We start from the raw sequence: 56,156 nt of genomic DNA, 5'->3' as shown, positions 1-56,156 counted from the left end.
GGGGTCAAGGTCAAATTCTCCCTGTGTGACCTTGGCTGGGAGAAGCAACTTCCTACTATCCCTGGGCCTCCTTTCCTGGACCCCCCAGTTACCCAAAAGTGGGGCTAAGAATCACATACACCCCATCCGGCTCTGGGAAGTTCAAAGCCTCCTCCAGCACCGTGGACCATCCCATAATGTCCCCGTGGGAGGGGCGGGGCAAAGTCCCAGGCAGAACAGGATGTCGGCCGCTCCACTCCTGTGGCCAGGGAGAGACCCTTGGCCCAGAAACCACCGGGAAGGAGGCTCTGGGCTGCCCGTGTCCCGGGGCCAGGGTGAGCCACTGTCCCCCAGAACCCCCAGCAGATGCTGGAGCTCTGTCCGCTAGCAGATCCAGACTGGAAATTCAGCTGGGCATGGCCTCGTCCCCACCCCACCTCCATCCCCACCCCACCCTTAGGTCCTTCCTGCTGGTGGGGGCCTGGGGCTTGAGCTACTCACTCGAGAGCGGGGACTGGGACCCACTGGCCTTCCTGTCCCCAGCACCCCCACAGGGCCCGGTCAAGGTGCAGCAGGTGCTTGGTGCTGGTCAGGTAGGATAAGGGAGTGACTATTTGCATGTCAGTATCAATAACCTATCTCAGTAGAGATAGGCAGTTAGTCTGTGTCAAAACGTGAGAGGGTGGAAGTTTTTTTTTTTGTTTTTTTTTTTAACAGCTTTATTGAGATATAATTCACATACTGTGCAATTCACCCATTTAGAGTATATAGTTCAGTGGTTTTTTCTCTTTTTTCTCTTTTGGAGACAGTCTCACTCTGGAGTACAGCAGTACAGTCTCAACTCACTGCAGCCTCCACCTCCCAGGTTCAACTGATTCTCGTGCCTCAGCCTCCTGAGTAGCTGGGACTACAGGCGCCCACCACCATGCCCGGCTAATTTTTGTTTTAGTAGAAACAGGGTTTCACCATGTTGCCCAGGCTGGTCTTGAACTCCTGAGCTCTAGCAACTCACCCTTCGGCCTCACAAAGTGCTGGGATTACAGGCATGAGTTACCTCACCCAGCCTCAGTGGTTTTTAGTATAGTCACTTGGCTAGGCTGGATGGCTCATACCTGTAATGCCAGCACCTTAGGAGGCAAAGAGGGGCGGATCACTTGAGGTCAGGAGTTCAAGACCAGCCTGGCCAACGTAGTGAAATTCCGTCTCTACTAGAAATATAAACGTTAGCCAGGCATGGTGGCTTGCACCTGTAATCCAAGCTACTCCAGAGGTTGAGGCGGAAGAATTGCTTGAACCCGGGAGGCAGAGGCTGCAGTGAGCCAAGATCGCGCCACTGCACTCCAGCCTGGGCAACAGAGCAAGACTCCATCTCAAAATATAAAAATTAAAAATTAAGAAAATAAAAACTGGCCGGGCGCGGTGGCTCAAGCCTGTAATCCCAGCACTTTGGGAGGCCGAGGCGGGCGGATCACGAGGTCAGGAGATCGAGACCATCCTGGCGAACACTGTGAAACCCCGTCTCTACTAAAAAATACAAAAAACTAGCCAGGCGAGGTGGCGGGCGTCTGTAGTCCCAGCTACTCGGGAGGCTGAGGCAGGAGAATGGCGTGAACCCGGGAGGCGGAGCTTGCAGTGAGCTGAGATCCGGCCACTGCACTCCAGCCCCGGCGACAGAGCAAGACTCCGTCTCAAAAAAAAAAAAAAAAAGAAAATAAAAACTAAGGCCGGGCGCGGTGGCTCAAGCCTGTAATCCCAGCACTTTGGGAGGCCGAGACGGGCGGATCATGATGTCAGGAGATCGAAAACATCCTGGCTAACACTGTGAAACCCCATCTCTACTAAAAAAAATACAAAAAACTAGCCGGGCGTGGCGGCGGGCGCCTATAGTCCCAGCTACTCGGGAGGTTGAGGCGGGAGAATGGCGTAAACCCGGAAGGCAGAGCATGCAGTGAGCTGAGATCCGGCCACTGCACTCTGGCCTGGGCGACAGAGCGAGACTCCGTCTCAAAAAAAAAAAAAAAAAAAAGGAAATAAAAACTAGCCTGTTCATCATAAAACGGGAATAATAAAAAGAGAGAAAATAAATAAGTAAATATTAACCAGCCGTGGTGGCGGGCGCCTGTAATTCCAGCTACTCGGGAGGCTGAGGCAGGAGAATCACTTGAATCTGGGAAGTGGAGGTTGCAGTGAGCTGAGACTGCACCACTGCACTCCAGCCTGGGCAACAGAGTGAGACCCTGTCTAAAATAATAATAATAATATAATAATAATAATAAAATGGATAGAGAGAAAGACAGCACTGGCTGACTGAGGTGCTGAGGGGGATCCACCTGGGCTGGCAGCTCTGTGATCCTGGAAAAGCCCCTTCTCTTCTACCCCACACAGGATGGGAACCCAGGACTTCCAAACAGGAGGCTTAGGGAGGCTGCTGCTGGAACCTTAGAAACCCACATTAGCAGCCCAGCACGGTGACTCACGCCTGTCATCCCAGCACTTTGGGAGGCAGAGGCAGACTGATCACTTGAGGTCAGGAGTTCGAGACCAGCCTGGCCAACATGGTGCAACTCCAGCTCTACTAAAAATACAAAGGTTAGTTCCAGCTACTCAGGAGGCTGAGGCAGGAGGATCACCTGAGTCCAGGAGGCTGCAGTGAGAGCGGATCATGCTGCCACTGCACTGCAGCCTGGGTGACAGAGTGAGATCCTGTCTCAAACAAACAACAAACAAATGCTGAGCAGGGAAGGGGAAGGGAAGAGGGGAGGGGGAGGAGAAGGGAGGGAGGAGGTGGAGGGAGAGAGGGAGGGGTGAGGAGGGGAAGGGGGAGGGGATGGGGAGGGCCAGGGAGAGGAAGGAGAGGTGGAGGGGAAGAGGAGGGAGGGAAAGAGCAGGGAGGGGAAGACAGGGAGGGGAGATGAAGGGAGGGGGAGGGAGAGAGGAGGGGTGGGGATGGGAAGGGGGAAGGAGGAAGGGGAAAGAGGGTAGGAGGGGCCGGGCGCAGTGGCTTATACCTGTAATCCCAGCACTTTGGGAGGCCGAGGGAGGCGGATCACAAGGTCAAGAGATCGAGACCATCGTGGCTAACACGGTGAAATCCTGTCTCCACTAAAAATACAAAAAAGTAGTGGGGCGCGGTGGCGGCGCCTGTAGCTGCTCGGGAGGCTGAGGCAGGAGAATGGCGTGAACCCGGGAGTCGGAGCTTGCAGTGAGTCGAGATCACGCCACTGCACTCCAGCCTGGGCGACAGAGCGAGACTCTGTCTCAAAAAAAAAAAAAAAAAAAAGAAGAAAAGAGAGGAGGAGGGGATGGGGAGGGCAGGAAGAGGACGGGAGAGGGGGAGGGGAAGTAGGGGAGGGGAGGGGAGGGACGGGGCACCTCTGCCCTGCTCTGGGCTTCCTCCTGGGTGCAGATGGGCAGTTGCTTGTAACTTGTGCCTCCCACCTCAGGCAGGGGAGCACCTTGGGCAGGGGGAGGAGGAGGGAGGCGCTAAGGATCCTATTTCTGTCGCCTGGGAACGGAGTACTGCTCTTTCCTGTGAAGGATTCCGTGGGTTCCGTGGGGGTGCCCTCTCCCTGCACTCCAGCCTCCCCTGTGCTCCTGCCACACCCCTAATCCTGGGTCAAGGTCATTTCTCACCTCCCCGCATGCAGGTGTATTGAGCATCCTGGACAGAGACCCCAGCCCTCTGCAGACTAGGCCAGACCCCCATGAATTCAGGCCCTCAATAGTCCCCAGTTCTGCCTAAGCTCCCGAGGGGCACGTCCCACACCCCTCCTGGACTCAAGCGATCCTCCCACCTCAGCCTCTGGAGTAGCTGGGACTACAGGCACACACCCCCATGCCTGGCTAATTGTTTTTTTTGGAGAGACAGGGTCTTGTCCTGTTTCCCAGGCTGGTCTTGAACTCCTGGGCTCCACTGATCCACCCACCTCGGCCTCCCAAAGTGCTGGGATTATAGGTGAGAGCCACCGCGCCCGGCCTGCTGCCCTCTCCCTTTTTTCGTTGAGCTGTTTGTTGTTTCGTTGATGAATTGACAGAGCGATTTATATATTCTGGATCCTAGACCTCTATCCCATACATGATTTGCAAATATTAATATTTTCTCTTTTGAATCTTTTTTCTCTTTTGAGAAATGTGAATATTAGTTTCTCAATATTAATATATATCAATATAATAGCAAATTAATATTTTCTCTTTTGAGCATTTGACATGGGAAGGAAAAGTCTGCCCAACAAGGGGATATTGACCTGGAGCCTGAATTTTGAGCAGGAGGTGGAAGTGGAAATGAGGGATGGAAGAAAGAACCTTCCAGAACAAGGAACCGCAGGTGCGAAGACTAGAAATGAGTGAAGGATTTGCACCTGGGAGGTCAGACGCACTCTTTTTTGTTATTGTTGTGAAACGGAGTCTCCCTCTGTTGCCCAGACTGGAGTGCAGTGACACAATCTCGGCTCACAGCAACCTCCACTGCCTGGGTTCAAGCGATTCACCCGCCTCAGCCTCCTGTGTAGCTGGGATTACAGGCACCCACCACCACGTCCGGCTAATTTTTTTTTTTTTTTTTTTTTTTTTTTGAGACGGAGTCTTGCTCTGCTACCCAGGCTGGAGTGCAGTGGCCGGATCTCAGCTCACTGCAAGCTCCGCCTCCCGGGTTTACGCCATTCTCCTGCCTCAGCCTCCCAAGTAGCTGGGACTACAGGCGCCCGCCTCGTCGCCCGGCTAGTTTTTTGTATTTTTAAGTAGAGACGGGGTTTCACCGTATTAGCCAGGATGGTATCGATCTCCTGACCTCGTGATCCGCCCGTCTCGGCCTCCCAAAGTGCTGGGATTACAGGCTTGAGCCACCGCGCCCGGCCCCGGCTAATTTTTGTGTTTTTAGTAGAGACGGGGTTTCCTCGTGTTGGCCAGGCTGGTCTTGAACTCCTGACCTCAAACGATCTGCCCGCCTCGGCCTCCCACAGTGCTGGGATTCCAGGCGTGAGGCACCGAGCCTGGCCTGGATGCACTCTTTACTCCGAGGGAGAAGCGTGCTGATGTCCTTCTCCTCTTTAAAGCATCCCCCACCCGCCAGAGAGGCAGGCCCAGCCCCGTGCATATAGCCCTGAGCACCAGGTGGCCTGGACGCAGGCTCAGTGGGGCTTCGGAGCTGTGTGACCTGAGGCAAGTTACTCCCCCTCCCGACCTCAGCGTCTTTACCTGTAAAATGGGACTCACATTTCTGGTCCCCAGAAGGGTAGTTGGGAGGATGAAGTGGGTGGATTAGATATGGGAAGTGTAGGCCAGGCGGGGGGCTCATTGTAATCCCAGCACTTTGGGAGGCTGAGGCAGGTGGATCACCTGAGGTCAGGAGTTCAAGACAAGCCTGGACAACATGGCAAAACCCTGCCTCTACTAAAAATACAGAAGTTAGCTGGGCGTGGTGAGGCGCGCCTGTAGGCCCAGCTACTCGGAGGTTGTAGTGAGCCGAGATCGCGTCACTGCCCTCCAGCCTGGGCAACAAAGCGAGACTCTGTCTCCACAAAAAAAAAAAAAAAAAAAAGATCTGGGGAGTGTAGAGTGACACCCACAGGTGCCAGCTAGGGCTGCAGCCTAATCTCCTTCTAGGGTTCCACATTCAGGATCTCTTCTTCCCTCAGCCCACCTGGCTCTGGCACTAGGATCCTAGGAAGTCCCAGAGAGCTCCCTCCTATGTCTGTGACCACTGCTCCTCCTCCCTTCTCCCTCCTCCTCGATGCTCCTCCTCCTTCCTCCCTCCTTCTGCTCCTTCTTGCTCCTCCCTCCTCCTCCTGCCCCTCCTCCCTGCTTTTCCCTGCTCCTCCTTCCTCCCTGCTACTTCCCCCTCCTCTGTGCCCCTCCTCCCTCCTCCTGCTCCTCTTCCTTGCTCCTCCTCCTCCTTCCTCCCTCCTCCTTCTTCCTCCCTACTCACCCCTGCTTCTCCTCCCTCCTCTTCCCTACTCCTCCCTGTTCCTCCTCCTTCCTCCCTCCTCCTCCTTCTTCCTCCCTACTGACCCTTGCTCCTCCTCCCTCCCCTACTCCTCCCTGTTCCTCCTCCTTCCTCCTCTCTGCCCCTCCTCCCTCCTCCTCCATGCCCCTCCTCCCTCCTACCTGCTCCTCTTCCTTGCTCCTCCTCCCTCCTTCCTCCTCCAAGAGCCCAGGGAGCCCAGGGTGGGTGTAACAGAGCTGCAAAGCCCTGACAGGAAGGGTCTCCCACGGCCTGAGAAACAGTGTGAGCTGGGATTCTGGGAGGAAGAGGGACCCAGGACAGCCACTCAGCACCCAGCCTTTGTCTCTGCACAGAGTTCAAGTCCGAATTGAGGGAGGAGGGGAAGGAGACCTGGACGGCGGTGTTCTTGGGAATTCTAGATAGTTCTAGATACTGACGGAAGTTGCAGCAACATCTGCGTTTGAACCTGCCACTGCTCCAGGCCTGGTGACCTCCAGCCTTTAACCTTGGTGTGCAGTGAGCCTCACTCCAAGAGGCAACCAGCCACCAGCCACCAGCCACACTCAGGGGGCCCAGTAGGGACCCCGCAGCATGGAGGGCCTTCAGTGCTATCTCGGCAGCGATCCCACAGCTCAGGAGGTTGTGCTGGGAGCTTTCAAACCTGCCCCCTTTTCTTGCCTGGAGGGAGGAAGGGATCTCAGCTGCATGGCCATATTTTGAATCTCGTTGCTCCCAGCCCGCGCCCCCAACCAGGCTGGTCCTCCCCAGGGACCCCTGTCACCCAGTCCTGCCACTGAGCCTTTGCTGACACAGTTGCCCATGTTGGCCCTGCCACTGTCAGGAATGTCCTCTCCAGCCCTCACCTGTGGATTCCCTTCCTTCCCAGGACTTCTCCTCTAGATTCTGGCTACATTTGCCTTTAGCCCTTAGGGCGGCTGTAAATTCTAATTTCTGGGCCCCAGCACAGAGCACCGTGGTGAGGCTGCAGGCTGCCCAAGGATGGACAGGGGCTCTTTCTTTTAGGGCCCCACAGGTCACTGCAGGAGAGCCCCAAACGTTTGTGGGTCATGAAAGCAATGTCCTGTGAGGGGAGAGAGCAGGGTGGCGGGACCACAGGATTGTCCATGTCTTCCCTGGCAGAGGTTCGAGTCACCTTCAGCAGGTCACCTAACTTGCAGGGACTCAGCTGTCGCAGAGGTTGTGTGGGGAGAGGCAAACCTGGTCAGCCTATTTGTGGGGTGCAAACAGAAGGGATGTGGGCCTCACTGGAAGTCTGCAGAGAGGATTTGCCCCTCTGTGGACGCTTGTCTCTTGGTCTATGATGAGGTCCTTTTTTTTTTTTTTTAGACGGAGTTTCACTCTTGTTGCCCCGGGCTGGAGTGCAGTGGTGCGATCTTGGCTCACCGCAACCTCCGCCTCCTGGGTTCAAGCGATTCTCCTGCCTCAGCCTCCTGAGTAGCTGGGATTACAGGCATGCAACACCACAGACGGATAATTTTTGAACTTTTAGTAGAGATGCGGTTTCCCGTGTTGGTCAGGCTGGTCTCGAGCTCCTGACCTCAGGTGATCCACCCGCCTCGGCCTCCCAAAGTGCTGGGATTACAGGCGTGAGCCACCGCGCCTGGCCTGTGATGAGTTCCTTTGCGGACGGGGAAACTGAGGCTGTCAGAGGGGATTCTGTCTTACCCAAGGTCACAAGCCCAAGGACAGCAGAAAAATCGTCAGGCCTGTGGCCTGATGTTCAAACAGGAGGCCCTGGCCGGCCGCAGTGGCTCACGCCTGTAATCCCAGCACGTTGGGAGCGGAAGGATTGCTTGGGGCCAGGAGTTCCAGGCCAGCCTGGGCAATGTGGTGAGACCCCGTCTCTACGAGAAAGTTTCAAAAAATTAGCGCGAGCATGGTGGCTCGCACCTGCAGTCCCAGTTACTCAGGAGGCTGAGGCAGGAGGATCACTTGAACCCAGGAGGCGTAGGCTGAAGTGAGCTATGATGGTGCCACTGCACTCCAGCCTGGGCAACAGAGTGAGACCCTGCCTCACACGAAAACATAAAACAGGAAGCCCTGCTGTCCTGAGGGGCTGGTGGTGAGTCACTGGTGGACGGGGAGAGAGCTGGTGTCTGGGTCCCAGCTGGGGTTTAGTCCTCACCTGTGCTGTCCCCCAGGGGGGGCCTCTCTGCAGACCTCTGTCCCTCCCCTGGGAAGCCCAGCAGAAACCTGAGACTGGGCCTCCAGCTCCAGGTCGCCACTGGGCCCAGGGCTCTCCTGCCCACCCGCCAGGGACTGGGGAACAGGTAACTCCTGCACCACCCGTAACCCACCTGGCCTGTTGCTCCAGGTGTGGCCTGGAGGCCCCGGGGCCCGCACACCTGGTCAGCTCACAGGCCAGGAAGGGAGCGGAGGGAGGGGTGGGGCTGCCGGCGGCTGCTGGTTTCGTTTTGAGCCGGGCCCCTTCTCCTTCCTCCCTCCCTCCCTCCCACTCCTCGCCAGACCCCTGCTTTCTGGGAAAGGCTGTGACAACTTCCTCTGAACTCTCCTTAACCTGCCCTGGAGCCCAAGGCCCCCAGGAGGCTGAGTTCCGCCTGCAGGACCTGAGGCTTCCTGCGGGTCACACACCTCCACCCATGGCCACGTGGCCCCAGACCGCCCACCTTCTAGAAGGTTCTTTCTGTGCTGCCCCATCATGTCCCCACCCCAGGCGGTGCTGTCCCCTGCCTGCACCCCCTCCACCCTGTGTCCCAGGCTCTGTACACAGGAAACCGCTGTGGCCTCAGGGAGGGCTGCCTGAGACCCCTGCCTCCACCCCACACTGTGGACATCTGGGCTGGATGGTTCTCTGGGTGTGGGGCCGCCCTGGGCACTGCAGGGTGCTGGGTGACATCTCTGGCGTCCACCCACTCCATGGCAGGGGCACCCTCCGTCTCGATAACCACAGATATCTTGGAGTTTCCAAGCCTCCCCTGGGTGGGGGGACAAAATTGTTCCTGCTAAGATCCAGGAGGCTGAATGACATCTGTGGGGGACAGAAATGACTGAGTTTTGTGCCGGCCGGTCAGGCAGTCCCTGGCAGACAAAATTCCCAAGAATCTGCATCCAAAAAAACAAAACAAAACAAAACAAAACAAAACACTAGGCGAGGTTGCACTTGCCTGTCATCCCAGCACTTTGGGAGGCCGAGGTGGTCGGATCACTTGAAGTCAGGAGTTCGAGACCAGCCTGGCCAACATGGTGAAACCCTGTCTCTACTAAAAATACAAAAATTAGCCGGGGGTGGTGGCACATGCCTGTAATCCCAGCTATTCGGGAGGCTGAGGCAGGAGAATCACTTGAACCCGGGAGGTGGAGGTTATGGTGAGCCGAGATCACGCCACTGCACTCCAGCCTGGGCAGCAGAGCGAGACTCCATCTCAAAAACAAAAAAAGAAAAAAACCTAAATTTTTCATATTGATTCCAAGGTGAAATGGGAATATTCTGGCTCTGTTGGGTTAAATATACTATCAAATCATCTGTTCTTCTATTTTGTTTATTAATATATTTTATTTATTGATTGATTGATTGAGATGGAGTCTCCCTCCGTCGCCAGGCTGGAGTGCGGTGGTGCAGTCTCAGCTCTCTGCAACCTCCACCTCCCGGGTTCAAGCGATTCTCCTGCCTCAGCCCCGCGAGTAGTTGGGATTACAGGCGCCCACAACCATGCCCAGCTAATTTTTGTATTTTTTGTAGAGATGGACTTTCACCATGTTGGCCAGGCTGGTCTTGAACTCTTGACCTCAGGTGATCACCCACCTCGGCCTCCCAAAGTGCTGGGATTACAGGCATGAGTAACCACAACCGAACAGTATTTATTTTTTTTTGAGACAGAGTCTCGCTCTGTCACCCAGGCTGGAGGGCAGCGGCACAATATTGGCTCACTGTAGCCTCCGCCTCCTGGGTTTAAGGGAACAGGCCAGCTAATTTCTGTTTGTTTGTTTGTTTTGAGACAGAGTCTCGCTCTGTCGCCCAGGCTGGAGGGCAGTGGCACAATCTTGGCTCACCGCAGCCTCCATCTCCTGGGTTTGAGTGAACACGCTGGCTAATTTATGTTTGTTTGTTTTCAGATGGAGTCTCGCTCTGTCGCCCAGGCTGGACTGCAATGGCACGATCTCGGCTCACTGCAAACTCCGCCTCCCGAGTTCAAGTGCTTCTCCTGTCTCAGCCTCCTGAGTAGCTGGGATTACAGGTGCATAACACCATGCCTGGCTAATTTTTGTATTTTTAGTAGAGACGGGGTTTCATCATGTTGGTCAGGCTAGTCTTGAACTTCTGACCTCATGATCTGCCTGCTTTGGCCTTCTAAAGTGCTGGGATTACAGGCGTGAGCCACTGCACCCAGCCTGTGGATTTTTTTTTTTTTTGAGACGGAGTCTCGCTCTGTCCCCCTGGCTGGAGTGCAGTGGCACAATCTCGGTTCGGTGCAACCTCCATCTCCCAGGTTCTAGTGATTCTCCTGCCTCAGCCTCCCTAGTAGCTGGGAATACAGGTGTGTGCCACCATGCCTGGCTAATTTTTATATTTTTAGTAGAGATGGGATTTCACCATATTGCCCAGGCTGGTCTCGAACTCCTGACCTCAAGTGATCCTCCCACCTTGGCCTCCCAATGTGCTGGGATTACAGGTGTGAGTCACCAGGCCCTGCCTTTTCTTTTCTTTTCTTTTTCTGACGGAGAGTCTCGCTCTGTCGCCCAGGCTGGAATGCTGCGGCAAGCCCCTCCTCCTGGGTTCATGCCATTCTGCTTCAGCCTCCCTAGCAGCTGGGACTACAGGCACCCACTACCACACTCGGCTAATTTTTTGTACTTTTTAGTAGAGACGGGGTTTCACCATGTTGGCCAGAATGATCTTGATCTCCTGACCTCGTGATCCGCCCGCCTTGGCCTCCCAAAGTGCTGGGATTACAAGCGTGAGCCACCGCGCTCGGCTGCCTTTTCTATTTAAAATGTTTTAACAAGGAAATTCTGCTAAAACTGGGACATGTACATAATGTACATTTCTTCTGGGGTGCAACATGTACATTGGGTTGGGGTGGAAGGAATGGGGACAGGATGGGGACGCCATGGCGTGGGGACCCTTCTGGAATCTCACCCTCTGGGCGGCCGGTTGCTTCTCCAGCCTCATTTCATTTGATGACCTTTCCACTTGCCCCACCCCGGGGCGGCTGTTGCAGGAGGAGAAGGAAGTGTGTGCCTGTCCCAGGGCCAGCCTGGGTCCCATCTGGGGAGAATTCCACAGGATGAAGTGAGCAGGCGGTCGCCTGTGACCCTCGCTTCATAAATCGAATATTTCAGCGAATCCTGCCCGGCACACAGCCTGGGGCACTTGCATGGAGCCCGTGACTTTTTGGTGTGTCTGGAGACAGACTGCGCTATGGAGATGGATGTCAGGGCTGCCCATGCTCTCCAGAGACAGAAGCCAGCACACATGACCAAGTCAAGCGCTGTTTATTTACGATGAAAATACCCAGCTGGGGGCCGGGCATGGTGGCTCATGCCTGTAATCCCAGCACTTTGGGAGGCCGAGACGGGTGGATGGCTTGAGGTCAGGAGTTTGAGACCAGCCTGGGCAACATGGTGAAACCCTGTCTCTACTAAAAATACAAAAATTATCTGGGTGTGGTGGCACATGCCTGTAATCCCAGCTACGCGGGAGGCTGAGGCAGGAGAATTGCTTGAGCCTGGGAGGCAGAGGTTGCAGTGAGTTGAGATCGTGCCACTGCAGTCCAGGCTGGGCGACAGGGCAATACCCTGTCTGAAAACAAAACAAAACAAAACGTACCGAGCCGGGAAAACAGCCGATAAAAAGCTGTAGGTTGTCTCCTTGGGGCCACAGGTGGTATATCCTAGGTCCACGTGGGCCTCAGACATGGGGGCAGGGCTACCATGTTGTCCGGAGGGTTTTGTTTGTTTGAGATGGAGTCTCACTCGGTTCTCCAGGCTGGAGTGCAGTGGCGTGATCTCGGCTCACCGCAACCTCCGCCTCCCAGGTTCAAGCGATTCTCCTGCCTCAGCCTCCTGAGTAGCTGGGATGACAGGTGCACTACCATGCCTGGCTAATTTTTGTATTTTTAGTGGAGACGGGGTTTCACCATGTTGGCCAGGCTGGTCTCAAACTTCTGACCTCGTGATCCGCCCCCGTTGGCCTCCCAAAGTGCTGGGATTACAGGCATGAGCCACCGCTCCCAGCTGTCTGGAGGTTTTTGTTTTGTTTTGTTTTTGAGACGGAGTCTCGCTCTGTTGCCCAGGCTGGAATGCAGTGGCCGGATCTCAGCTCACTGCAAGCTCCACCTCCCAGGTTCACGCCATTCTCCTGCCTCAGCCTCCCGAGTAGCTGGGACTACAGGCGCCCGCCACCTCGCCCGGCTAATTTTTTGTATTTTTTAGTAGAGACAGGGTTTCACTGTGTTAGCCAGGATGGTCTCGATCTCCTGACCTCGTGATCCACCTGTCTCGGCCTCCCAAAGTGCTGGGATTACAGGCTTGAGCCACCGCGCCTGGCCTTTTGTTTTGTTTTGAGATGGAGTCTTGCTCTGTCTCCAGGCTGGAGTGCAGTGGCGCGATCTCAGTTCACTGCAACCTCCACCTCCCAGGTTCAAGCAATTCTCCTGCCTCAGCCTCCCGAGTAGCTGGGATTACAGGCGCATGCTGCGACGCCCGGCTAATTTTTTTTGTTTTTTTTTTTTTTGTATTTTTAGTGGACACGGGGTTTCACCATGTTGGCCAGGATTGTCTTGATCTCTTGACCTTGTGATCCACCCGCCTCAGCCTCCCAAAGTGCTGGGATTACAGGCGTGAGCCACTGCACCCAGCCAAGGTTTTTAAGAATAACCACAGGGCCGGGCGCGGTGGCTCAAGCCTGTAATCCCAGCACTTTGGGAGGCCGAGACGGGCGGATCACGAGGTCAGAAGATAGAGACCATCCTGGCTAACACGGCGAAACCCTGTCTCTACTAAAAATACAAAAAATTAGCCGGGCGAGGTGGCGGGCGCCTGTGGTCCCAGCTACTCAGGAGGCTGAGGCGGGAGAATGGCGTGAACCCGGGAGGCGGAGGTTGCAGTGAGCTGAGATCCGGCCACTGCACTCCAGCCTGGGCGACAGAGCAAGACTCCGTCTCAAAAAAAAAAAAAAAAGAATAACTACAGAAAACCTCAACACGTTTGTGTAAAACCTTCCAATGTCTAGGAATGAGCTGCCCCCGGGTGCCCCAAGGCCTGGCCTTCAGTGACACCCCCTTCACCCTAAAGTCCTGTAAATGTTATTTATTTTTTGAGATGGAGTCTCGCTCTGTCACCCAGGCTGGAGTGCAGTGACGCGATCTCGGCTCACTGCAAGCTCCGCCTCCCAGGTTCACGCCATTCTCCTGCCTCAGCCTCCGCAAAGTAGCTGGGACTACAGGCGCCCGCCACCACGCTCGGCTAATTTTTTTTGTATTTTTAGTAGAGATGGGGTTTCACCGTGTTAGCCAGGATGGTCTCGATCTCTTGACCTCGTGATCCGCCCATCTCGGCCTCCCAAAGTGCTGGGATTACAGGCGTGAGCCACCGCACCCAGCCAATTTTTTGAATTTTTAGTAGAGACAGGGTTTCGCCATGTTGGCCAGGCTGGTCTTGAATTTGTAACCCCAGGTGATCCACCTGCCTCGGCCTCCCAAAGTACTAGGATTGTAGGCGTGAGCCACTGCACCCGGCCAAGTCCCGCAACCCTTTTTTTTTTTTTTTGAGACAGAGTCTGGGTCTCTCATCCAGGCTGGAGTGTGGTAGAGTGAATCTCGACTCACTGCAACATCCGCCTCCCGGGTTCAAGTGATTCTCCTGTCTCAGCCTCCCGAGTAGCTGGGATTATAGGTGCCCGCCACCACGCCCGGCTAATTTTTGTATTTTTTGGTAGAGATGGGGTTTCACTATGTTGGCTAGGCTGGTCTTGAACTCCTGACCTCAGGTGATCTGCCCACCTCGGCCTCCCAAAGTGCTGGGATTACAGGCGTGAGCCACCGCACCCAGCCCATGCCCTGCACACTTTAAAATGCCGCATGTTTTACAGAAAAGGGTCTGGCCCCGGGATGCAGGGGAATCCTACCCCCTGGACTGCAGCGCGTCTGTGCCAGGGCAAAACGGGGCATCGCCCGGTGTGTAGCCACCTTTGGGAGCACCCGGGACCCCTTCCCAGGCCTCCGCAGTGGAGAGCATGAGGTGACAAGTCCAAGGTCAGCAGGCGGGAGGGGGTCTCGGATGAGGCGGCGGCTGCGTCTAGGGGGTTTCTTGCGGGGAGCAGGACCTGACAGACCTAGAAACTGACGTGATGGACGCCCTCTCGCCACATCTACAAAGTAGTTTCTAGAAGCCTGATCCTGAAGTGAGGCGGGGAGACAGGCAAGACCACAGCTTCTCTCCCATCCTTCCCTCTGGGGTGCTGTGGGGTTCCAGTGAAACTGCAGGATGGCCTCGCACACCGCAGGGACCCTGGCACGGAGTCCATCCCCACCCAGCCCAGACTGCCCCTGCTCCCCTGGAAACCCCTGTCCTTTCACTCCCTGCCAGTGGCAGGGGGTGGCCGGGACCCTGGGGTTTCCAGGACCGCCCAGAGGTCCCGCCTGCTTGGAGCACAGGCAGCCAACAAATTCCCCTTGGCCCTCCCAGCAATCCTGAGGGTCCTGGTTACCCATAGGGCGACGCCTTCAACACTTTTTCTCCTATTTTTTATTTTTTGGAGCCACACTGTCGCCCAGTGGTGGTGCCATCTCGGCTGACTGCAACCTTCACCTCCACCTCCCCAGGCTCGGGTGATTCTCCTGCCTCAGCCTCCTGAGTAGCTGGGACTACACTGTGCACCACAACGCCTGGCCAATGTTTTTTTTTTTTTTTTTTTTTGTAGAGATAGGGTTTCACTCTGTTGCTCAGGCTGGTCTTGAACTGGGCTCAAGTGATCCTCCTGCCTCTGACTCTCAGTGTTTGGATTACAGGCATGAGCCACCAAGCCTGGCTTTTTTTTTTAAAGTCATGTGAGACTTTAGGGGAAAAATATGAAGGAGCAGAGAAGCCCAGGGAGCTGTTTGCAGGGGGTGTCAACTCACCTCTTCCTTGGTGTCTGCAGAAAAAAAACCACACAAGACTAGAAGGGTCACCCTAAGAAGAAAAGGATGATCCAGCAGTTCCCACAGAACCACAAGCTCCCACCTTCTGCTTTGTTTTCTGCAGAAATACAGTGCCAGCCACCCTTCCCCTACAATTCGCCTGCAGATAAGTATCAGCTTGCTGGTAGTCTCCAGGAAGTACTGAAGGGGGAGGCTCGCAACCTCAAGAGCCTTACAGAGCTCAGAGGGACCCGAGAGTGACCCAGCCGCCCCCTCATCTAGCCCAGAGGGGGCCTCCTCTGTCCAGGGACACGGCTCTGAAGGCAGAAAGGCTGGGCTTTGGGTCTCGGACAACCGGAGAAGCAGGTGATGGGCCTCCGGGAACCCTGAAGACTCCAGGACAAGCCCTCGCCGTTTCATCTGCAACCCACTGCGGCGGAAAGGCTGAGGCCCGAAAGGGTGACATGCCCTGGTGGTCACTTCTGATTTGTTGGGCGAGGAGAGGTGACAGAACCACCCGCCCTGGGCAGGGCCTGCTGCAGGCACAGGGTGGGTGCAGGGCGTGTCTCGGGACCTGCTGGGGTTTCCAACCACACCGACAGCTTGGAAAGCCAGCACTTCCTTTCTGTGGGGCCGAGTCTCAGCTCAGCTGCCACTGCTGGGAGCCGCCGCTCTCGAGGACGGAGTCACGCTGGGGAAGAAGCAGGGGCGGCCTTCCCTTGGAGGCTACGTGACAGGAGCAGTGTGGAGGAAGTGGCTTCCATCACGGAAGGCCGAAACTCTGCCTTCCACAGAGGCAGACAGTGGCGGGGAGGACACAGGGAAGCCAGGTGGCACTTCCCTTCTTTTCCAGTCAGAGCTTTGCTCTGTCGCCCAGGCCGGAGTGCGCTGGCGCTGTCGCGGTTCACCGCAGCCTTGATCCCCGGGTTCCAGCGATCCTCCCACCTCAGCCTCCCAAAGCACTGGAAAGACAGGCATGAGCCGCCGCCCCGGCCTCGCTCTCCTTCCTTTCGGTGAGAGCCGCCATCGCCTGGGGGCTCCCTGCAGGTCTTCATCCCTGACCCAAAGAGAACGGCTGGCCCTCGGGAGAGCCCTGTGCCCTCAGCCTCGGCGTCCCGCCATGCGGGCCAGCTCAGCGACGCCCTCTCCATGCTGGGTTGAAGCGAAACCCAGCACCCACCGCCGAACGGAAGGAAGAAGCACGAGGGTGCCGTTTGCTTTTTCTCTCCGTTTTGTTTGGTAACCTAAGGAAGCCGAGGCTCCGAGACCACACACAGCAGCGTCGCCCGTCCCCGGAGGCACCTCGGCCGGGACGGGCAGGACAGGAGACCCGTTCCTGCGTGCGCAGTCGCCCCGCCACAGTGCTCTCCGCAGGGGTGAGGCAGGAGGGTGGGTGGAGGCGCCAGCCTGTCCTCAGCTGGAAGGGCGGGGCGTGGACAGGGACGGTGGGCAGGTCACCAGCAGGACGCGGGGAGCCCAGCCACTGTCACATGGCGGTACGCGTGGGTGTGCCGGGCTGGTTCAGTCGCAGGGTTTTACACAACCACCCGGCAAAATCCACTTCTTCCACCTCGGACCGCTTGATGAAGGTGTGGTTCTGCAAGGAAAGGGGAGCCGTGAGTATCCGGGCCTGGAATCACAGTAGACCAGGGAGGGCCAGTGTCTGCCCAGCCCTGGCAGATAGTGCAGGACAGAAAGCAAAAAACAGAGGAGCCCCTCCCTCCTCCCCAGGAAGACGCACTTGGGGCAGGAGAGGGAGAGCCACCCAGAAAGGGCAGCGGCGTCCGCCAGGCCTGCGAGGGGTCTCAGGATGCTGCACTCCACCTGGGGCGGGGACACCAGCCCGGCAGCCTGGGCTCCCAGGGGAGGGTCAACGCTCACGCAAGCCAGGTCCTCCGGCCACTGTGGACACTGGGGCTGGATCGTCCTCTGGGGTGGGGCCATCCTGGGTACTGCAGGGTACTGAGCAGCATCCCTGGCCTCCACCCACTCCATGCCAGGGGATTCCCCAAGTCACGACACTACAGTGTCCTCAGCCATTGCCAGGGTTCCCCAGAGCAGGGCAGTCGAGGCAAGAACAGGCTGTTCCACTGTTCCACAGACCTCCCTGCAAAGCACTGTACAGGCACCTCCCACCCGCCAGCACATGAGGCTCCAGAGTGTGGCTCCTGTGGCTTGAGAACAAAAGCCTCCATTTTATTTCAGTTCAACAAATTAATTACTTTTAGTTTTTTTTATTTTTTATTTTTCTGAGACAGAGTTTTGTTCTTATTACCCAGGCTGGAGTGCAGTGGTGTGATCTGAGCTCACTGCAACCTCCGCCTCCTGGGTTCAAGAGATTCTCCTGCCTCAGCCTCCCCTGTAGTTGGGATTACAGGCACCCGCCACCACACCCGGCTAATTTTTGTATCTTTAGTAGAGACAGGGTTTTACCATGTTGGCCAGGTTGGTCTCAAACTCCTGACCTCAAATGATCCACCTGCCTCGGCTTCCCAAAGTGCTGGGATTACAGGCATGAGCCACCGCAACCAGCCTTCATTTTTATTTTTTGAGACAGTCTTGCTCTGTCTCACAGGCTGGAGCGCAGGGGCACAATCTCAGCTCACTGTAATCTCTGTGTCCCAGGTTCAAGTAATTCTCCTGCCTCAGCCTCCCAAGTAGCTGGGATTACAGGCGTGTGCTACCACGCCCAGCTAATTTTTGTGTTTTTAGTAGAGACCAGGTTTCTCCATGTTGCCCAGGCTGGTCTCGAAATCTTGGCCTCAAGTGATCCACTCGCCTCGGCCTCCCAAAGTGCTGGGATTACAGGCATGAGCCACTGTGCCCGGCCCCATTTAACACATTTATTTATTTTTTATTTTTTATTTTTTTTGAGACGGAGTCTCGCTCTGCCGCCCAGGCTGGAGTGCAGTGGCCGGGTCTCAGCTCACTGCAAGCTCCGCCTCCTGGGTTTACGCCATTCTCCTGCCTCAGCCTCCCGAGTAGCTGGGACTACAGGCGCCCGCCACCTCGCCCGGCTAATTTTTTGTATTTTTTAGTAGAGACAGGGTTTCACTGTGTTAGCCAGGATGGTCTCGATCTCCTGACCTCGTGATCCACCTGTCTCGGCCTCCCAAAGTGCTGGGATTACAGGCTTGAGCCACCGCGCCCGGCTAGTTTTTTGTATTTTTTAGTAGAGACGGGGTTTCACCATGTTAGCCAGGATGGTCTCGATCTCCTGACCTCGTGATCCGCCCGTCTCGGCCTCCCAAAGTGCTGGGATTATAGGCTTGAGCCACCGCGCCTGGCCATTTAACACATTTAAACAGCCATGTGTGGTTAGTGGTTCCTGTACAGGACAGCACAACATGAGAAGCCTCCTGGTTAGAAGGGCTGGGGGAGGAGGGCGGGTGCCCTTAGGGAAAAGGCTGGGCTGGGCCACCCCACACAGGTGAGCAGAGGCCTTTGGGGTTCCCAGGAGGGTGGCGTCCAGGACCTTGGGCCCCCGAATGCTGCCTCTTTTGCAGCTGGAGGCAGGCAAGGGTGTCTTCCTAAAAGTCGGTGCAGGTACGGGTGAAAACCCAACCAACTTGATAGGACACATCTCGGCTAGGTCCACAGGTTACTAGGCTACCCCACAGGGGAACATTTTTAAGAAGCTGGTTCCAAAAAGGCTATTTCAGCCAGGCGCAATGGCTCATGCCTATAATCTCAGCACTCTGGGAGACCAAGGTGGGTGGATCACAAGTTCAAGACCAGCCTGGCCAACATGGTGAAACCCCATCTCTGCTAAAAACACAAAGATTAGCCGGGCCTGGTGGCACGAGCCTGTAATCCCAGCTAGTCGAGAGGCCGAGGCAGGAGAACTGCTTGAACCTGGGAGACGGAGGTTGCAGTGAGCTGAGATTGCGCCACTGCACTCCAGCCTGGGCGACAGAGCAAGACTCCGTCTCAGGGGAAAAAAAAAAAGTTATTTCAACATTAGTACTCCTCTCTTATTTATTTGTTTATTTTGGAGAGGCACAGTCTCACCATGTTGCCCAGGCTGCCCTTGAACTCCTGGCCTCAGCCATCCCCCCACGGCACTAGGATTCCAAGCGCCCACCACTGTGCCCAGCCTGCCTCATTAAAAAAGAAAAAATGTCACACGGCCAGGTGCAGTGGCTCACACCTGTAATCCCAGCCCTCTGGGAGGCTGAGGTGGGAGAATCATTTGAGCCCAGGAGTTTGAGACCGGCCTGGACAATGAGCAAAACCCTATCTCTCTAAAAAACGAGCTGAGCAGGTTGGGCGCAGTGGCTCACGCCTGTAATCCAGCACTTTGGGAAGCCGAGGCAGGTGGATCACCTGAGGTCAGGAGTGTGAAGCCAGCCTGGACAACATGGTGAAACCCCATCTCTGCTAAAAACACAAAGATTAGCCGGGCCTGGTGGCACGAGCCTGTAATCCCAGCTAGTCGAGAGGCCGAGGCAGGAGAACTGCTTGAACCTGGGAGACGGAGGTTGCAGTGAGCTGAGATTGCGCCACTGCACTCCAGCCTGGGCGACAGAGCAAGACTCCGTCTCAGGGGAAAAAAAAAAGTTATTTCAACATTAGTACTCCTCTCTTATTATTTGTTTATTTTGGAGAGGCACAGTCTCACCATGTTGCCCAGGCTGCCCTTGAACTCCTGGCCTCAGCCATCCCCCCCGGCACTAGGATTCCAAGCGCCCACCACTGTGCCCAGCCTGCCTCATTAAAAAAGAAAAAATGTCACACGGCCAGGTGCAGTGGCTCACACCTGTAATCCCAGCCCTCTGGGAGGCTGAGGTGGGAGAATCATTTGAGCCCAGGAGTTTGAGACCGGCCTGGACAATGAGCAAAACCCTATCTCTCTAAAAAACGAGCTGAGCAGGTTGGGCGCAGTGGCTCACGCCTGTAATCCAGCACTTTGGGAAGCCGAGGCAGGTGGATCACCTGAGGTCAGGAGTGTGAAGCCAGCCTGGACAACATGGTGAAACCCCATCTCTACTAAAAATACAAAACTTAGCCGGGCGTGGCGGCGGGCGCCTGTAGTCCCGGCTACTCGGGAGGCTGAGGCAGGAGGATCGCTTGAACCCGGGAGGCTGAGACTGCAGTGAGCCGAGATTGCTTCATTGCACTCCAGTCTGGGAGACACAGTAAGACTCTGTCCAACCCTCAAGAAAAATACAAAACTGAAAGCCACATTCTGGTATCATAAGGTGCACGGGTTGGGCGCCTGTAGCTGGCATCTCTTCTTTTCTTACAGGCACAGAAAGTAGCGAGCTGTCTAGGAGGGCGGCGTCTCCAATCCACCCATCAGCTGTGGAGAGGTTCGAAGGTTGCTGACGGTGGCCATGGTGCGGGACAGCACCCGGGGTGCAGGCCGGGCTGAGGGCAGGAGGATGATGCCCAGGGCCCGCCTCTGAGGGCGTAGCCCCACTGGGGAGGTGAGTTTTGGTGAACAGCTAGGCTTCCGAGGATATCAGAGGACGGGAGTTTAAGGAGACACCGGAGCACCCATGGCCTCGGGGGACCTGCCTGCCAGTGTGCACAAAAGGGACGGTCACCCTCTCGTTTGCAGGGAAAGGAGCTCGGGGAGCTGAGAGCTGCCTCCAGCCTCTCATGAGGGCAAATGAGCCCGGGGTCCCGTCCTGTGGGTGCGGGACCAACACCAGGCAGGAGCAGCGGAGCTCAGAGCCCACAGCTGTTCCAATGCACACACTCTCTGCTCCCGCAGCCACTCCAGGATGGCTTCTCATGGACGAGGGAGACCCACAGAGGGTCCTCAGTGTGGCCTGGCACACCTGGACTGCCCACATCCTGGTCGCAGGTGCTGGCTCCTGGGGCAAAGCCAGGCCCAGCAGCCTTATTTCCTGGGGCCCGGGTGGCAGCCTGCACCCTCCCGGCCCCAGAACCCGTTGGCATCACTCACCGTGAGCATCTTCAGGTCCGCCCGCTCTGCTGGGTTCTTGATGAGGCTGGGGGTTCCAAGAGGCAGGACCGGGAGGCAGCAGGGGAGACAAGATAGGGCAGTTAGTTGAGGCAGGACGGGGAGGCAGCAGGGGAGACAAGATAGGGCAGTTAGTTGGTGGCCCCAGGGCACCTGGTTTTGGGCCGTGGCCGGGGGAGGCCTGGATATGTGGCACAGACCTGCCCGCTCTGCTCTGCCGCCTGGCAGCGGACGAGGGCTCCACCTCTGCCCTTTGGTGCCAGGGGCAGGACACCCCTGGGGGGAGGGTGAGAGGGCAGGAAACCCCGCCTGGTGGGTCAGAAGCCTGGATGCAACCCCAGCTAACTTTCTAATAAAAACCCCAGGCCCCGGCCGGGCACGGTGGCTCAAGCCTGTAATCCCAGCACTTTGGGAGGCCGAGACGGGCGGATCACGAGGTCAGGAGATCGAGACCATCCTGGCTAACACGGTGAAACCCCGTCTCTACTAAAAATACAAAAACTAGCCGGGCGAGGTGGCGGGCGCCTGTAGTCCCAGCTACTCCGGAGGCTGAGGCAGGAGAATGGCGAAAACCCGGGAGGCAGAGCTTGCAGTGAGCTGAGATCTGGCCTCTGCACTCCAGTCCGGGCGACAGAGCGAGACTCCACCTCAAAAAAAAAAAAAAAAAAAAAAAAAAAAAAAAAAAAAAAAAAAAAAAAAAACCCAGGCCCAGGAGCCTGAACGTCAACACGGAATTTTGTCCTTCAAAACAGAACTGGCTGAGGCGGGAGCCGGAAGCAGTCGGGGCTGAGGGGCTCTGCAGACACAGAGCAGCCCCATGTGTGGGTCAGAGGCCGTCCACGGCCTGCTGGGGGACACATCAAGGGCCCAGGACAACTTCAGCACCGGAAGTGCGGTGCCACGTCACAGCCCCCAGATCAGACACACGGACCGGCCCTATGGGCAAGCGGGTGTCTCCAGCTCCTCCCCCGTGGTCTGTGGCCCGTGCCTGAGGCCCACACCCCAGATGCTGCTGGGTGCTTGGGGGCAGGAGAATGGAGAGGTTGGCAATCCTCCTAGAACCCGCAGGCGGGCCTCGGGGAGCCCATGGTCAGCACATCAGGGGTCCGGGGACCAGGCAGAGCCTTCTCCGGCTGCAGACAGTGAGGCAGGGACACCATCATGTCCGCAGGGCCTGCAATCCTGCTTCACCCCCAGGCTCGGGGACAGGATGGCATGGCAGCCAGGAGCTGCAGCGCCACAGCCCTGGGAAAGGGAATCTGGCTTCCTGCTGGGCTCAGAGTCCTGCGTGACCCTGCACTGGGATTCTGGACAGGCAGGCTGGGCCATGGGCCCCACCCAGGACCTGGAAGGAGTGGCACATCTGGGTCCTGGCCAGGGGTGTGGGCGGCCCGGCTCCACCTACCATTTATTGACAAACTCCTGGAAGTCGGGGGTGAACACACCGTTGGGCAGCTTGGGAGGCGGCTGCGGAGGAGAACAGAGGGTGGGGTCAGCCCTGGGCGTCCTCAGGGACCCTTGGCTGTAGCCCTCTCAACCCCTCACTGTCCTGTCCAGTCACCCACCCTGCAGGCCTGGCCGGCACCACATGCCAACTGAGCTGCACCCTGTGAGAGCCGGCCTTCTCCCAGAAGTTCTCGTTTGAGAGTCATGGCTGGTTGGAGGGAAGGAGAAAGGGGTGCACTGCCCTTTTATAAACAGGACAACCCCTCGAGTATCATCACTTGCTTCCTTCCCCGGTGACGCTGGCTGAAGGATGAGCTTTGGGACTGGGCCCCAGAGAGGAACAGCTGGGTCCAAAGTTATTTTGTTTTGAGACAGAGTCTCGCTCTGTCACCCAGGCTGAGCGTAATGGAGTGATCTCAGCTCACTGCAGCCTCCGCCTCCAGGGTTCAAGCGATTCTCCAGTCTCAGCCTCCCGAGTAGCTTGGATTACAGGTGACTGCCACTGCACCTGGCTAATTTTTGTATTTTTAGTAGAGACAGTATTTTTTACCAGGTTGGCCAGGCTGGTCTCGAACTCCTGACCTCAGGTGATCCACCCGCTGTGGCCTCCTAAAGTGCTAGAATTACACACCTGAGCCACCGTGCCCAACCAAACTGGGTCCAAAGTTTTAAGCCCAAGCACTGGGGAGCCCGGCCCGGCACACGCGTCCCTGGAGCGGGAGCGGCCGTGGAAGTGGTGCCAGCAGTGCAGGGTTAGCGCCTCTCCTGCGCAGGGGTGGGAAGAGGCAGGGGAGCAGCAGGGGGATGTGTGCACCAGGCCTGGGTGTGGCTGCCAGGTGCAGGGAGAGCTGGGTCACCAGGGCCACCCCACCTGGCCCTGTCATCATCTCGCCACCCAATCCCAGGCCTAGCCCAGTCTGCAGGCAGCTTAGATGCCTGTTTCTCTGCCCCAGCTCCAAAGGGCTGCCAAAGACACAGAAGCCCACAGAAGGCTCAGGGAGGTGGCCTGGCCTGGTCACGTGGCCAGCAGGACCTTGGGGTGCAGTCCTGTGCCTCCCTGACAGCTGCAGGCCTGGGAGGAGGCCATGCCCCTCCTTGTGACTTGGTTTACTCATCTGGGCAGTAGAAACTGTCACACCAGCCGGGCGCGGTGGCTCAAGCCTGTAATCCCAGCACTTTGGGAGGCTGAGGCGGGCGGATCACGAGGTCAGGAGATCGAGACCATCCTGGCTAACATGGTGAAACCTCGTCTCTACTAAAAAATACAAAAAACTAGCCGGGCGCGTTGGTGGGCGCCTGTAGTCCCAGCTACTTGGGAGGCTGAGGCAGGAGAATGGCGTGAACCCGGGAGGCGGAGCTTGCAGTGAGCTGAGATCCGGCCACTGCACTCCAGCCTGGGTGACAGAGCGAGACTCCGTCTCAAAAAAAAAAAAAAAAAAAAAAAAGACACTGTCACACTGTGGCTCATGGGGTGGTTACGGGGACTGACGGAGCAGGAGCCACCCCAGGACCTATAGGTCCTACTAGGCTCTCTGGCCTCCTTCCAAGAGGCAAGGGCCATGCCTGTCCCTTTCTCCGTGGAAGTGGGGTGATTTATGAGTCCACACCCATGGGTTCCTGGACGCTCTAATGCAGAGACACTGGACCACTGCTCAAGCGGTAGGCTGGCTCCTTGGCCTGAGCCCAGGGCTGCTGGCACGCACCTCCCGCTAGACTCGGGGTGAGAGGCTGCGGCGGGAATTCTGGGTTCGTCTTCATAAAAAAACAAGGCCCTTGGGAAGGAGCTGGGCTTGTGTAGCACAGTGGAAGATGGGAGATGCGATGCACGTGGAATTGGTTCAAGAATCACTTGAACCTGGGAGGCGGAGGTTGCAGTGAGCCGAGATCAAGCCACTGTACTACAAAGCTAGACTTTGTCTCAAAAAAAAAAAAAAAAAAAAAAAATAGCTGGGTGTGGTGGTGTGCACCCGTAATCTCAGCTACTCGGGAGGCTGAGGCACGAGAATGACTTGAGCTTGGAAAGTGGAGGTTTCAGTGAGCCGAGATGGCATGACTGTACTCCAGCCTGGGTGACTCTTTTTTTTTTTTTTTGAGGCGGGGTCTCGCTCTGTCGCCCAGGCTGGAGTGCAGTGGCGCAATCTTGGCTCACTGCAAGCTCCGCCTCCTGGGCTCACACCATTCTCCTGCCTCAGCCTCCGGAGTAGCTGGCACTACACGTGCCTGCCATCGTGCCCAGCTAATTTTTTGTATTTTTAGTGGAGACGGGGTTTCACTGTGTTAGCCAGGATGGTCTCGATCTCTTGACCTCGTGATCTGCCCTCCTCAGCCTCCCAAAGTGCTGGGATTACAGGTGTGAGTCACCGCGCCCGGCCCAGCCTGGGTGACTCTTGCTCTACTCAAGAGAGAGACTTTGCTTCAAAAAAAAGAAAAGAAAAGAAAAGAAAAGCCAAAAGGCGTCGAGCACAAACCTCATTCACAATATAGTCCAGCAATTCGAAGATGGCCATGGCGGGCCGGCTGTCCATCCCGTGACCTGCACAGGGAGAGAGATGGAGGTGAGAGGGGCCGGGGGCCACCTCACTACTTTCTGCTGGGGGTTGGGCTCCCAGGGGGCTGATCACCACTGGGCACCCTCCTCCCCATGCCAGCCTAAATCGGAGGTGGGTGTGCAGAGGCACAGGACAAAGCTCCTCTGCCTGGCGCTGCGTTCCATTCCCTGGGACAGCCACTCCTTGCCTGAGCCTCCAGTGAATTAAAAAAACGGCAAAAGGAACATGAACATTTTTTGAGAAGTCACACATTTGGCTCGGTGAGGCTTGCCGGACGTGCCAAAGTCATCACCCTCCTCTCTGGCGGGCAGGGGGAGGGACGGTGCTGACCGCAGGCAAGGACAGCAGTGTGACCTTGCATGGAGCTGCTGGCGGTGATGGTGGCAGGCCCCGAGTGCCATTCAGGACGGGAGAGCGGCTAGGGGTGGCTGACCCGTCTGAGAACCAGCTGGCCAGGCCTGAGCTTGGCAGCTGGACTTTCGCCTTCTGCCTGTCCCAAAATGGGCAGGCGGGCTGGGGCCCTGGGCTGGGGGCAGGGCTGGGGACGGTATACCACCTGGGAGGAGCTGAGGCCAGGCCTGAGAATAAGGACTTGGGGGACTCTCCCTGGGCTGGGGGCAGGGCTGGGGACGGTATACCACCTGGAGGAGCTGAGGCCAGGCCTGAGAATAAGGACTTGGGGGACTCTCCCTGGGCTGGGGGCAGGGCTGGGGACGGTATACCACCTGGGAGGGGCTGAGGCCAGGCCTGAGGATAAGGACTTGGGGGACTCTCCCTGGGATGAGATGAAGACATCCCAGCAGTCTGGCTGGAGGGGAGGACTTGGGCTTGCCAGTGCTGTGAAAATCACCTTCTCACAGCCCCAGTCCGTCCAGGCTAGAAGGACCACAAAACGTGGCCTGCTCGTGTCATAAAATACCACTCAGCCTTTCAAAAGGAGCCAGGCGCTGACACGCACCATGGCGTGGAGGACCCTGGAGGTCACTGCGCTCCGAGAGAGAAGCCACACGCAAAACACAGAAGGCCACACAGTGTGTGATCCCATTTCTGTGAAATGCCCAGGACGGGCCAGTTCACAGGGGCAGGAAGGGGACGGAGAGGGACGGCTGATGGGGACGGGGTTTCCTCTTGGGAAGCTGAGAAGGTTCTGGAATGAGAGGTGATGGGGCGTAGCGCTGTGACTGAAAACCACTGAAATGAGGGAGTTGTAGGGTGTGTGCTTTAGTTCGGAAACGTGGTTTTAAAACCAACCAGAGTCCGCTACAGGGTCCTTTGGGCTCTAACTCCACTAACTCTCCCTGATGTCTGACTTCAAAATAAAATCACAGGACCCTCCCGTGATTCTGCACCAAGCAGCATCGGCCCCTGGTTCTTCCCTCAGGCGGTGGAAGTGTCCGCTCAGGCGTCCCTGGCTGGCGTCTGGGAGCTCCCGCGCCCGAGGTGCCTGCCCGAAGCGTCGGATTGTCCTCTGAAAGCCCAGCTGTCCCTGGGGCCTGAGCCCTCCCGCCTCCTCCCGGGCTGCGTCCCCTCCTGTGTGTGTTGGGGCCGGAGCCAGCAGGCCACGGAGGGCCATGCCAAGTCAGATCTCCACTTCGGGGCTCCCTGGCAGGCTTGGCCTGCACACAGGAGCGTGTCACCTGCAGAATCCAGGCTCCGCAGTGGCCAGTTTCTTCCACTTTCCCGTACATTTGAAGGCGTTCGGGATAACATGTTGGAAAATCGAACTGCCCAGGGGCTTGGCGGCAAAGCTGTGCCCCCAGATCCCTCCAGCTGGCAACAACAGCTGCAACTGCCCGGACAGAACAGGTTCGGGGCACTCACTGCTTCCAGCTCTGTCCCCGGAAACCCCAGGACCATCTGAGGACTGCTGACCACAGCCGGCACCATCCAGGGGACAGGTGGTGCGACAGGGGCAGAGGAGAGGCAGCTGCTGGCCCAGGCACAGCAGGCCCCGCACAGGGTACCGCGCATCCAGACCGGAAGTTGCAGACGCAGGCCGTACCGCTGATGGGGCGCCCGGGGGGTCTCGGCCGAGGTGAGATGCTGTGAGGCTCTCCTTCTTCCCCGTCGACCACTGGCCGGCCAAAGATGGCCTCCAGCTCCTTGGCGTCGGGCGGGGGGATGGGGTACCTTCCGATGGCCAGCTCCACCAGGGACAGGCCCATGCTCCAGATGTCCGACTGCACCGAGTAATGTGTGCCCTGCAACCGCTCCGGCTGCAGCAGAGGCAGGAAGGAAAGAGCCCAGAGGGGCGACGATGGCAGCTGGAACCCGGGAGGCTTGCCCCATTACAGCTCCAGTCACCCTCTCCATGGCTAATGACCACAGCAATGGATGGAGAGCTGTTAAGCAATTCTACCTCCCGGCTCAGCAACCCAGGGCCTCCCTGCAGCACTTGCTGAAGAGGCTCCAGAACGACGCCTGGAGCTGTGTTGACCGCAGCTCTTGAAGAGCCCACAACGCTCAGCGCTTTTGGGAATGGACGATCGGCCCAGGAAGCAGGGGCCTCCTTCTCCACGGCTAACATCTCACAGCCTGCTCCAAGGCTCAGTTTGGCAGGTTGCTGAATCCCCAGTCATTTCCTAAAAGGCCCCAGAGTCCAATTTCTTGGTCCAGAAATTAAGTAAGGGCCGGATGTGGTGGCCCATGCCTGTAATCCCAGCACTTTGGGAGGTTGAGGTGGGAGCCCAGGAGTTAAGACTAGGCTAGCCAATATGGCGAGACCCCGCCTCTACTAAAAGCATTTTTAAAAAAATCAGCCAAGGCTGCCGGGCGCGGTGGCTCACGCCTGTAATCCCAGCACTTTGGGAGGCTGAGGCAGGTGGATCACGAGGTCAGGAGATCGAGACCATCCTGGCTAACATGGGGAAACCCCGTCTCTACTAAAAATACAAAAAATTAGCCAGGCGTAGTGGTGGGCGCCTGTAGTCCCTGAGTCTCCTACTCAGGAGGCTGAGGCAGGAGAATGGCGTGAACTTGGGAGGCGGAGCTTGCAGTGAGCCGAGATGGCGCCACTGCACTCCAACCTGGGTGACAGAGCCAGACTCCGTCTCAAAAAAAAAAAAAAAAAAAAAATCACCCAGGTGTGGTGGCACATGCCTGTAGTCCCAGTTGCTTGGGAGGCTGAGGCAGGAGAATTGCTCAAACCCAGGAGGTTGCAATGAGCCAAGATTGTGCCATTGCACTCCAGCCTGGGTGACAGAGCAAGACTCTGTCTCAAAAAAAAAGAAAAAAAAGAAAAAGAAAAAGAAAGAAAGAAACCTGGTAGGCATTGCTAGAGACAAAAACCTCCATGAGAATTCCAACAAGAAGGGGAGATCTGGCTGGCGTGGGGCTCAGGCACACCTGCTGCTAGAATCCCAGCCCTCTGGGAGGCGGAGGCAAGAGGATCCCTTGAGCCCAGGAGTTCACGACCAGCCTGGGCAATACAGCGAGACCCCGTGTCTACAAAAGACTAATAAATTAACAAATAAAAAATAGCCAGGGGAATCCGAAAAGCAGGCTCCCAGGAGGCAGCGGCTTTAGGCAAGCCTTGTGGCAAGTGGGGAGAGCTGACGGAGGGGAGGGTGCAGCTGGGGTGGGAATGTCCCGGGGGCGCTCACAGCCATGTAGGCGCGTGTGCCCATGAAGTAGCTGGGAAAGCCTTGTGGGAGGTGGGGAGAGAGCTGCGCAGGAGAACTGGCGGGGAGAGCTGAGGGGAAGAGATGGTGGGGACAGCTGCGTGGGACAAATGGGGGCGAGAGCTGAGGGGGAGAGCTGGCGGGGAGAGTTGAGGGAGAGCTGGGGGGACTCACAGCCGGGGGGACTCACAGCCATGTAGGAGCGTGTGCCCACGAAGGAGTTGGCCATGGAGTCGATGAGCTGGCCGCTCACCCCGAAGTCACACAGCTTGATCTCCCCTCTGGAGTTCACAAGGATGTTGGAGGGCTTCACATCTGGGGGCGGCAGGCTGCGAGTGAGGGGCGCCCAACAGTTGCCTGCCAGCCCACAGGGCTCTGGGGAGGGCGGGTTGGGCCTTACCTCGGTGCATGATCTGGTGCTTCTCTCGGAGATACGCCAAGCCCCGGAGAACCTGCAGGGAAGTGCAGAGACGGTCACGGGACAAGGCCGCCAGGACTTAGCTCCTCACCGAGGCCAGGGGTTGGACCTGAGCAGCCAGAGCTGGAGTGAGCGACCTGCGGCAGTAACCCTGTTTCAGGCTGTGAGGAGCTCGCTGAGGCGGAGCAAGCGAGGACAGAGACGAGACGATGCTGATGGTCCTGTGCTGTGTGCAAGTAAACCCCAGTTCCCACATGGCTGCAGTGCGGCCAATGCCATGACTGCCTCTGAATCAGGACACACAGCTGAGCCCCAGGGAAGCTGAGACGGTGGCCCACGGCCCGGGAGTGGACCGGGCTGCTGAGTTTGCCCACACCAGCCTGAAGGGCAGCATCTGTAACGCATCTGGGGTCCCAGGGACTGTGCTAAGGGCCCCCAGATGGGACGGGCTAAGGGTGCCCGGAAAGGACGCCGCTTCCCCCAGGCCCACCCTGGAAGGAGCATCCCGAGAAGGGAAGGAAGCAGCGCAGGCAGTGCTGACGGCAGCTTTCTACTCTGAAGAGCATGTGTGGCAGCGCGCAGCCTATGTCTTAATCCCAACTCCGGTACGGCAGGCGGGACTCGGCCCCTGCTATGGGCAAGGTGCAAGCTCCTAGAAGCAACACGCACAGTCTGCTGAGACCACACGGCTCTGTGGAGCAGCTGCCCTGGAGACCGGACAGCAGAGACGCCCTTGGCCAACATCCCCCTGCCACGAGGGTCAGAGGGGACCAGCATGGCAAACAGAGAATACTAAGAGTGAAGAGGGAACCTAACGCCTTCACTCGGCAGATGGTGACCTCAGGCCCCAAAAGGGACGTCACTTGTTCAAGCTCCACAGGGGGTGGGCACAGCCTTGGCCACTCTCTTTCTGCAGCGGCCACCCTAACTCCCAGCGCACTGTGAGTGGCTCCTGGAACCCTGGCGGTGGGGAGGAGGCCTGCGCAGGGTCTGCGGCGGGACTCACCGCGATGCTGACTTTCCCCAGGATCTCCTCGGGGATCCTCTTGGCCTCCTTCAGCACCTGGTCCAGGGAGCCGCCATCCTAGAGGGCACACAACGAGTGAGTGCAGGCTCTGAGCAGGTGGCTGCGAAGCCACGGATGCGTCCGCCACTCCCAGCGAGGGGTGGTCTGCCTCCTGACTGATGGGAAGCGGGGGCCGGAGCCCAACTCCACCCACTGGTCCAGGGGGCCTTCTGATAGTTCTGCCTTTGGGTCTGCAACCCACCCACAAGGTGAGAAAGAAACAGGGCCCAGGGTGCCCCCGCCTCCCGTCCCTTCCTGGAATCAGTTGCGTGACTCGGCCCTCCTGAGGTCGCCATAGCAGGGGCTCTGCTCCAGGCCAGCCCAAGCCGTGGCCGGGGGCTCAGCCAGCTGTGGGGCCTGCACTCCCCGAAGCCTGCATGGTGGGCTTGTCTGTGTGCCATGGGAGGCGGCCAGGCTGGAGACCAGCTTCTTGGGCCTGGGTCCTCTTCCCAGCACACGAAGGGAAGGGGAGGGTGAGGGCGTGGAGGAGAAGCGGGCGCTGCCCCATGTGGGAGGAGGCGGCGGGTTGCTGTGTGCCTGTCCAGACCCCCACAGGGGCCCCCTAACCAAGCCCTGCGCCTGTCCCTGCCGCTTAGGACAGAAAGGCCAGGTTGAGTAGGACCGGGTGCCAGGGGGTGCATGGACTGCAGGACGGACCCCAGTGAGGCCAGCCCAGGTGACCGTGACCTTGGTCCCTCCCCACAGCCTCGGTCTCCTCGCCGCTGTGCCGGGCATCCTGTGGAGGCCTGGAAACCAGCCATCATGGGCAGGCTGGTCCCTGGGTGTGGCCCCACATCCATGTCACGAATGGTGAAACAGAAATTCCATGTCTTGCCCAAGGTTGCCTGGCAACAAGCCTTGGGACCAAAACCCCCAAACACCAAAACCCCAGGCACTGGGAGCCACCCAAGATGCCACTTCAGAGGTGGAGGCTCCGGACACACCTGCCAGGCCACCCCCAGGACAGCAGGGGGTGACCGGCCGAGTTCCCACTGTCACCGTCTGGCATGCTTCTCTTCTGCGCTCAGCAGAGAGGAAAGTGGAACTGAGGCTGGAGAGGCGGGCGGGGGAGCCTGGATTTCCCCACCACGCTGCTCCAGGACTCCTACAAAAGCCCAGCCTCCCCTGGGATGGCTTTCATTCGCATGGGTGGGAGGAGCTGGGGGAGAAATCCTGGGGCTCAGGGGTGCCCGGGTTGCTGCTTTCTGGCCACTTCTGCCCAGCTAGACTTGGAGAGAAAGGCCGAGGGCAGTTCTAGAGAACCCAACACGCTTTGAGGCCTCCAGAGCACAGATATGACTCCATCCACCAGCTCCAGGCTGAGATGCAGACACACAGGGTGAGAAGGCAGGTGTAGGCCGCGCGGTGGCTCAAGCCTGTAATCCAGCACTTTGGAGGCCGAGACGCGGATCACGAGGTCAGGACGAGACCACCTGGCTAACACGGTGAAACCGTCTCTACAAAAAATACAAAAAACTAGCCGGGCGAGGTGGCGGCGCCTGTATCCCAGCTACTGGGAGGCTGAGGCAGGAGAATGGCGTGAACCCGGAGGCGGAGCTTGTAGTGGCTGAGATCCGGCCACTGCACTCCAGCCTGGGCGACAGAGCGAGACTCCGTCTCAAAAAAAAAAAAAAAAAAAAGGCAGTGTAGCCAGGGTTCAAACAGCCCAGAGGAGGTGCCCGATGGGAGCTCCAGTGAGCCAGGGCCAGGTGGAAACTGCTTTCTATTCTCAGTTTTTATCAATCTATCTTAAACTAATTCTTTAAAAAGAAGCCAGACATGGGCTGGGAGCAGTGGCTCACGCCTGTAATGCCAGGACTTTGGGAGGCTGAGGCAGGCGGGTCACTTGAGGTCAGGAGTTCGAGACCAGCCTGGCCAATATGGTAAAACCCCATCTCCGCTAAAAATACAAAAATTTAGCTGGGTGTGGTGGTGGGCGCCTGTAATCTCAGCTACTCTGGAGGCTGAGGCAGGAGGATCGCCTGAACCCGGGAGGCGGAGGTTGCTGTTAGTCGAGATCACACCACTTTTTTCCAGCCTGGGTGACAGAGCAGGACTCCTCAATTTAAAAAAAAGGCCAGATGTGGTGGCTCACACCTATACTCCTACCACTTTGGGAGGCCGAGGAAAAGGCATGCTTGCGCTGAGGAGTCTGAGACCAGCCCGAGCCACACAATGAGACCCCACGTCTACAAAAGATACAGAAATTAGCTGGGCGTGGTGGCGCAAGCCTGTAGTCCCAGCTACTCGGAAGGCTGAAGTGGGAGGATCCCTTGAACCTGGGAGGCCAAGGTTGCAGTGAGCCGAGATCGCACCACTGCACTCCAGCCTGGGTGACAGAGGGAGACCTTACCTCAAAAAAACAAAAACCAGAAAGAGACCAACAACTTCAAAGAGGCAGGGTGGCAGAAAATAAACCAACACAACCAACGCAGCCAGCGCAGCCAACGCAACCAACGCAGCCAGCACAGCCAACGCAGCCAGCGCAGCCAACGCAGCCAACGCAGCCAACGCAACCCTAAAACCCTAAAACCCCTGCTCCCCAGCACACCTCCTTCAGTCTCCATTTCTTACAGGGTCACAATCAATGTTCGCTGCGTGAGGAAATTCAAAAAGCCTTTCCCAGGAGGTGAGGGCAGGCGGAGTGCTGGGCTGCAAGCCTCACGAGCTGGCGGGAGACGCCTCCCAGGAGCTCTCTGCAGCCGTCTTTCTTCACTGTGACATCGGGGCCAGGGCACTCTCTGGGGTGGGGCCGGTGTGGGCACTGCAGGGTGCTGAGCAGCGTCCCTGACCTCCACCCACTCCACGCCAGGAGCACGCCGCAGACGTGATAACCACACACGTCCCCAGACAGCGCCAGGTGTCTCCTGGGAGGGAGAACTGCCCCTGGTTGAGAAGGGCTGGTCTCCAGCTCTAAAGACCAACGTCTGGCAGGACAAGCAATGTGTCTGAGTCACAGACACAGGATGTGGTGCAGAGGGTATTGCAGCTGTGTACTGCGGGCTCCAAATCTCACTCTGTGCATGACCATACACTTCTACCGTGTGTGTGTGTGCCTGATGTTTCAAATGGTCTTGTAACTGTACTTTTGTTACACAGGTAGTAGGAGAACACATTTTTCTTGTAAAAAATTCAAACGAAGATAAAAAACCCGGATGCCCCATCACTTCCACCATTCTCCCCTCAAGCGTGACTCAGATTGTTCCAGATCTTTTCTCTTCTCTTTCTCTCTGTGAGACAGGGGTTGCCCAGATGGCAGCATAGTGGTGTGATCTTGGCTCACTGCAGCCTGGACCTCCTGGGTTTAGGCAATCCTCCCACCTCAGCCTTCCAAGTAGCTGGGACTACAGGCGTGACATCAAGTCCTGCCAATTTTCTGTAGAGACTGGGGTTCCTCAAGTTGCCCAGGCTGTTCTCAAACTCCTGGGCTCAAGAGGTCCTCTTGCTTCAGCCTCCCAAAATGCTGGGATTACAGGAGTGAGCACCTGGCCCCCAGATTGGACTGTGTGTTTAGAAATACAGACTCAGGACTCACTCCGCTGCCCAGGCTGTAGAGCAGCGGCTCAATCATAGCTCACTGCAGCCTCGACCTACTGGGCTCACGTGATTCTCCCAAAGCGCTGGGATTCAAGGCATGCTTGCCCAGCCGGAGTTTAAAATAACATCGAAATGGGTTCATGTCTATAATCCCAGCACTCTGGGAGGCCGAGGCAGGAGGGTCACTTGTGGACAGGAGTTCAAGACCAGCCTGGCAACAGGGAGAGACCCCATCTCTACAAAAATAAGCAAATAAATTCGCTGTGCATGGTGGCTCGTGCCTGTGGTCCCAACTACTCGGGAGGCTGAGGTGGGAGGATGGCACCAGTGTACTCCAGTCTGGGTAACTCAGCAAGACCCTGACTTGAAAAGACAATAAATAAATGAATGGGCCAATGCTACGTTTATTTTCTTTTTCTTTTATTTTGAAACGGAGTCTTGCTCTGTCGCCAGGCTGGAGTGCAGTGGCATGATCTTGGCTCACTGCAAACTCCACCTCCCAGGTTCGGGTGACTCTCCTGCCTCAGCCTCCTGAGCAGCTGGGACTACAGGCGTGCACCACCGTGCCCAGCTAATTTTGTATTTTTAGTATAGATGGGGTTTCACCATGTTGGCCAGGATGGTCTCAAATTCTTGACCTCGTGATCCGCCTGCCTTGGCCTCCCAAAGTGCTGAGATTACAAACGTGAGCCACGGCGCCCAGCCCATGCGATGTTTATTTTCTACAACCACCCCTCCACTACATGAGTAGTGTTGTATTTGGGGATACTCCCATTCAGTACCCCCTTGTGGATTTCACTTTGCCACTGCAAAGCGGCCAAATACCATTCTTTAATCGCTCCCTTACTGATGGACACGTCCAGTTTCCATAACTGCAGAACAACATGGGCATTCTTCAGCAGATTTCACCAGACCCTGAGAAAGGCCAAGGGGTACCTCTATGAGGTCCATAAGTCACTGGCTCTCCTCTCCCATCCCATGAGGTCCCAGTGTCCGCTGGGTTCTTGCCCCGAGTTATCCAGCAATAGGTTCAGGCCCAAGGGAAGCAGCCAGCCCCACTGTTCCTAAGCTCCAGTCACCAACAAGTGCTGGCCATTTTATATAAATACATGACTGGGTGCGGTGGCTCACCCCTGTAATCTCAGCACTTTGGGAGGCCGAGGCGGGAGAATCGTTTGAGCCCAGGAGTTCAAGATCAGCCTGGGCAACATAGTGAGATCCCATATCTACAAAAAACTTAAAAAACTACTTGAGCGTGCTGGTGCACCTGTAGTCCCAGCTACTTGGAAGGCTGAGGCAGGAGGACCGTTTGAGCCCAAGAGGTGCAGGCTGCAGTGAGCTAGGATCATGCCACTGCACTCCAGCCTGGGTGACAAAGAGAGACCTTGTACCCCCTTACCCCCCAAATAAAAGATGACATAGAAATATGGGGAAATTGCATAGAAATACAGGGAAATGGCCGCAGGACATGGATGCAACACCCCGTGCACGCCAGGTGCCATCCTGGGGAGAGCTCACATAGTCCTCACCCCAGCAGGGACTACCACCTCCCTCGGCTTCACAGCAGAAGCAGCGAGTCCTGTCCTGAACTCGTGGGGAGAGTGAGCAGTGGGGCCGAGACCTCATCCGGACGCCCACCCTCAGCCCTGGTGCTAAGCTGCCCCTCTGCCTCACTGGGGTGGCCTGGAAGGGAATGAATCAGGTGCTGGGCAGGCCCTGCCGTGGAAACCTACGGGCACTTGGGTGAATTCCGAGGGCATCGTTCAGCATGGAGAGGATTCACAGGGCCGGCGAGGGTGGCAGGGGTGGTCCCCTTGGATGGCTTTACTTTCTAGGATGCTGCTCTGTTAGGGTTCACCCAATGCTTTAAAATCAACATGCTCCACACTGTTTTTTTTAGTTCTTTTTTTTTTTTTTTTGAGACGGAGTCTGGCTGTCACCCAGGCTGGAGTGCAGTGGTGCGATCTCAGCTCACTGCAAGCTCTGCCTCCCGGGTTCACGCCGTTCTCCTGCCTCAGCCTCCCGAGTAGCTGGGACTACAGGCGCCCGCCACCTTGCCCGGCTAATTTTTTTTGTATTTTTTTTTTTAGTAGACACGGGGTTTTACCGTGTTAGCCAGGATGGTCTCGATCTCCTGACCTCGTGATCCGCCCACCTCAGCCTCCCAAAGTGCTGGGATGACAAGCATGAGCCACCGCGCCTGGCCGACGTTTTTTCTGAGACAGAGTCTTGCTCTGTTGCCCAGGCTGGAGTGCAGTGGCGCGATCAGCTCACGGCAAGCTCCGCCTCCAGCGTTCAACCGACTCTTGTCCGGAGTAGCTGGGATTACAGGCGTGCACACCACACCTGGCTAATTTCTGTACTTTCGTAGAGACAGGGCTTCACTACATTGCCCAGGCTACTCTTGGACTCCTGAGCTTAAGTGATTCACCCACCTCAGCCTCCTAAAGTGCTGGGATTATAGGCGTGGGCCACATTTTTTATTTTTGAGATGGAGCCTCACTCTGCTGTTGGAGTACAGTGGTGCGATCTTGGCTCACTGCAACCTCCGCCTCCCAGGTTCAAGCTATTCTCCTGTCTCAGCCTCCCGAGTAGCTGGGATTACAGGCACTCGCCACCGTGCCTGGCTAGTTTTTGTATTTTTAGTAGAGACGGGGTTTCACCATGTTGGCCAGGCTGGTCTTGAACTCCTGACCTCAGGTGATCCTCCCACCTCGGCCTCCTAAAGTGCTGGGATTACAAGTGTGAGCCACCACCCCTGGCTAGACAAACTTGGAACTTTTAAAGAATGTACCCCATAAACACAGACAGCATGGCCTGTGTCTCCCTCTTGCAGCTTGGTGGTCTGTGTGGTGTCCCCTGGGGTGCCAACACCCACTCGGGGAACCCCCATTTTAAATTCCCCAAGAACAGAGGTTGGAGGAGGGTTGCCATGCTCTCCCCTTTCCGCATGGGAAGCAGGGGTCTTGAGAGCTCAGTCAGCCACATGAGGGGAGGACAGACGGAACTCCTGAGTAGAGAGGGTGCCTGCTGGGCCGAGGAGGGGGAAGACGAGGAAGACGAGGAGGAATGGGGAGCACTATATGACAGAGGGGCCGCCTCAGACCACAAAGCGCTTCCTCATCCTTTCCTCGCCCTTTGATGCCGCCGGCACCGTGACTCTGCGAGCAGCGGGGCAGACGCCAGGTCTCCCCTGCTGGCGGGAAAGGGGTTCCAAGGCAGGTGCTGCCTTGCCCGAGTCACATGGCTATGTGGGGGCCTTGCTCAAATTCACTTCCTGCCTTCATTACAAAACTGTCAAAGGGGATCACATGTTTGCAGGGTGTCACCCAAGCATTCTGGTTTTGCAAAGGATGCCGTGTGGCGGGTAGCCTGATACCTGATGAGCTTGGTGTAGCGGGGTGGGCAGCATTTCCTCCGGGGTTTTGAGCTCTGGCCACTTCTCCTTTTGTTCCACCCAATCTTACCCACTTCTGGGCTTCAAGGCCAGAGAGTCTTAACAAGGGGGCACGTCAGAGTCAATGGAGGGGGTGCCTGTGCCCCCCCAGAGACTGTGATCCCACAGATCTGAGCTGGGGGAGGCACAGGCCCGCCTTGACAAGCTCAGACTGCCACACCTTCCTGAGAAGGCCATTTAAAAACAGTCATCAGCTTAGTTTTGTTTTGAGACAGCGTCTCGCTCTGCTGCCCAGGCTGGAGTGTAGTGGCGTGACCAAAGCTCCCTGTAGCCTCAACCTCCCGGGCTCAAGGATCTTCCCGCCTCAGCCTCTCATGTAGCTGGCGCTACTTTTATCCCCATTTTTAAATGTTGTTAAAAATCTTAAAACAGGCATGTGACACCACACTCACCTAATATTTTCAATTATAGAGTTGGTTTCTCACCGCCCAGGCTGGTCTCGAACTCCTGGACTTAAAAGATCCTGATGACAGGCATGAGCCACCGTGCCCGGCCTGATAGTGATCAATTTTTAATCGTATCTGCCCTGGAACCCACACAGCTTAACCTCACAGGTTTGCCTGCGAGTCAGTGCCTTGTTATTTGAGATGGGGCAGAGACTGGAAACAACCTACGTGACCCCCAAAACGGGAGTGTTTTCCGTCTCTGCTGTCGTAACGACACCCGGGATACAGCGAGAGGAAAAGCACAGCTGGGAGGAAGCCATGAGTGCTTAAAAAACAAAATCACTGGCCGGGCGCGGCGGCTCATGCCTGTCATCCCAGCACTTTGGGAGGTCGAGGCAGGCGGATCACTTGAGGTCAGGAGTGTGAGACCAGCCTGGCCAACATGGTGAAACTCCGTCTCTACTAAAAATACAAAAATTAGCCGGGCGTGGTGGCGGGCGCCTGTCATCCCAGCTACTCAGGAGGCTGAGTCAGGAGAATGGCTTGAACCTGGGAGGTGGAGGTTGCAGTGGGCCGAGATTGCGGCACTACTAGACTCCAGCCTGGGCGACAGAGTCAGACTGCCTCTCAAAAAACACAAAAAGAAAACAAAACAAAACCAGAGCATCTATATACACACCTGTATGGCATCTCCTGGAAGCCGGCGCACTGCTGCCTCTGAGGAAAGGGGCCGTGAGGGGGAGCCTTCCTTCTCCCCAGCATGCTCCATTCCAGGAAGGCCCTGCCCCTGCCTCTGTCCCGGACGCACTCACCATGTGCTCCATGCAGATGCTGATCTCCCCGTCGCTGTAGAAGGCCCCGTAGAAGCCCACGATGTAGGGCGAGTTGCACTCATGCAGGACCTGCAGCTCGCGGATGATCTGGTTCCGGATGGCCGGCTTGATCTCAAGGTGGATCAGCTGCCAGGGAGAGGGGGGAGACCGGCTTGGAGGCGCCCGAAAATGGGATGAGGGCATTTGGGGCCTCTGCTCTGCAGGCGTTCACAACCGTGGTCAAGACCAACTCAGCCCCCGCTCCGCAATTCCACCCCCAGGTGTCCGCCTGGGTGAAGTGGACACGTGCGTCCGCACAGAAACGTGTCCACAAGTGCTCGTAGCGCCACGATTCACAGCAGGCGAGGGTGGAACGAGCCCAGGCGCCCACCCAGGGCAGAGCAGGCCAACCCAGCGCAGCCCATTCCCCACCGAAACAGGACTCAGCTGTAAAAAGGAACCAGGCCTTGACCCCGGTCATGGCGTGGAGGGACCCTGAGGGTGTCACACTTAGTGTGAGATGCCAGACACAAAAGGCCACACCGTATGTGATCCCGTTTCTATGAACTGTCCAGGACAGGCTGATCCAGGGACAGGAAGGGGATGCATGGGTGCCAGGGGCTGGAGGAGGGGATGGGGGTGACTGCTGATGAGGACATGGTTCTTTCTGGGGTGACGGAATTCTGTAAAATTGACTGTGATGATGAGGACAATGTCACGAATACACTACAATCCACTGAGTCACACATTTTCAAAGGGGACACTGTAAGGTGTGTGAATTACACCTCAACAAACCTGTTTTCAAAAAAGACCAAGGAAGCGAATACTTCATCCCCACTCAGTTGCAGCGGGAGCTGTGTGAAAGCGTTCTCCCCGTCAAATCAGACTTGGACAAAGTGCTCGCCTGTCCCAGGAGGGAGGCAGGGCAATGACTCCCCTCCAGCCCTCTCCCTGCTTGGGGTGGGTCTATCTCGAGCCCCTTCCCACCCTCAAGCTGGAGACACCCCGTGGAGATGTTAGGCACACAGAGCCGCGGACGCCCCTGAGGATTCTCCCTCTCCTTCCACTCAAGTTCAAGACGGCAGGGGAAATCGTCATCAAATTGACCCTGGTGCCACTTTAAAAAGGCAAGAAGCCAAAGATCCGCTCAAGAGATCAGAAAGGAGCCTGGTGTGGTGGCTCACACCTGAAATCCCAGCACTCTGGGGGACTGAGGCGGGTGGACTGCTTGAGGTCAAGAGTTTGAGACCAGCCTAACATGGTGAAACCCCGTCTCTACTAAAAATACAAAAACTTGGCCAGGCGCAGTGGCTCACGCCTGTAATCCCATCACTCTGGGAGGTCAAGGCAGGCGAATCACCAGGTTAGGAGTTCGCGACCAGCCTGGCCAACATGGTGAATTCCCATCTCTACTAAAAATACAAAAAATTAGTCAGGCACCTGTAATCCCAGCTACTCAGGAGGCTGAGGCAGGAGAATCACTTGAACTCAGGAGGTGGAGGTTGCAGTGAGCCGAGGCTGCGCCACTGCACTCCAGCCTGGGCGACAGAGTGAGACTCCATCTCAAACAAACAAACAAAAAAAGGTGCAGAAAGGACATCAGATAAAACACCACGAGTAACCCCTAACCCCACGGACAAGCCCCAGGAGAGCCAGGACCCCCCACACGGCAAGGAGCAGCCTGAGGCTTTGGGCCAGCGCTCTGAGAATCACAGCATCCTGCTCCAGCCGCTGCAATAAGACAAGAAAAGACTGTTGGCCGGGCGCGGTGGCTCAAGCCTGTATCCCAGCACTTTGGGAGCCGAGACGGGCGGATCACGAGGTCAGAGATCGAGACCATCCTGGCTCACACTGTAAACCCCGTCTCAATAAAAAATAAAAAAATAGCCGTGCGAGGTGGCGGGCGCCTGTAGTCCCAGCTACTCGGGGCTGAGGCAGGAGAATGGCGGTAAACCCTGGAGGTGGAGCTTGCAGTGACTGAGATCCGGCCACTGCACTCCATGCCGGGCGACAGAGCGAGACTCCGTCTCAAACAAAAAAAACAAAAACAAAAAAAAAAAAAAAAAAAAGAAAAGACATGGTTTTCCATTCATCTGCACGGAGGCAAAGCCAGGCCCAGGTGTGCAGTGAGAAACAGCACTGACTGAGACGGAGACGGCTCCTTCCTGGAGGAGACCCGGGCTCAGGATGGGAACAGGAATGGGTGAGACCACCTCAACGTGGCAAAAATGCCACCAAGGAGAAGCAATCTGGGTGCCTGGGGAGCAGAAACAAGGAGGTGACACTGGGACCGGGCCTTGAGGAAGGACAGTCACCGTGAGGAGGAGATGGGGGAGGGTGTTCCAGGCAGAGGGACAAAGAGCCGCCTGTCAGCGGGCACGGAGGCATGAAGGAGCCCTTGCTGCGTTCGGGGCAGCAGGAGGCTGACCGTGGCCACAGCACAGGGCGTGTGGGGTGTGCCCCCTGCTCCAGGCCTGTGACCTTGAAAAGCGTGGCAGGGCCCAGGGGCACAGTGCCGAGCTTCCCCCACCCAGCCGCTCCTCAGGCAAAGCATGTCCCACCTTGACCGCAGCCCTGACACCGCCTGCCCCTGTAGCTCTGGCTTCTCCCCTCAGGTCACCCTGCAGAATCCAGCTCCAGATGGGGGTCCCTGGGCTACTCCACTCCCTCATGGTGACTCCACATGCCCCAGGACCACCCCAGCACCCTAGGATGCTCTCCCCTACAGCCAGGCTGTATCTGAGAGGTGCTGGTGCCCACTCCTGTTCCGCAAGGGCCCGGTATCGAAGCTTGGATGTTCACGTGGAGGTTGGGAGATTTTCTCAAAAAGGCCACATTTGGGCCAGGCGTGGTGGCTCACGCCTGTAATCCCAGCATTTTGGGAGGCCGAAGCGGGCAGATCACGAGGTCAGAAGATCGAGATCACAGTGAAACCCCGTCTCAACTAAAAATACAAAAAATTAGCGGCACGGTGGCAGGCGCCTGTAGTGCCAGCTACTCGGGAGGCTGAGGGAGGAGAATGGCGTGAACTCAGGAGGCGGAGCTTGCAGTGAGCCGAGATTGCGCCACTGCACTCCAGCCTGGGTGACAGAGCCAGACTCCGTCTCAAAAAAAAAAAAAAAAAAGTCCCTGTGCGGTGGCTCACACCTGTAATCCCAGCACTTTGGGAAGCTGAGGCAGTGGAATCACGAGGTCAAGAGATCGAGACCATCCAGGCTAACACGGTGACACTCCGTCTCTACTAAAAGTACAAAACATTAGCCGGGCGTGGTGGTGGGCGCCTGTAGTCCCAGCTACTCGGGAGGCTGAGGCAGGAGAATGGCATGAACCCAAGAGGCGGAGGTTGCAGTGAACCGAGATCGCGCCACTGCACTCCAGCCTGGGCGACAGAGCGAGACTCCGTCTCAAAAAAAAAAAAAGAAAGAAAGAAAGAAAAGGCCACATTTGTTTTCACACCAAGCCCTTGAAGTTTGGTGTGTGTTTTCTACGTTCAGCACATCCGGACTGATTGCACTGTAAGAACCCAGTAGCCACATCTGACCGGGGGCTGCTGTCTTGGACGGCTCAGCTCCTGACCAAAAACTTCAAAGGAGCCATATACGGGTGACAAGAAGCAGGAAAGAGCGCGTGTTCGGCTGGCCGTCACAAGCCGTGATTGAGGAGAGGAAATGGCGGACAGGCACTGGGAGGGATCCCAGGAGCCCCTAATGTGAAATGAGGCCGTTGGAAGCGACAGGCCTTCTGGAAGGCTGTAGTAAATAGCAGATGTGCGGGAGGCCGGTCTGCACAGGGCGGCTGCAGCGTGATCTCAGTTTTAATGGTTCTGTAATACCTGGGGCCTGTCGAGCAAGCATTCCAGATGAACAGGCGGCCACCACTGAGGGTGTGTGAGGGGAAAGGAAGACAGACAGGCAGGGAGGGGGCGTTCCTGAGCACCTGCACCCTCTGAAGTTCACCCTGACAACGCCGGGGGACAGGTGGGCTGCCCCACTCCTGCTGACTGAGCCAGCCGGGTTCGGAGCCTCGGAGCCATGTTCCCAGTGGCATTAGCTGCTAAGTCAGGATGGGGGCTGCCGCGGGGCACACTGCAGCCCGTATTCTTTCCAGGACACCACAGCCCAGGCCGTGCCCGCTCTAATAGCTGATTAAATGCGGATGGTGTCAGGGTGTTAAAACTGAATGCCAAACCTGGCTCGGAGGTGGAGACGGTTTCTACAGAAGAATGAGGAATTTGGGCCAGGGATGGGGTTGGGGATTTGGAGTAGGAAAGGAGAGGAAAGAGCTTCACTGAGTGTCCGCGAGAGCCGGAGCAGGAGGAGGACCAGGCTGCCGCGCCGCAGGCCTGGGTCTGGAATGACCTCAGCAGTATCGTAAATCACGGATGGGAAACTGACAGCTCCAGGGCTGGATGCAGCCAACAGTCACGTGTGGCCCACGCTGTGCCTCCAAACGTTCCGAATTCGCTGTTGTAAAAATCGGAACAGAGCCAGATGCAGTGGTTCACATCTGTAATTCCAGTGCTTTGGGAGGCTGAGGCAGGAGGATCGCTTCAGGCCAGGAGTTCAACACTGGGCAACATAGCAAGCCTTCCTCTCTACAAGAGATGTGAAAGATGAACACACAGGATGGGAGTGGTGGCCAGTTAGGGGACGTGCAATGGATTCCGGAGGCTATGCCCTGGCAGCTGCTCCCAAGTCCAAGAGGGTTCAAATCCAATTCAGTCACTGACCCCACTCAGCCTCGGTTTTTTCAACAGTAAAACGGGGCTGATGCTCAATTTTAAGGAGAACATGCGTCAAAGGTGTTGGCAGTGGCTTTGCTCAGGTCACCACTTGTGAGACAGCAGCTGGTACTGTGAGGTGGCCTTGGGCAGGCCGTGTGACCGCCACCCTGGAAGTAAGCTACGGCGGAGTGGAGGAACTCAGAAGCAAGAACAAACAAACCCATCTCTGCTATGAGCATGGGCAATTCAAAGAAGCCCCACGTGCGTAATAAGCAGCAAGTTCTTTACCTGTCTCCCTGGCCCAGGTAATGCAAGGGTGCTGCTCCAATGGGAGAGGGGTCAGAGGCCATAGTCAAGCCAAGAAGACATTCACAAGCCAGCATGACCTTAAATACCGAGACTGGGTCAGGCGCAGTGGCTCACGCCTGTAATCCCAACAATCTGGGAGGCCAAGACAGGTGGAATCCTTGAGGTCGGGAGTTCGAGACCAGCCTGGCCAACATGGTGAAACTACGTCTCTACTAAAAATACAAAAAGTAGCCGGGCATGGTGGCGGGCGCCTGTAATCCTAGCTACTCAGGAGGCTGAGGGAGGAGAATCGCTTGAACCCGTGAGGTGGAGGTTGCAGTGAGCCGAGATCACGCCACTGTACTCCAGTCTGGGTGACAGAGCGAGACTCTGTCTCAAAAAAATAAATAAATGGCCGGGCGCGGTGGCTCAAGCCTGTAATCCCAGCACTTTGGGAGGCCGAGACGGGCGGATAACGAGGTCAGGAGATCGAGACCATCCTGACTAACACGGTGAAACCCATCTCTACTAAAAAATACAAAAAACTAGCGGGGCGAGTGGCGGGCGCCTGTAGTCCCAGCTACTCCGGAGGCTGAGGCAGGAGAATGGCGTAAACCCGGAAGCGGAGCTTGCAGTGAGCTGAGATCCGGCCACTGCACTCCCCGCGGGCGACAGAGCCAGACTCCGTCTCAAAAAAAAAAAATAAAAATAAATAAAAATAAAAATAAAAATAAGTAAATAAATAAGATGAAATGAAAGGAGCCCTCGCAGCCCCACCTGCATAGCAGCCAGAGCCGCTGAGCCTGTGCGCTCAATGCATCCTCTCCCACCCCCGAGTCTTCAGGCGCTTAAAAGAAAACCTAATTTTGAAAGAATTATAGAAGCACAGGAAGTTGCAAAAATAGTACCGACAGTCCTGTGTGCCCTTTCCCCGCCTTCCCCAAGGTGAATGATATCTATCTTCATGACGGAAGGACAGTACCAAACCCCGGAGCCGACGCCGGGACGTCCCCACGCACCAGACCACAGAGCCTGCCCAGCCACGCCTGCCCTCAGGTTTAAAGGCCCCGACCTCCCTTTCCCGGCTGCAGTAAAGCTGCAGGTGAGCCCGTCTTCACCTGCGCCTGTCCGCGGAAGCAGGAGCTGCTGCCGCAGCAAGCACTGGGTTCATGTCCACTGCCCAGCCCATCAGGGACCACTGGAGGCTCCCTGAGAAGCCCAAGGGTCCCTGGCACACATGGGGACTGGCACTCGGGCTCAAGGCCCTGCTGGGGCTCTGTCGACCACAAGCTTGCTTCTCCCCTCCTGGTGCTTCGGGCGGAGGCGGACCTGAGCTTTCCAAGGCTGCTCTGGTTTGGAAGAGGCTGCCTGCAGTACAGGGACAGAAATAGCAAGTCCGCGGCTGCAGACTTCAGGAGGGAGGGAGGGCAGCACTCTAGAGAGGCCAGAAGACAGAGCTGCAGAGCTAAATCCCCACAGGAGCTGAGCCGCTGCTCCCGAAGAAGGCAGGGCCCTTGAGCAATGCTGCCACCTGCGCAGACCACAGGACCAGGTGCGGTCAGGTTCCCCCAGTTTGGGGAACTACAGGATGGTGGGCTTCCAGGAAGAGGCAGCATTCTATGTCTGCAAGAACACAGGTGAGGAGCTGAACACCCCGTCAACACTAAGTCCTCAGGTTATGTGTTTAAGAGCCACTGTCTCCAAGTGGTCACAACTTCCCTGTATCCCCTGGGCACTCTTCTCAATCACAGAGCAGAGGCTGCATCATGGCCTAGGAGCCCGGGATGACTCAGCTCGGGGGCCGTCAGCGCCAGGGCTTGCAGATTATCAAAGAGTGGGGTGACAGTCAGCTTTATGCATCTCCTGAGTGAGACCACGGTGGCCCGTTGTCAAACGCCAGTCTAGAGGTTGCTGGGAAGGTATGTTTTTAAGATGTGATTAACCTTTAAATCGGTAGACTCTGAGCAAAGCAGATTACTCCTCCCCAGAGTGGGTGAGTCTCAGCCAATCAGCTGAAGGCCTTCAGGGAAAAGCCTGTCCAGGCGCGGTGGCTCATGCCTGTAATCCCAGCACTTTGGGAGGCCGAGGCAAGAGGATCACTTGAGGTCAGGAGTTCGAGACCAGCCTGGCCAACACAGTGAACCCCATCTCTACTAAAAAAACAAAAATTAACTGGGTGTGGTGGTGCACACCTGTGATCCCAGCTACTCGGGAGGCTGAGGCAGAAGAATCCCTTGAACCCAGGAGGTGGAGGTTGCAGTAAGCCAAGAAAAAAAAAAAAGAAAGAAAGAATATAGGTCAAGTGTGATGGCTCATGCCTGTAATCCCAGCACTTTGGGAGGCCGAGGCGCGTGGATCGCCTCAGCTCAGGAGTTCGAGACCAGCCTAGGCAACAAACCAAGACCCCATCTCTACAAAAAATAAAAAAATTAGCCAGGCCTGGTGTTCCCTTTAGTCCTGGCTACTTGGGAGGCTGAGGCAGGAGGATCACTTGAGCCCGGGAGTCTAAGACCAGCTTGGGCAATATAGTGAGACTCTGTCTCTACAAAACAAACAAACAATTAGCCGGGTGTGCACCTGTGGCCCCAGCTACCTTCAGGATGCTGAGGTGGGAGGATCGCTTGAGCCTAGGAGGTGGAGGCTGCAGTCAGCTATGATCGCACCACTGCACTCTAGCCTGGGCGACAGAGGGAGACCCTGTCTTGGGAAAAAAAGAGAAGAAGAAGAAAAAAAAAATGCCTGAGGCCCCAGAGGAGGAGGGCCTGGATCTCAGCCGCGGCATCAGCTGTTCCGTGGGGCTCTGGTCTGTCCTGCAGATTTCAGACCCGCCAGCCAGGAACTGTGTGAGCCAGTTCCTTAGAATAAATCTCTCTACACATACAGTCAAGTATCGTTAAGGACGGGGTTACACTGAGAAATCCCTCACTGGGCGAGGTCATCACTATGTGAACACTGGAAAGCCCATTCTACACCCAGGCTCCTGTACTCTGTACAGTGCAGTGCAGTGCTGATAAGCATCTGTTTATCTAAATATAGAGAACTGAGGTGGGCGGATCACCTGGGGTCAGGAGTTCCACACCAGCCTGGCCAACACGGCGAAACTCCGCCTCTACTAAAAATACAAAAAAGTTAGCTGGGCATGGTGGTGTCCACCTGTCATCCCAGCTACTTGGGAGGCTGAGGCAAGAGAATCCTTGAACCCAGGAGGTGGAGACTGCAGTGAGCCAAGATCGTGCCACTGCACTCCAGCCTGGATGACAGAGTGAGACTCTGTCTCAAAAATAAATAAATAAATAAGTAAAAATAAACATACAGAAGGCACAGTAAAGACATGGCCCGATCATCTTACGTCACCACCGCTGCATAGGCGGTCTGTCATTGGCTGAGCCATCACCATGAGGTGCACGGCTGTACACACAGGTGCAAATGCACACACGCTTCATCACTTATTTCTCTGGAGAACCGTAACACACTCATATTCCTGAAATCCACACTTGCTAGCTTTCTGGGAATGTGGATTTCAAGTGCCCTCCAGGGCAGAAGGTAGTCACCGGAGGGCACAGCTGTGTGTGGCTGGCACCCCTCCCATCTGCCCAGAAGCTGGGCCCTTTCTCAGGACCTACAGTCCCTGGTGGGGATGAGGAACGGAGCCTGGAGCTAATCAGAATGCAGAGATCCGGCTGCCTTCCCAACCTCCCTCCTGTTTCCAGGGGGACCTTCCCCACCACTCCCCGACCTCTGACCCCGCAGCGCTCACCTTCCTGGCCATGATGAGGCCCGAGGGTCTGTGTTGGACTTTGGTGACCACCCCGCCGTTGCCCGCACCCAGCTCTGAGATCCTTTCGAAGTCATCGTCTTTGAGTTCGCCGACCTTGGCTTTCTGGGTGAGAAAGGCTTCCAGACGCTTCTTCTGCTGCTCGTCCAGTTCCAGCTCCTCCAGCTTCTTCTGCAGGTCCACCAGGTTTGCCCTGCAGAGACCCCCAGGGCAGGGGTTAGCTACCTAGGGAGATTCCACCTGGCCGTTTACCGCGTGGCCGTGGCGTGCCGGCCCCCAGAGGGACACAGACCGGATTCCTGCACTTCAGGGGTTTGTGGTGTAGAATGCTGTGTACACCCAGCAGACACACCAATGACCAGAATCCAGGGCGGCTCCCCAGGAACTGAGGATGCTGCCTCGATCCCATCTCAGCAACTCTAGCAGACCTCAGGATCTCAAGGATAAGCCGCAGCTCAAAGGCCTCCATCTGCTTTTTCTTTTTCTTTTTTTTGAGACGGAGTCTCCCTCTGTTGCTCAGACTGGAGTGCAGTGGTGCAATCTCGGCTCCCTGCAACCTCCGTCTCCCGGGTTCAAGCGATTCTCCTGCCTCAGCCTCCCAAGTAGCTGAGATTACAGGCGCCCGCCACCATGCCTGGCTGATTTTATATTTTCAGTAGAGATGGGGTTTCACCATGTTGGTCAGGCTGGTCTCCAACTGCTGACATTAAGTGATCCCCCCGCCTCAGCCTCTCAAAGTGCTGGGATGACAGGCGTGAGCCACCGCGCCCGGTTGGGAGGCCCTCCTTCCTAAGGCACAAGCTCCGGGCCATGTCGGGAGGAGACAAGGGAGGGATCAGGTGAACGGAGCCCGGGCCAGGATGCCTGTCTTTGCGGGAGATAGAGGAACAAGTGTTCTGAGCACAGTACGAGAACCAAGAGCAGAAGGCAGAAAGCTCAGTACAAAACCTGCACCAGGCAGGCACGGTGGTGCACGTTTGCAATCCCAGCCACTTGGGAGGCTGAGGCACGAGAACTGCTTGAACCTGGGAGGCGGAAGTTGCAGTGAACTGAGATCTTGCCACTGCACTCCAGCCTGGGTAGCAGAGGGAGACTCTGTCTCAAAACAAAACAAACCAAAAATCCAAAAACCAAGCATGACCAGCCTGGGCAACAAAGTGAGACCTACAGTCGAGCATGGTGGCTCATGCCTGTGGTTCCAGTTACTCAGGAGGCTGAGGTGGGAGGATCACATGAGCCCAGGAGGTTGAGGCTACAGTGAGCCATGATCATGACAATGCACTCCAACCTGGGCGACAGAGCAAGATCTTGTTTCTGCACAATAAAAAAATTTTTTTTTTTTTTTTTTTTTGAGACGGAGTCTTGCTCTGTCGTCCAGGCTGGAGTGCAGTGGCCGGATCTCAGCTCACTGCAAGCTCCGCCTCCCGGGTTTACGCCATTCTCCTGCCTCAGCCTCCCGAGTAGCTGGGACTATAGGCGCCCGCCACCTCGCCCAGCTAGTTTTTTTGTATTTTTAGTAGAGACGGGGTTTCACCATGTTAGCCAGGATGGTCTCGATCTCCTGACCTTGTGATCCGCCCGTCTCGGCCTCCCAAAGTGCTGGGATTACAGGCTTGAGCCACCGCGCCCGGCCTAAAAAAATTTTTAAAAATTTAAACAACCATGTACATTGCACTTTGTTGGGTGATTCCAAGAATTTTCAAAGGAAATTTCGACGGTAAGCTATTTTCACAAATGCCTTGACTCGGAACCAGATCCTGGAGTAACAGACAACTTCTCTGTAACAGACAATTGAGCTCAATGCACACAAGAACCAAGTGCTGGCCGGGCGCGGTGGCTCAAGCCTGTAATCCCAGCACTTTGGGAGGCCGAGACGGGCGGATCACGAGGTCAGGAGATCGAGACCATCCTGGCTAACACGGTGAAACCCTGTCTCTACTAAAAATACAAAAAACTAGCTGGGCGAGGTGGCGGGCGCCTGTAGTCCCAGCTGCTCGGGAGGCTGAGGCAGGAGAATGGCGTGAACCCGGGAGGCGGAGCTTGCAGTGAGCTGAGATCCGGCCACTGCACTCCAGTCCGGGCGACAGAGCGAGACACCGCCTCAAAAAAAAAAAAAAAAAAAAAAAGAACCAAGTGCTGTGCAAAAGAAATGGAATGTAAGCCGTGTGTACAAATTAAAATCTTCTAGTACCCATGTTTAAAAAGAACAGGTGGGTCGGGCGCGGTGGCTCAAGCCTGTAATCCCAGCATTTTGGGAGGCCGAGACGGGCAGATCACGAGCTCAGGAGATCAAGACCATCCTGGCTAACATGGTGAAACCCCGTCTCTACTAAAAAATACAAAAAACTAGCCGGGCGACGTGGCGGGCTCCTGTAGTCCCAGCTACTTGGGAGGCTGAGGCAGGAGAATGGCGTAAACCCAGGAGGCGGGGCTTGCAGTGAGCTGAGATCCGGCCACTGCACTCCAGCCTGGGCGGCAGAGTGAGACTCCGTCTCAAAAAAAAAAAAAAAAAAAAAAAAAGAAGAGGTGAACTGATTTCATTTATTTAGAGACATGGTCTTGCTCTGTCTCCCAGGCTGGGGTGCAGTGGCAAGATTATAGCTCACTGCAGCCTCCAACTCCTGTCCTCAAGTGATCCTCCCACCTCAGCCTTTCTAATAGCTAGGATCACAGGTGTGAGCCATCATGTCTGGCTATTTTTAATTAATTTTTATTTATTTATTTTTTTTGAGACAGAGTCTCACTCTGTCACCCAGGCTAGAGTGCAGAGGTGCGATCTTGGCTCACTGCAACCTCCCAGGTTCACGCCACTCTCCTGCCTCAGCCTCCCAAGTAGCTGGAATTACAAGTGCCCGCCACCACGCCCAGCTAATTTTTGTATTTTTAGTAGAGATGGGGTTTCACCATGTTGGTCACGCTGGTCTTGAATTCCTGGGCTCAAGTGATCTGCCCGCCTCAGCCTCCCAAAGTGCTGGGATTACAGGCGAAAGCCACTACACCTGGCTGAAATTAATTTTTAAATTATTTTTATTTTTATTTTTTTGAGACGGAGTCTCACTCTGTCGCCCAGGCTGGAGTGCAGTAGCCGGATCTCAGCTCACTGCAAGCTCTGCCTCCCGGGTTCACGCCATTCTCCTGCCTCAGCCTCCCGAGTAGCTGGGATTACAGGCGCCCGTCACCTCGCCCGGCTAGGTTTTTGTATTTTTTAGTAGAGACGGGGTTTCACCGTGTTAGCCAGGATGGTCTCGATCTCCTGACCTCGTGATCCGCCCGTCTCGGCCTCCCAAAGTGCTGGGATTACAGGCTTGAGCCACCATGAAATTAATTTTAATAACACATTTGATTTAACCTATCAAAAATGTTATTTCCAACATACAACCAGTATGAAAAATGAATGAGTGTTTCACATTGTTTCCATCTTAAGCCTTTGATATCTACAACGGCATTATTGCATTATCGCCTATGCTCTTGTGGGTCTGGGCAATTCCTGTTTTATGTGTTGCCTGTAGCCAGGGGCTACTCAACCAGGCAGTGCAGCTTTAAACGTCTCCCTGGAAGAGCAGGCCAACTCGAAAGGTCCCAATTTCGGAAGCAGCTAAAGTCATGGTGGACAGCCATAGAGGGGACTGAAGCAGGGAAGGAAGGCGTGGACTGCTCCTTCCATCTGGAACCTTCCAATCCCAAAGTTTGACCACTGTTTGCCTATAGCTGGAAGTGGCGTAAGCCACGGGGCACACAGGCCAGAAATGAGGTGATGGCACTGGAGCTGGTGCTGCAAAGAGCTCGCCAGAAGGCAGGGGCCTGAGCACTGCTTCCTGGGCTGGACAAACACCATCTCATTCCATTCACACCTTCGTCCCCGGAGGCCCAGGCAGGAGGGAACAGACTCACAGGGGTGGGGGAACCTGCCCCAGGTCAGAACCCCTGCCCGAGGTCAGGACAACTCCTGCTCATCTCAGTGTCCCCTATGAGGAGAAACAGAGCCCTAGCAGGTGCTCACTAAGCAGCTGCTGAACAAAGACCCAGAAGCAGCAGGAATGGCGAGACCCTGGGAGTGGGACAGAAGGTGGCGGGGGGACATGAATGAATGAATGAATGTATAACATAAATGAATAAATGAATATTGCTTTTTTTTGAGATAGAGTCTTGCTCTGTCGCCCAGGCTGGAGTGCAGTGGCGCGATCTCAGCTGCAACCTCTGCCTCCTGGGTCCAAGCGATTCTCCTGCCTCAGCCTCCCAAGTAGCTGGGATTACAGGTGTGCGCCACCACATCCAGCTAATTTTTTTTGGCATTTTTAATAGATACTGGGTTTCGCCATGTTGGCCAGGTTGGTCTTGAACACTGGGCCTCAAGTAATCTACCCACCTTGGCCTCCCAAAGAGCTGGGATTACAGGCGTGAGCCACCGCACCTGGCCATGAATGAACGCTTCTGATGGCACACTTGGAAGATCTCAAGTGCTGCTCAAAACATTGAAAATGCATCCTGGAGTCAGCTGACTAATCCATCTTAAATTTGCTGGCAACACAACTGTGGTTATTAAACAAAACAAAACCTTGGCATCCCTACAGCCGGCTTCCTCTCCTGGGGGTAATCCTTCAAGGGATGGAAATCACACCCCACACAGAAGAGAATGTGAAGGGCGAGTTCCATGCGGAGAATGAGGAACAGGTCCCCGTGTCTGGCTGTGCCTGTGTTGACTTGCACCCATTGGCATCAAGAGTCTTCTTCATCCGGGTCACAGAAGGCCGGCCCCCGAGCGGGAGAGGCCACCAGACATGCCACAGTCCCTGACACCTGGTTCTCAAGGGGTCACACCACAGGTACGGCACCCGGACCCTAGCCAAGGGCCCCGGGGATCGTCCTGCCCTGCCCCACTCTGCCCTGCAGAACGGAAGGGCAGAGATCACCCTGGCATGACCCCACCAGTGTGTGCCCCCAACACCCAGTCCCCTCCCTCGCCCTGGAGCAGTGTGATTCTGCCAGCACGCGACCCCAACCCCAGCATGCCCCTTTCTCAGACCCCTTCGCCCAGGCCTCTGGTCTCCCTCCACCTCCTCAAAGCTTCTGCACTGGGTCAGCCCCTCAGGAGGGTTTTCCAGTCCACCTGCTTCAGAATCTGCACCTCCGCTTTCAGGGGCCAGCAGGGTCCCCTGATCCCCGCGCCTCCTCATTCTTCACACTCCAGCTTCCCTGTCTCCTCACCACACTTCCAGCTTCAGGGACTCCACACACCAGGTACCGCCACAAGCAGGAGATGCCCTCTCAGAGATGCCCAACCTGAACCCCCTGGGACCCCCTGTCCTGATCCCCCCAGAACCCAACAAGAGACCCTTAGGACCCCCTGCCCTGACCCCCTAGAATCCCCCAACATGACTTCCCTAGGGCCCCTGCTGACCCCCCCAGAATCCCCCAATGTGACCCCCCAGGACCCCCTGCTCTGACCCCCTCAGAACCACCTCAACATGACTCCCCTAGGACCCCCTGCTCTGAACCCCCCAGAACCACCCCAACATGATCCCCCAGGACCCCCTGCTCTGAACCCCCAGAATCCAACGTGACCCCCCAGGACCCCTGCCCTGACCACCCCCAGACTCCCCCAACATGACTCCCCTAGGACCCCTGCCATGTCCCCCCAGAGTTGCCCCAACATAATCCCCCAGGACCCCCTGCTCTGAACCCCCCAGAACCCCCCAACATGACCCCCCCAGGACCCCTAACCTGACCTCCCCAAAGCCCCACAACATGAGCCCCCTAGAACCCCCATCCTGACCCCGCTAGATGACCCCCGCAGAAACCCCTCCATCCGGAACCCCTAGAACCCCCATCCTGACCCCGCTAGAGCCCCCCACATCCTGACTCCCCTAGGACCTGCCTTGTCCTCAGATACCCGAGAACTCCCACTCTGATCCCCCCTAGAGGCCCTCTATCCTGACCCCTCTAGGGTCTCCTACCTCATCCTGACCCCTTTGGGAGCCCCCCATCCTCCCCTCTCTTCTCTTTTTCCTGGTTGTCTATGGACCTCCTCCGCCCATTCTCTCACCTAAGGGACGCCCCCGCCCCACCTTAGCCCCCTAGGTGCCCTCCTCATCCCACCCTAACCTCATTACTCAGGGACTCATTCCCCAGAAGGACTGCTCCCCGCACCCCAGGACCTCTCAGCCTGTCCTCCTCACCCAGGTGCTGCACTGTCAACTCATGGCCCAGGGACCCTCCCACCCCGCCTTTCCCTCATAGGGAACCCCTCACCCCATCTCTCCCCCGAGGGACTCGCTTCACTATCATTTCACTGCGCAGGACACCCCTCGCTTATCCTTCCCCCTACAGGTACCCACCGACACATCCTCGCCTCTCAGGAACCCCCTCGACCCCATCTCACAATTCAGGGGCCCTGCACCCCATCCTCTCTCTACAAGGACATCTCCTTGGCCTAATCTCATGACTTAAGGACTCCAAACCCCATCTTTTCCCCAAAGGGATTTCCCCTCATTCCAATCTCATTACTCAGGGACCCCCCCCATCTCCCTGATTTCACTATTCAGGGACCACTCACCCCATTTCACTACTCAGAGATCCACCAGCATTCTGCTACTCAGAGACTCCACGCCCTGTGTTTCCCCATAGGGACCTCCTTGGCCCAATCTCATTACTGAGGGACCCTACCCCATCTCAGTCTCATCACTCAGGGACCCCTCACCCCATCCTCTCCCCTCTGGGGCCCCCTTGCCCAAATTCCTTCCTCAGGGGCTGCCTAACTTCCCCTCACCCCATCCTCTTCTCTTGGGAACGCCCTGCACCCCGGTTTCCCTACTCAGGGGCTCCCCTGACCCTCATCTCATGACTAAGGCAACCCTCACTCTGTCCTTTCCTCTTAGGAACCCTTCACCCTCATTTCACTACTCAGGGACCCCACACTCTGTTCTCTCCTCTGAGAGAGACCCCTCACCCCGATCTCAGTGCTCATCCTGTTCTCTCCTTATGGACACCCCTCACTCCGATTTTCCTACTGAGGGACTCCCCTCACCCCAGCTTCACTTTTCAAAAGCCCCACACCCCATCTTCTGCACTGCAGGGACCTCCCCTCACTCAATCTCACTGCTCAGGGACCCTTGCCCCCATCCTCTCCTCTTAGAGACACCCTTCACCCCAACTTCACTACTCAAAGACTCCCCTTATCCCAATTTCACTTTTCAGGAATCCCACACCCTATCTTTTCCACCACAAGGACCTCCCCTCGCCCAATCTCACTGCTCAAAGACCCTCGTCCCATCACCGGCCCAGACCCCCTACCCTGTGCACCCTTCACCCCGTCCTCCAAGGGCCCCCTGCCCCGTCCTCCCCCGAAGGTCCCCTGAACCTCTCGCCCCATCCTCCTCCGAAGGCCCCCTGCATCCCTCGCCCTGTCCTGCCCTCGAGAACCCCTTGCCCCGTGCACCCCTCACCCCATCCTCCCCCGTGACCCTCCTGCCCCCTGCACCCCTCGCCCCGTGCTTCCCCGAGGGCTCCCTGCACCGTGCACCCCGAGCCTCCGGCCGACCCCTGCCCACTCACTCGGAGGCGCCCTCGCTGGTAGGGGACGGGCCCTCGGCGATGGTAGGGTTGATGGTGAGCGCCGGCAGCACCGGCTTCCTCCGGGCCAGCATCGGGGCTCCACGGGCCGGCGGCGGCAGCGGCGCCTCTAGCCCGGGCCCATAGGGGGCGGGCCGGGAGCGATCGGCGCCTACGCGAGCCCGGGGCTGCGGCCACGGCCTAGGCCGGCGTCTGGGAGGCCGAGGGCGGGCGGCGCTGCGGGCCTGGGCCGAGGGTAGCCGAAGGGCGCTGGGGCTGAGGCGACGGAGCCGCCACCTCTGCCGAGGCCCGCGAGAGGCTGACGCCGCAGCCGGAGTCCAAGAGGCCGGGGGAGGGGAGGGCAGCCACAAGATCGCGGACCGGCCTCTCGCGATAACAGGATCGGGAGCCGCGATGGACCCTAATCCTAGCCGGCGCGCCTGCGCAGAAGCCCAGGCCGTCTTTCGGAGGGGAAAGGGGCGGACACCGAGGCGAGGCGTTTCCCGGAGCGTGCGCACTCGCTTGCCTTCACACGGCGCGTGTGCGCATGCGCCTGGGGCACGAGGCGCGGGCGCAGGAGAGGAGACGGATGGATGAGGGCGGGATTGACGGTCATGCACAGGTAGGCAGGGAGCCAGACTCCTGAAAGCCTCTGGTGCCCCAGGCTGGGGCTGAGACAACCCGAAAAACCCCAGAACAGTGGACGAGACCCACCCAGAGTCCATTTAATCTTTTTGGCAAAGGTGGACACACGCCCCCGGCTCCCACAGCCTTAAAGTGTCAGTTACTCCCCCTCTTTCATCAGAGCAAGGCCACTCTAAAACATTTTTTAAAATTTATTTTAATTGACAAATAAAATTGCATGTATTGTTATGCGCATGTTAAAACATTTTTATTATAAAATACACATAACATAAAACTTGCCATTTTCACCATTTCTAAATGCACAGCTCAGAGGCATTAAGCGACCACCACCACCATCTCCAGAAGTTTCTCATTTTCCCAAACTGAAACGCTGTCCCCGTGAAATCTCACTCCCTATCCCCCTCCCCAGCCCCTGGAACCCACCATCCTACTTCCTGTGAATCTGATGATTCTAGGGACCTCATATGCGTAGGATCACACAGGTTTTGTCCCTTTGTGTCTGGCATATTTCACTGAGGGCCATGTCCTCAAGATGCATCCACGTTGGAGCCTGTGTTAGAATTTCCCCACATGACTGATCTGGGCATATTTCCAATCGGGTAGCCCTGCTCCAAAAAGGAGCAGAAGGAAAAAAAATAAAAGAAAAATTTCCTCCTTTTTTTTTTTTTTGGAGATGGAGTCTCGCTGTGTCACACAGGCTGGTGGGCAGTGACGCGATCTCAGCTCACTGCAAGCTCCGCCTCCCGGGTTCACGCCATTCTCCTGCCTCAACCTCCCGAGTAGCTGGGAGTACAGATGCCCGCCACCACGCCTGGCTAATTTTTTGTATTTTTAGTAGAGATGTGGTTTCACCGTGTTAACCAGGATGATCTCCATCTCCTGACCTCGTGATCCACCCGCCTCGGTCTCCCAAAGTGTTGGGATTACAGGCGT

At 56.6% G+C, this 56,156-nt stretch overlaps 1 protein-coding gene across 1 annotated transcript; it reads right to left on the bottom strand.

The window, feature by feature from the left end:
* Nucleotides 1-16,233: 16,233 nt before the first annotated feature.
* On the bottom strand, nt 16,234-54,984 carry MAP2K2 (mitogen-activated protein kinase kinase 2). Its single transcript, XM_033200052.1, has 11 exons — nt 54,582-54,984; nt 47,013-47,223; nt 38,245-38,391; nt 29,993-30,070; nt 28,969-29,020; nt 28,759-28,883; nt 26,951-27,164; nt 24,868-24,932; nt 22,359-22,420; nt 20,936-20,981; nt 16,234-16,618 (listed from the first exon to the last, which is right to left on the bottom strand). Exons 1-11 carry the CDS (start codon nt 54,671-54,673, stop codon nt 16,508-16,510), a joined length of 1,203 nt encoding a protein of 400 aa, XP_033055943.1. The 5' UTR covers nt 54,674-54,984; the 3' UTR covers nt 16,234-16,507.
* Between the last annotated feature and the right edge of the window lie 1,172 nt (nt 54,985-56,156).

This window comes from Trachypithecus francoisi, unplaced genomic scaffold, assembly GCF_009764315.1.
Source record: "Trachypithecus francoisi isolate TF-2019V2 unplaced genomic scaffold, Tfra_2.0 Lachesis_group5, whole genome shotgun sequence".
Lineage (NCBI taxonomy): Eukaryota > Metazoa > Chordata > Mammalia > Primates > Cercopithecidae > Trachypithecus > Trachypithecus francoisi.
Note: the sequence above shows the minus strand (reverse complement) of the source record. Positions and strands in the feature narration are given on the sequence as shown.

Coding starts and splice junctions, on each gene's coding strand:
- MAP2K2 (XM_033200052.1), bottom strand. CDS start 54,673: ATGCTGGCCCGGAGGAAGCCGGTGCTGCCGGCGCTCACCATCAACCCT. Junction 29,021..29,992: donor TGGGGAAAGTCAGCATCGCG/GTGAGTCCCGCC, acceptor ACTTCCCTGCAG/GTTCTCCGGGGCTTGGCGTA. Junction 22,421..24,867: donor TGGACTATATTGTGAATGAG/GTTTGTGCTCGA, acceptor TCTCCTCCGCAG/CCGCCTCCCAAGCTGCCCAA.